We start from the raw sequence: 60,868 nt of genomic DNA on the forward strand, positions 1-60,868 counted from the left end.
TTATTGAAATAAATTTGTAGGCCCAGGATGGAGCCACTCCTGCCTAAGGTTCCCCGTCAGCAAACTGAAACTTACATAACATTCATGTCCCTGAAAATGTTCCACTTGACCAGAAACAGTCTATCCAGTTGGCCAGTCCCCAAATGCCAGGCCAACTGTGGGCTTTATATTACTACCTTTTTCTTTGTTCTTTATCCTACAAAGCTTCCTGCCTTGCACCCGATTTTGCAGTCCTCGTAATGGAGACTGTCCACTTGATGAAGTGTTAAAGTTTGTCACCTAAATTGTCTCCTTTAGTCATTCTTTTTGTTTTTGTTTTGTTAGTCCTCACCCAAGGATATTTTTACACTGATTTTTAGAGAGAATGTAAGAGAGAGGGAAAGAGAGAAACATCGATGTGAGAGTAACACATGGATTGGTTGTCTCCTGCACCAACCCCGCCAGGGCCTGGGCCTGGGAGGAGCCTGTAACCAAGGTATGTGCCCTTGACTGGAATCAAACTCAGGACCGTTTGGGCCACAGGCTGATGCTCTATCCACTGAGCCATACCAGCTAGGGCTCCTTTAGTCATTCTTTTAATAATTTGTATGCTTTTCTCCTATTAATCTGTCTTTGTCAGTTTAATTTTCAGACTCAGCCAGGGACACTAAGGGTTGAGGAAAGTTTTTTTCTACCCTATACCCACCATACTCCCTTTCTTTAGAACAGAAGTTTAAAATTACTATGTTGATTGGTTCAACTCAATGTTCCATGTACCACTACCTTCAAAAGAGACATATACTCCCACATCCTTCAGTAGCGTAAGGTTGACAATAACAAAAGCATCAACAGTTTAGACAGTTACATCGATTAAGGGCAAATCATGCACCTCCCAGCTTTGGTTTTTTTTTTTCTGTAAAATGGGAATAACACCCAGTATTTTTTTGGAATAGTGAAATGTTTATACAGTATTTCATTCAGTGTCTGACATAGTTCAAGCTATTATTAGTTTCCTTTAGTAACCCGGTAAATTTTTGTCATCACCAAATGTATCTAAATCACTCTTTTTTGTCAGCCTACATCATAATTTTCTAAACTCACAATTAGATAATAAGTTTATGAGTTCATGAATTTACTGTTGAGGAGAAAACACTTTTCTTCCATTCTCTTAGGTTCAATTAATGGGGGTCCGTGCATTAAACTAACAAAAGACAAATTAGCACGAGAAAAGGCACACACTTTTTATAAATATTTACTTGTATGGGAGTTCACAGAAAAGCAAACTCAAAGAGGCTGTTAGAGGAGCCTCTATACCCTTCTTAACAAATGGAAAAGATTTGGGGCTTTCAGGGGCATAAATTGCTAAATTGTTGGGAGAAGTGCTCTCTCTTCTCCCTGGGTGGGGATTGAGATGGGGAACTCGAGGGGACCGTCTTCAAAGGGAAATTTATTAGGCAGAGAACTCTTTCTGCATCTGTTAATTCTCAATTTCCTGGAGCTCAAAATAACACTTATGCCAAAGTGGTCTATTTGGGGGCAGCATATTCTGATCCCCTTACTACTATCATTTTATTTGAAAAGAGTATTCCATTTTTTCTGTGTACAAAATTTACCTTTTTGGGACTTCAAGTGTGTCTTTGGTCTACTTTTCCAGGACTTGGGTACAAATCGATTTATTTATACCATCTGGGTTTGTATCCTAAGCCAAGAGAGCTAAACCCCTGGGAAGAAGTCTGAAGGGAAAAAATATTCAAAATATACTTAGAGCCTCTCTCTGTTCATGGCTTCACAGACATATTGCATTCAACCCTCTCAATAACCTTCCTCTGTTAGCTATTATTAATCTTTAATTTACAGATGAGGAAATCAAAGGTCAGGAAGGTTAGACAAATTGTTCCAAGTTCATAGGAGTAGTAAGCAATAGAGTCAGAATTTAAATTTAGGTGTGTCTGACCCCAAAATTCATAACTACATCACATCATTCACAGTGTGAAAGTAGAGTAATGCAGGTCTATTTAAAATGCTTAGCACACACATAAATGTTTGTTTGTACAAAGAAGGTTAGCCTTTACCATTGTCAACACATGCAATGGAAGGCCCATTCTGACTTTGTAAACAATAGCAATAGCTCTGGTTATCAGTCTACAAAGACACTACGGAGATGTCTCAGCAAAGAATAAAGATGTATATGTATTATTTCCCTAAATTCTGTTTTCTCCCTTTTCTGCTTATAAATTATGGTAAGCAGATAATGGCCTTAAAGATGTTGTCATTCATGAAACCTGTGAATGTGTTATGCTGAGGCAAAGGGGAATTATAGTTGCAGATGGAATTAAGGTTATAAAAAGATGGCCTGAAAATAGGGAGATTATCTTAGACTAGAGGCCCTGTGCACGAATTCATGCATGGTTGGGGTCTCTCAGCCTGGCTGGCGATCAGGGCCTATCGGGTCATCTCGCCCAGTCCGATCAGTGCTGATGGGGGCCGGCTGGCCTGGGAGGGACTGTGGGAGGGCTCCAGGATGTGTCCAGCCCTCTTGCGCAGTCCTGATCGGCCAGACCCCAGCAGCAAGCTAACCTACCGGTCAGAGTGTCTGCCCCCTGGTGGTCAGTGCACATCATAGTGACTGGTTGAGCAGTCACTTAGCATATCACACTTTTATTATATAGGATTATCTGGCTGAGCCCAATGTAATCACAAAGATCCTTAAAAGTGTAGGTGAGGTAGAAGAGACAGGTTGAGTAATGTGATGTGAGAGGAACTCATGCTTCCATTGTTGGCTTTGAAGATGGAAGGGGCAGGTCAATCTAGGAAGCCAATAGAAGCTGGGGGTGGCTGGGAAAAAAAAAAAAAAGGATTTTCCCCTAGAGCTTCCAAAAAGAGAGCACAGCCCTGATGACACCTTGATTTTCACCCAGTGAGATGCAGACGTTTGATCTACCGAAATGTAAGGTAATAAAATGGTGTTGTTTTATACCACTAACTTGTTAAAGCAGCAATAGAAAGCTAACACATAAGCTAATCACTGTTTCAAAAAGCAGCAGCTAATCTTAGACCTTTTGTGCTGCCTAAAGTCCAGCCAATTGCCAACTTCATTACTCTTTCGTTGGCTAACAGCTGGAGAATGTATTGTGTCACATGCTTGGTCTAATCAATGAGTAGGTGCTTGGGATCATTGTGAGGGACAGCTTTTCAGTTGGATGAAAAATGCTATTAAAGTATATTTTTCAAAAAGGTAGAATTGATAACTCTCATGCAAATATAGAATGAACTTGTGTCAAAGATTTTATATAACTCAATTCATGAAAAAAACTGAGATATTAAAATCAGTTCAAAGTACATTTGAGAAACTGGGTGTTTACATGCAATTTAATAAGAGAATGTTAGAGAAGACTGCTGGTTTGGATCCAAAATTGGTTCATGAACTGTACCCTTAAGAATTATCTTTTCCTCTACGGGGCAGAGACTATTTGCACTTATGAGTAATTCTCTGCTTCTTCAGAGTTGTAAAGTAACCAGTCAATTGCAAGTCAGTAAAAGGCTCAATCAAGTCCAGTGGTAAGCTCTGGGATCCACTTCTAACTTTTAGATTTTTTTTTTTTTTTTTTACAACTATAAATCTGAGTAAAGAAACTGTTAAGACTTGCCAGAGTCAGGGAAACTAAATCTCCCCATCAGAGCACTCTGTCTGAGCTTTCCTTCCTTTTTTAAATATATTTTTATTTATTCCAGAGAGGAAGTGAGAGAAACATCCATGATAAGAGAGAATCATTGATCGGCTGCCTCCTGCACAGGATCGAGCCTGCAACCCAGGCATGTGCCCTTGACGGGAATCAAACCCCGGACCCTTCAGTCTGCAGGCTGATGTTCTATCCTCTGAGCCAAACCAGCTAGGGCTGAGCTTTCCTTCTTGACTAAGTTTTAGACATGTGGATGGCAAACCTGCTCCTCCCTCAGACTTCCCAGCTTAGAAAATGGCAATTCCAGTTGTGTAGGGGGAAAAACAACAACATCCAAAACAAACAAACAAACAACAACAAAAAAACCCTTTGTTTTTGGAATCTTATTTTTAATTGATTTTTTTTTTAGAGCTACCAGTCAGAGCATCTGCCCCCTGATGGTCAGTGCACATAATAGCAAAGGGTCAAACGGTAGAACAAACAGGCGGACACTTAGCATATTAGGCTTTTATTATATAAGATAACTATTACAAAATTGCTAACCACTGAGGTTGTACTCCTATATTTTCTTAAGTGGCTAAATTAATACTGCCAGCCAGAATTAGCTATAATCCTGGGCCCCTTATAGAGATGAGTCAGGCAGGATAGGGATGGCATGTAAAAATAATATTTCTCAAACATGCTGTGGCAGCTGAATAATTAAAAATCTATGTGTTAGATGACTTCCTAACCTATGCCTTGTAATTTTATAGTCTTTTTTCATCTTTTAAGATTTTTAAAAATAATTTTATTGATTTTTAAAGAGAGAGAAGGGAAGAGAGAGAAACATCGATGTGAGAGAAACATTGATCGGTTGCCTCCCAATTGGAGATCGAAGTCACAACCTGGGCATATTCCTGGACTAGGAATCCAAACAGGAACCTTTGGTGCACAGGATGATGCCCAACCAACTGAGCCACAGCAGCCAGGGCTTTTTTTCATCTTTAAATTTTTTTCATCTTTTAAATTTTTTCTGTCCTTCCCTGCCTTTCCAATCCTCTATACACACTACCACCAATCCTCTCACCTCCACCCACATAAAACACATCTCCTATGGACTCTTGCTAGAGGAAAATAAGCTATACTTCCCATAGAAAGATGAGGTGTTATTAATAGAATACATACATGTGATAGTTTTGTTTGTAGTGATAAATTTATGCTGAGCTTTTGTTTTTCTTGGACCAACATTACATGTTTACAAAATGCTGGCTAGGTTGAGAATAGTATATTATTGACCATGAATGAGTTTTCTGCACATGAACCAAAATTACTAAATAGAAAAAGCAAGCCCAAATGGATTCTGGCATCAAGAGTATTAGTGGGGCCATAGCCAGTTTGGCTCAGTGGATAGAGCGTCAGCCTGCAGACTGAAGGGTCCTGGGTTCGATTCCGGTCAAGGGCACATGCCCTGGTTGTGGGATCGATCCCCAGTAGGGGGCATGCAGGAGGCAGCCTATCAGTGATTCTCTCTCATCATTGATGTTTCTATCTCTCTCTCCCTCTCCTTTCCTCTCAGAAATCAATAAAAATATATACTAAAAAAAGTACTTTTAAAAATTAAAAGAGTATTAGTGTGAAGTCTCAAAGTATTGCCCCAGGGTCTATATAGGTATGCTCAGCTTTAGTAATTCTACACTTTAGAATTCAACCATTTCCCCAATACATTCAAACTTGACATGTATATAGATGAAGACAAATTTAGATTTTTGAAGTATCAACTGTAATATCACATGAATGGTCAGTGTGTCGCTCATTTTTGTCTTGGGAGCAACGTATAATGATGACTCAAGTAGAGAAAGGAACAACATTGATCCCAGGCAGGAAATGGCTTCTGGACCTAATGGTTCTGTAATCCTGCTAACGGTGATTATTTGACTGAGTGTCACAAAAATAGTCTGATTTCTTAGCTTTGAATATGTAGGAAAGGAAAAAGTAATCTTTCCTCTCCCCTCTTAGGTTCTATAGCTAGGGCCTGCAAATTGGGCTGACAAAAAGATTAATAGGAGGAAAGTTTTTATTTTCTATGCACATGGGGAAAAAAACCTGAAAATTCCAAAAAGCAGTTAGGCCTGGGAGCTTATATTATCATTTTAACAGGGGCAATAAATTTGTGGGAAAGTGCTAAGACAAAGAAAAGAGGGGTTTGGGCTTCTAGGTGCAGTAAATTGTGAGAAGGTAAATATATGGGAAACAAGTGGAAAATAAGAATTACCTTAGAAAGGTTTATTTGTGCAGACCCATTTAAGTACCATCTTCCCCTTATTGTCTCCAGAGAATCAGTTGTTCTCTTCTTCCTTGTATAAGGAAGGGAAGGGGGACCACCTTTACAAAGGGACATTTATGCCCTGATTTTAGGCAGACAGGGGGAGGTAGAGATCTTTTCTTGCATCTGCTGTTTCTCAGTTGCCTTCAGCTCAGTATGATCTGTATGCCAATGTGGCACGTTTTGGAGTAGCATATTCTGATACCCTTCAAATGTACCACTCAGAAAACCTAAATTCATATACCTGAATCTATTATTCTCTGCACAAACATAACACCCTCTCGAGAATTAGTAAATATCTCCCATGATTTAATTATTCCCTTTGTTCAAGGTATTGTGCTATGATTTGTAAACATACTAAGATAAACAAAAATATTCACTCCTGCCCTGGCTGGTATGGTTCAGTTGGTTGGAGCATTTTTCTGTACACCAAAAGATAGTGGGTTCAATTCCAGGTCAGGGCACATTCCTGGGTTTTGGCTTTGATGACTGGTTGGGGTGTGTATGGTAGGCAGCCAGTCCATGTTCTCTCTCTTTCTCCCCACACCCACACCACCCACATTTGTCTCTCTAAAAAAATTTGAAAATCAATAAAATGAAAAAAACGTTCACTCCTTTCAAGTAACTTAATATAATTAGAAAATAAAGTCAAGTATATATATTGTTTAATGTGACCAACAGCACAAACTTTGAGATTTGGTTTTGGATCCTGTCTATGCTACTTACTTACTAATTCTGCCATTTACATAACTTCTGTAAATCTCATTCTTCTTATCTGTAAAATGAAGGGCCTACCTACCTTTTCAGGGTTGTTATGAGAATTAAGTGAATGCTACACAGAATTCATTTAGTCCATTGATTGTCCTTGGAAAGCATTCAATATAATTGATTGTTGATATTAACAACTACAGTGCAAGATGATGGTGATAAGAGCTCTATAAGAAGAATATATTTACCCAAGAATGCCCATGTCCTCTTCTGATCAGCAAAAGAGAGAGAAAGAGGAAAAAAAAGAAAAAGAGAAAAATAATGTTTGAAGTAGGATTTGATCAGAATATGAAGGAATCAGAGGGACAATCTTTAAGAATCTTATCTCTTGATCAAACTGGCCAAATGACAACTTCAACCGATATTTACATGAACTAACTAGGCTAGATGATTTTTACTTGTTATCCATTTAATTTCACATCGATCCTGAGAGGCCATCGTTACAGTGTCTCATCTAGGTTTGGGGGTTATTAGTGAGCCGGTATTCAAGCTCTGTCTCTGATTGGTTTCCTGGAAGGCCTTAGGGAGGAGCCAGATCCACAGAAGAACCACAGCACCTTCCCCACTGACGGTCGCTCCTTGTCCCTTGGCAAGCATGGAAAAAGCATGTCAGTGGTTTCTTGGGGTGAGGTTCTTTGTGTCAAAAGGTGAAATGTAGGCTGAACCCACAAAAGCTCCCCTAATTTCAATTTTTTCACTGTGAATAAGTGTAATATTTGTGCCACCATGACATTGTAATTATAAAATAAAGTAATTAATTGGAAAAAGCTATAAGACAGAAGTTCTAGGAGAGAAAATTAAAATTTATTGAAAACTTTATTTGAGAGTTAACCCATTGAGGTAAGACACTTTTCAGGAGCAAATAATCAATACATGTATTTTTAGTACATATTTTGCTTTTGACATTGTGCTAAGCAGTGTAAGAGGTACAGAAGAACTCTAAAACATTGACCCTGTCCTCAAAAAGCTTATAATATGGTAGGGTAGAAAGAAATTACTGATGTAAGTTGAAGCAGCCAAACAACACATACAAATTTTTCTTTACTAAAAGTATTAGAACCAGATGATACATTATCTCTGGGCAGTAAGTGGAGAAAAGAAGGAAATTACTTATTGGGCTAAGTAATTTTACATGTGCTGTCTTATTTAATCCTCTCAAGCATTCATTGAATTACGGATTACTTTCTCCAATTTTTTAAATGAGGTTACCGAAACTGATATGCAAAATGACTTGTCCATGATAACATAAATATAAGAACGGGGCCAAAACCGTAATATCCAATTCTAAATCTCTTACAGTTTTTACCATGTTGAGGAAGGCTTGGTCACAAAAGTTCCAGATCTTTCTTCTTCCAGGCATATAGTAGCATTATACTTCTCTGCCCCCTTGAAGTCATGTATGGCGATGTAGCTTGCTCCTGCAAGTGAAATATGAGTGGATATGATATGCATCACTTCTGGGCAGAAGCCTCAAGAGCCAGAGCACAGGATTAACTTTGTTCTCTCGTTTCTTCTGCCACAATATAGAGCAGCATTCACCATGGCAGCTGTTCAATCGCCTTGGTTACTAGAATGAAGAACATAGGCACTATCCAACCCTTAGTGGACTCGTAGAATGAGGAATATTTTTACTTTAAGGGCTAAGTTTTGAGGTTGTTCATTTTGGCAACTTAACCTAACCAATTCTTATTCTGGTACTAAAACGAAGGTGCTGTTCTCATTAAATTCCTAAAATATGTAACTTTCGCTGAAGACCAGTCAGCAGATGATGAAGAAATTTAGTGGAAACCAAAAGTCTGGGACGATATGTTCTTATTTTTTCTACAATAACTTGAAAGTCAAATCATCTGTTTAATGATCTTTTAGCTCTAGAAGTTGGAAAATAGAATATCAGTGGCATGTATTGGTTACTTCATTTAAATGAATTTGACAAGGTACTACAAGAGATGACCATAACAAAGAACTGGCCAGTTTTCAATCAGGAATGGTAGGGGCAAGAACGAGTCTATAAATTTGGAGACTTATGGGCTTGGAAGAGGCAACTTCATAGGAAAGCTATTTTTAAAAATTCTTTATTGTTTAAAGTATTACATATGTCTCCTTGTCCCCCCATTGACCTCTCCCTGGCTGTTCCCACCCCCCAACACATGCCTTCACTCCCATAGGAAAGCTTTTGATAAAGGCAAGCCAACTAGACCTTAGTTTTATGGCAAAGATCAAATCAAAGTATTGCCTCAAATGGATTAATGTATTACCCAGCAAATCCTTTCAGTTAGAAAAAAAAAAAATGGCTTAGTATTTAGTTCTCCACCAAAACTTAATAGGTTTAAAGTACTCACAGTTAAGTTGAGAAAGAGTTAAGTCTTGAAAGAAAGGATTATAAATGCATCTACTGACACATGGAGCTGGCAATAATAAAATAGATAAGAAGCTAACTAAATTTTGAAACCATGAATGTAGGTTAAGAAAATTGTCACTGAAAAATGACTCCTGGGTTCTTTTTTTTTTTTTTTTAATATATCTTTATTGATTTCAGAGAGGAAGGGAGAGGGAAAGAGAGATAGAAACATCAATGATGAGAGAGAATCATTGATTGGCTGCCTCCTGCACACCCCCTATGAGGGATCAAACCCGCAACCCAGGCATGTGCCCTTGACCAGAATCGAACCTGTGACTCTTCAGTCTACAGGCTGACACTCTATTCACTGAGCCAAACCGGCTAGGGCAGCTCCTGGATTCTTAATCTTCTGCAGGCAATGAGCAAGTTGTAAAACCTGCTCAGTAATCCAAAGCCATCTTCAGATGTGGCCAAGAAGGATAATGGGAAAGACAGAGCTCCCATAGGGGGCAGCCATAATCACAGAGAACATGAACTGGTGAGTCCCTCCCAGGGAACAAAATTGGGACCTAATTAAAGTAACTCCTCAGCCCCTAGGTGAAAGACCCTCTGGGCATTTGTTTATTTAGAATGTCTCCAGAGTAACTTTTTTTTTTCTGGTTAAAAAAGTAAATAAGTAAGTAGATAAACAGGTGCCTAGGACACCTTATCCTTTATTTTAAACCGTCTCTATTCCCACACTTCGCAAATGGCTAATTGTTGGGGAGACACACCAGCACGTCAGATCTTCTGTGCGTTTGTAACCTGTTCAGTTTCTGTAGCCCTCAGATTTCCTGTGCTGCTTGTCTTGAATGTCATAAAGAATTCTGCACTTTGGGTCTCAGTTTCCTAATTTTTTCAGTTGAAGAGATCTTTCTAGGTGATTTCTAAAGAAACTTTTATTTTAAAAAATATATTTTTTATGATTTTCAGGGAGAGAGAGAAACAGATCTGCTGCCTCCTGCACACCCTCTACTGGGGACCGAGGCTGCAACCCTGGCATGTGGGTTGACGCTCAACCACTGAGCCACACATGCTGGGCAAACTTCTAATTTTTAAAAATTGTATTTTTCTTTTCTGCCAATAGTGGGCAGTTCTTGAACTTTATCCAGGATTCAGACAATGATCTTCATTGCATCTCCTGAAAACTGAGAAATAGTACAGGGTTGTCTCTCCCTTAAGACCGCTAACATGAAAGGCTTACACTGATGAGGGACATTAGTCACAGGATAGATTCTTATGTATTCAGGATGATGACTTTGACCTGGGAAATTTTATGTGTACACTTCCCTTCAAAACATTTAGAAGCACTATCACAAGATGCATAGAACAAATGCCTGACACAGAAAACAGGAAAACATCCTCAATTTCCAGAGGATGCAAAAGCTATTTGCTCTGTCTGGAACATTCCTCCCATACCTCACCGCTGTACCAATATCATTCCTGCTTATCCTTCAGCCTGCAGAGCAAGCATCACTTCTAGGAATCCTGACTTCAGCCCCAAGATTGTGTTAGGTTCCCATAACTCCTGCCCTTTGTTATATTCATTCCACTCATAGCTATATATCCAGTATTTATCTTCCTCACTAAGCTCCAAGCCCTTCAAGGGCAGAGAGTATAGTTATGTTCATCTTGTGCCTGCCATGGTACCTGGCATTCAGTCAGTGCCCAACAAATATGTTTCATGAAGGCCTCTCCGGTTGCCTTTATAGTTCAGTGCTGTGGAATAATATTTCTCTCCCCTGCCACACTGCCTTGTAACTACACTTTATGATGGGAAAGAAGAAACCAAGAATTAGCAAGAGTGCCCCAGTGGTTTTGCCAAAACCATAATCTGTTAAATAAATTGCTGAGGGGGGAAATAATAGAATACTTCAAACAGTAATTCTACTCAATCAAATGATTTAAATATGCATGCTCTGAAAAAAAGTACATTACATATAACTGTGAAGCAAATGCTATTGGATAGCTATTATCTAAGGAATATCTCATACTCAATTTCTGAATTTCTACAACAACCATTATAGAGTAAAAGATTCTTAAATTTACACATGTAAAATTGAATATGCACAGGATATTTCTGAAAACATATACAAGAAACTGAGAACCATCTACACCCACACAATCTGCATTTACTTTTCCACTGCCTTCATCAACAGGACTTTAATATTCCCAGAAACTCCTGCTCAGAAAATAAAAATTGCATTATTCATTTCAGAAACATCCAGAAAAACTATTTCAAACTGCTCAGCTTTTCAATAGACAGTTATCAAATGATTATTCTCTAAGACTTTTCAAAACCCTCACCTTACTATGTCCACAAACTTAACCATGATTCTCACCCAGTCTTAATCAAACCCCTACACTGAAAGACACCCCCCCTTAAACCAGACCCCAGAACTTCATAAATATCCTGACTTCATCCCCCCCTCCCAGACATTACCAAGGCTCCTTCAATGCATGTCCTCCCTCAGAGCCGTTTGAATAAACCCAGCTTTACCCAGTGGGTGTTTGGGCAGTGTTTTCAGGGAGCTAGCACTGGACAAAACTAACAGAGGTTACTTCTGAAGAGGGAATGGGAAGAAAAGATGTGAAAGATGTTCTTTTGTACCATTGAATCTTCACATTGGTATGTCTTATCTATTCTAAAATAAATGATAAAATAAAACAAAACAAAATTTAAACACGTAAAAAATAAATGCAGAAGATATCATTGTGTACTCTCCTCTCTGACCTAAATGTGTCATTCTTGCCTAGGTACAAGCTGCCTCCATCTGCGCTCACTCTGGGCTGGGGAAAGGGACGACAGGAGGGCCTCAATGACAGCGCAGAGTACCTAAATGAGAACGGAAATGTTAACTCCTGGAAAGAAATGCCCAGGATCTTGCCTCGCAATAACAGGCAATTTTTATGGAATACTTTCTAAATGCCAAATAATATTTTTAAAATGTCTTTCTAAAATTAGTGTAATATTAACTATCCTCCCTCCTTCTAGATACGTTTTATTATTTATTTTTATTTTTTCTTAATTCTAACCCAAGAATACTTCCCCATTGATTTTTAGGGAGAGTGAAAAAGGGAGGGAAAGACAGAGAGAAACATGGATGTGAGAGAAACACATCGATTGGTTGGCTCCTGCACGAGCCCTGACCAGGGCCCCGGGCCGGGGAGGAGCCTGCAACCAAGGTACAAGCCCTTGACTGGAATCAAACCCGGGACCCTTCAGTCCACTGGCCGACACTCTATCCACTGAACCAAACCAGCTAGGGCTAGATAAGTTTTATTTTTCAATTTTAAAAAAATGTATTGATTTGACAGAGAGACAGGAAGGGGGGAGGGAAAGAGAGAGAGAGCGAAAGAGAGAGAGGGAGAGAGAGAGAGAACCATTGATTTGTTGTTGCACTTACTTATGCAATCATTGGTTAATTCTCGTATGTGCCCTGACCAGAGGTCAAACCCACGACCTTGGAGTATCAGGACGAAGGATGTCTAACCAACTGTGTCACCCAGCCAGGACTAGATACGTTTTTAAACACTTTTCATGGATAGTATTATTTCAACTTCACCTTACTCTTTAAGTTCCATTACTCCCACTTTAAGAAGGAGGAAACAGGTGTAGACAGGTTTAATAACTTGCCCTAAGTCAGTCAAGTTGTAGAGCTGTTATATGAACACTAAATCAGCAGTTTCCAAACTGAATCTGTCTAGGATATGTGAAGACTTTCCAAAGGTACTAGGGCTTAAATTCCTAGATCTTCAAGTTCCACAAGGAATCTCCATCTCAACAGTTCACTAAGAATGGGGTATAGGAGTTGAAGCTTCATGATCATTCCTCTTTTCCCTTTCTCTTTTCACTTTTCAAAAAGGTATAACTTCAATTTATTCCATGGTGCATTGTTCTTGTTCTTTTTTTTTTTTTTAATTGAAATATTGTCACTTTGTGTAGGTAAGTTAATTTAATACAAAATTCTTTTTCAGGTCAAGATTTACAATACTTTCAACTAAATTGAAGAAGAACCTAATCAAGCTGAGTATTGATAATAAATCACTAAGAATGATTTTTGATGAAATATTATTATATGCTTTTTGAAATATAATGTGAAAGAGTTCAGAAAATTCAGTGACATTGCTAAAGCTAAATGCTCCTTGTTCCTACTTATTTACAAAAGTCATACTGCTCAAAGAATGCATCTATAGAAATTAAAAATAGGAATAAAATTAATCCTGATTCTGATCTCATTCTAGAAATAATCTATAGATAAATGCGCAAATTGGAAAAAAAACAATTATATCCATCTCATTAGGAACAGTGTTTCTGAAGTTTATTTTATATATATATATTTAAAATATATTTTTATTGATTTCAGAGAGGGAGAGGGAGAGAGAGCTAGAAACATCAATGATAAGAGAGAATCATTGATCAGCTGTCTCCTGCATGCCCCCAACTGGGGATTAAGCCCGCAACCCAGGCCTGTGCCCTTGACTGGAATCGAACCTGAGACCCTTCAGTCATAGGCTCTATACACTGAGCCAAACAGGTTAAGCTATTTTACATATTTTTTAAAATATATTTTATTGATTTTTTACAGAGAGGAAGGGAGAGGGATAGAAAGTTAGAAACATCAATGAGAGAGAAACATCTATCAGCCACCTCCTGCACACCCCCAACTGGGGATGTGCCCTCAACCAAGGTACATGCCCTTGACCGGAATTGAACCTGGGACCCTTCAGTCCACAGGCTGATGCTCTATCCACTGAGCCAAACCGGTTTCGGCACTATTTTATATTTTATGTTCAATATTTATTTAATAAAGTATATGACTGTTTAACTTTTTATTTGCCAGAACTGACCAGCAGACCCTGAGCAATGGATGAATGGATTACTCTGACACACATTTCTGTGAAAGAGAGGGCTAAGGGACTGCTTGGTTATAGGAACCAAACAGCCCTATTTGCCTCCCTCCTTAGGCTTTTATTGTCACAACAGCTTGAACTAAAATTAACTATTAGATACCATCAGCAGAGTAAGTATCCTTGAGAAAGCACATGCTTCTACAAGGTCGGGTCTAAAGACTAAACATAGAGATTCCAGTAAAACACCTGCGGGTTCGGACTTATTTTGAAAAATCAAAGCAGGGGCTGTTGCCTTCGGCAAGGTCCCCCTAAAGGCCTCAAACCTTTCAGAGAATCCTCCTTACAGACTTTCCAACCAAGTCCCGAGTTTCCCCACATTTATTCTTAAGATTTATTCTCTTTATTTTGTTTTATATACTAAATACTTTTAAAATATATTTTTATTGATTTTAGAGAGAGGTTGGGAGAGGGATAGAGAGATAGAAACATATATGAGAAAGAAACATTAATCGGTTTCCTCCTGCATATCCCCTACTGGGGATCAAGCCCACAACCCAGGCATGTGCCCTGATGGGAAATTGAGCGAGGACCTCCTGGTTCATGGTTCAACGCTCAACCACTGAGCCACACCAACCAGGCAAAAGTTGTTCTGTTTTGATTCATTGTGTTTCCTTTTTTAAAATATATTTTTATTGATTTCAGAGAGGAAGGGAGAGGAAGAGAGAAATAGAAACATCAATGATGAGAGGGAATCATTGATTGGCTGCCTCCTGCACGTTGGACCGAGCCTGCCACCCAGGCATGTGCCCCTAACCAGAATTGAATCTGGGACCCTTTGGTCCACAGGCCAATGATGCTCTATCCACTGAGCCAAACCAGACAGGGCTCACTGTGTTTCTTAATAATTCTATTGTTAAGTCAATCCACAAGAATTCTTGAATATCTTTGAGTCCTATAAAATACAAATAAACTCTTTGCTATTTCAAGTTATGTATTTTTTTTTGTTACAGAACATTTGATAGGGTAATCAATAAAACTTTTAAGCGTAAAATATATTAGAGAGAAAATTCCATCATGAAAGTGGATGGAAACATGAATTGAAGGGAAAAAAGGAACAATGTCAAAATTCTGATTATTAAACTTACTTGTGTAATTTTTTAATGGGTAGTGGGTATCAAGCTATATGGACTTTACATTACATTGGATAATATTTCTTAAGTTATATAACAGTTTTATTCTTGCCAACATTATAATATCCAGAAATCAAATCCTTTTAACTATTTAAATTTAAGATGGAAATTCTTGATGTTGAAAATACTCAAGGGAATGCATGCTTTTAAAATTTTCTTTTAGGAGATCTGCAATAAAAAATGTTTAAAGTTCATGTTTTTTCTCATATTTGCTTCACGGAAAACAAAATTGGTGGTTCTGATTAGTCAGTTCAAAATCTCTTTGAAGATGTGTTATGGACTGTATTGTGTTCCTCCCAAGTTCATATGTTGACTCTGATCCTCAATATGATTGCATTTGGAGATGAGGCCTATGTACTCCCATAGCTTTTTGTACTTTCTTCTATCAATATACAGAGTGTCCCCAAAATATATATATACACTTAACAGCTGATAGCTCCATTTTGAAAATAAAATGTATTTTAATAAACATTGCCTTTATAATTAGTCAAAGTGCGTGTATACATTATTTTGAGACACCCAATATTTTGGCACACTTTATTTTAACTTAATTTGTTTATTTTGGCCTCCACTGGTTTGTGAGGTCCTTGAGGATAAAAACCTCATTTTATTTATCTTTGCATTACCAGGCCTGATAAAATACCTGGCATGTAGTAAATGTATGTGTTGAGTGCTTACTATAAGTACTACTATAATACCAAGTGTTCTTTAGAGTTCCCTCTGTTCTCTGTGATACCTGAGGGGAAAGGCAAGCTTTGGGGTGGCCTCCTTAGGTGTGTCCCCCATGTCCTCTTACTTTGGAAACTTGTAGGAGGACCACGGCAGAGTCTTGGGTGGAGGAGACAGGGAATGAATAGTCTATGTGGCCCTGGGCTCAGGGAGATATCTCTACATCATGGATTTACTTTTCCCTGACTCTGTCATTCAGAGTATATTATCTTCAGGAGCAATATTAGAGTGTGGACATCTAAGGTAAAGCATGTAATTATTTAGAGAATCTTATTGGTTTAAATATCACCCATATTTCTCCCATCCCTTTGCCTCCAAACCTGTTTCCAAAATACAACCATTGCACCAAGGAAGAGCTTACACGATGATGGTTTCCCATGTGTGGAAGCACTGGGGGTCATGCAGGGGAAAAGCAGAAATATCAATCACGGTTTGCCCTACAGCAACAGCCAGCTGCACACAGTCGCTCAACTAGGATTCTCTACTCTGACCCTTCCCTGAATCTTTATCATGATTCTTTGAGAAGCCTGGGTCAAAAGGATTTGGTTGTAGTTTTTGAAATATATATATATTTTAAAATATATTTTATTGATATTTTACAGAGAGGAAGGGAGAGGGATAGAGAGCTAGAAACATCGATGAGAGAGAAACATCGATCAGCTGCCTCCTGCACACCTCCCACTGGGGATGTGCCCGCAACCAAGGTACATGCCCTTGACCGGAATCAAACCTGGGACCCTTCAGTCCGCAGGCCGATGCTCTATCCACTGAGCCAAACCAGTTTCGGCTTGAAATATATTTTTATTGATTTCAGAGAGGAAGGGAAAGGGAGAGAGAGATAGAAACAACGATGAGAGAGAATCATTGATCGGCTGCCTCCAGCATACCCCCACCCCTGCTACTGGGGATTGAGCCCACAATCCAGGCATGTGCCCTAATGGGCAATTGACCTGTGACCTCCTGGTTCATAGGTTGATGCTCAACCACTGAGCCACACTGGCCTGGCATGGGTCAAAAGGTTTAAGGAAGAAGCCAAAATGTGAGTTTTGGTGTCCACAGAAATATTCACAGAGACAAGTACACAGATTTTCTTTTCAAGAAAAGAATATTTATTTTTTTAAGTCTATTCCCAAAGCCCTAAATTACACCTTCCCTTAGATTTCACCCCTAGGAAGACATCCTTATCTTCCCTGTATCACTCTCTACCACCATCTCCTCTCTGGAGCATCCCCTAATTGGCTAAACCACATCTCCCCCAGCAATCTTTCCTCTGTGATTGCTCCTTTGTGTAACCATCCCTAGCCCTTCTCCCCTTTATTTTGGCATCTAAGTATCTGTGAAGTAGTCAGAAGTAGCTGAGCTCCAGGCCTGCTCATCTGTTACCCACTCACTAGACAATCAGAGAAGTCAAATTATCTGATGGAATGAGTTCTGCTTTAAGAGGCAGAAGAATGCTGTCCAATAATGTCACAGAGGATTGATGCAGTTTCTTTCCAACTTCTATCCTAGGAGGAAACAAAAACAAAAATGGAAGAACGTGTTACTCAGAAAGTCTTCACAGTTATAAAGGAGCTTTTCCCTATTTAAAAACAAAACAAAACAAAAAACTCACAAATGCACAAAAATATATAATCCTATCTAATGAAAGAGTAATATGCAAATTGACCATCACTCCAATACACAAGATGGCTGCCCCCATGTGGTCAAAGATCCTGCCCCCATGTGGACACAAGATGGCCACCACACGATGGCCTGCAGGGGAGGGCAGTTGTGGGTGATCAGGCCAGCAGGGGAGGGCAGTTAGGGGTGAGCGGGCCGGCAGAGGAGAGCAGTTGGGGGAGGCCGGGCCAGCAGGGGAGGGCAGTTGGGGGGGACCAGGCCTATAGGGGAGGACAGTTGGGGGGGACCAGGCCTGCAGGGGAGGACAGTTGGGGGGAACCAGGCCTGCAGGGGAGGACAGTTAGGGGCGATCAGGCTGGCAGGGGAGGGCAGTTAGGGGTGACCAGGCTGGCAGGGGAGGGCAGTTAGGGGCAATTGGGCCGGCAGGGGAGCAGTTAGGTGTCAAATCAGGCTGGCAGGGGAGTGGTTAGGGGGTGATTAGACTGATAGGCAGAAGCGGTTAGGGGCAATCAGGCAGGCAGGCAGGCAGGCAGTTGGAAGCCAACAGTCCTGGATTGTGAGAGGGATGTCCGACTGCCCACCGGGATCGGGCCTAAACAGGCAGTCGGACATCCCTTAAGGGGTCTCAGATTGGAGAGGGTGCAGGCTGGGCTGAGGGACACCTCCCCCGTGCACGAATTTCATATACTGGGCCTCTAGTGTAAATATAATTAGAAAAATTCATTCCTTTTCAATCAGATAAAAACATGTTGTTTTTTTAAAATCACATAGAACCCCTCATACAAATGGCATTATTAACTTTCTGTGATGTGAACTATGGAGATTATTACTCCCTCTTCAAGAGTTTAGGGCAAAAAAGAAAAGCCCACTTTCTATCAAAAATAAGCTACCAAAAGACAATAACAGTAACTCAGAAGAAGGTCCCGTTAACTTCTGAATATTACCACACTACCCCAAAACCCATTCTTCTCTCTTCCGGGCTTACCTCATTCACAGGGATCAGAATACTGAATTATTGCTTGTTCATCTGTGAAATGAAATGACATCTTTTACTACATTGCAGGCTTCACACATTAGAAAGAAAATATTTCATAAAAGCTATTGTTTTAGCCCTTCTCAAAGAATCCCTACAGGTTATATTCAGAATTACAGGAAGGTTCCAAACAATAATATTTGCACTCTTATGGTAAATTATTAATCAACAGCAAGAATATTAATAGTTAGCTCTTAGAGAACAATGGTCCACATTTTTCTTTTGGTCTGTTGACCACAGCCTACAAAATATCTCCAATGCAGAAGACTTTTTTAAATGGCATATAATTGAATTAAAGTATCTTAAGAGATCAGATCATCTATCTATATAAAAGGCTAATATGCTACTAGTAAGTGTTCTTCCCACTGTCCAACCAGTTGCTATGATGTGCACTGACCACCAGGGGGCAGACGTTCCAACTGGTAGGTTAGCTTGCTGCTGGGGTCCACTGATCAGGATCGAGACTGGGCAAGATGGGCTAGACAAGCCCTGGAGCCCTCCTGCTGTCCCTCCCAGGCCTGATTGTGCACTGGTGGGGTCCCTTGGCTTGGCCTGTGCCCTCTCGCAATCTGGGACCCTTCAGGGATGTCAGAGAGCCAGTTTCGGCCCGATCCCTGCAGGCCAGGCTGAGGGACCCTGCCGGTGCATGAATGTGTGCACTGGGCCTCTAGTATAATTATATGATACTTGCCTTGGGAAGGAATATTTGTAAAATTAGGAAAGATATTTTATTTTATTAGTATTTTTTTAAATCCTCACCTGAGGATATGTTTTTATTGATTTTAGAGAGAGTGGAAGGGAGAGGGAGAGAAGAGAAAGAGAAAAAAATCATGGATGCAAGAGAGAAAATGATTGGCTACCTCCCGCACACACCCCAACTGGGATTGAACCTGCAACCTGGGTTTGTACCCTGACTGGGAATTTAACCTGCAATCCTTTGGAATGACCCGACACTCCAACCGATTGAGCCACACCAGCCAGGGCAGGAAAGATATTTTAAAGAATGAGAACTATGTTGGCAGAGGCAGGTAAAGCTCAGCCCTCACCTGGTAGGTAGTAATCATAGACTTTGATTGTTGCTGGTTTCAGGTTGGTGACTAACACACTTTGGCTGATGGTGAAGGTATAGGTCTGAGTCTTCTTACTGAGCTATGGGGAAGAAAGACACAATGTTACATTAAAATTAAAATGGAAATAATGCATGTGATGTGGAGGTTAAAAGATTTTTTCTTCACACAGATTTTCTGAAACTCTTCTATCTGTCCCTTCTGACCTACGCCAGGCTGAAAGGTACTGCCTCCTGCTGACTGTCTGGCTCTTTCTTCTCAGGATCTTACAGCTTCCCGGCCCTTCTTTAAAATGGTTCCCTCCGTCCTCGGTCTACTTTAACCCATGACTCCTCCACTAAATTAACTGAAGTGGCCAAAGAAACATAGACATTTCTCCAACAGCTCTCCCTGCTGTTCTTTCTTTCTTTCTTTCCTTCTTTCCTTCTTTCCTTCTTTCCTTCTTTCCTTCTTTCCTTCTTTCCTTCTTTCCTTCTTTCTTTCTTTCTTTCTTTCTTTCTTTCTTTCTTTCTTTCTTTCTTTCTTCCTTCCTTCCTTCCTTCCTTCCTTCCTTTCTTTCTTTTCTTTCTTCCTTCCTTCTTCCTTCCTTCCTTCCTTCTTTCCTTCTTTCCTTCCTTTCTTCCTTCCTTCCTCCCTCCATCTCTTTCTTTCTTTCTTTCTTTCTTTCTTTCTTTCTTTCTTTCTTTCTTCCTTCCTTCCTTCCTTCCTTCCTTTCTTTCTTTCTTTTCTTTCTTCCTTCCTTCTTCCTTCCTTCCTTCCTTCTTTCCTTCCTTCCTTCCTTCCTTCCTTCCTTCCTTTCTTCCTTCCTTCCTCCCTCCGTCTTTCTTTCTTTCTTTCTTTCTTTCTTTCTTTCTTTCTTTCTTTCTTTCTTCCTTTCTTTATTCTTTCTTCTTTCTTCCTTCTTCCATTCATTCAGGCCTCTGATCAAATAACATCCTCAGGAGGCCTTTCCTAACTACCTTATTTTAAAATAGTCACATCCTGGCCTACTCCCACCATCACTCTATCCCCTTATCCTTCATAGCACTTACTATCAAAATTAATACTGAATGTGTGTGTGAACACACATATATGTATTTTTTTAATTTGCATTGCTTCTCTCTCGCTAGGATATTAACTCCATGAGGACAGGGATCATGTCTGTTATTTTTACTGCTGCATCTCCATCACATCGAAGAGTGTCTGGCATAGATTGGTTGCTCAGTAAATATTTGTTAAGTAAGTGAAAAAATGGAGAATTTAAGACAATTGTATAAATTAATCTAATATAATAAGAAAATAAGATTCATGTTGTACATTTAGATATGGAATTAAAAATGCCTAATAGGAAGAGATTTCCAAAAGGAACTTTTTAAGGTACAGTACCTTTCAAAACGTGATCCAGGAACTCTCACGGAACCCCAAGACTGTATCAAGGGTTCTGCGAGATCAGAATTATTTTTGGAATAATGCTTTTATTCACTCTCATTCTCTTTGATGTACATGTGAACAGGGGCTATTTGACGTGTGATATTGCAGCGGATTGACTACAGAATCAGATAGAACTTCACTCTCTTCAGTGAAGCCAGATGGCAAAGCAAAAATGTAAAACAATCTGACATTCTTCTTACTATTTTTTGGTTGTAGGAAATATAGTTGTTTCAGTTCTTGGCTACCTACCTCTTCCAAGTAAATGTTAAGTGTGTCAGTGCCAGATTCAATCTTCTTTACCAGTGGTTGCTGGAGAAGCTGAATAAGAAAGGAGAAAAAAGAGTTTAAGAGCCAGAGCCTTCCCTGTCCCCTAGGGGAAGCTTCCAACACTCTGTCATGGTCAAGGAAACAATGGATACGGTGGAAAAGGTAAGAGAAGGAACAAAGACTATTACAGGTCCCATTTCATATATCAGATGCACTTTTGTAGCCATTTAGATACTACAATCATGACTATATATATATATATATATATATATATATATATATATCCCATTTCACCAGCATTTTTTTGTTAATCCTTACCCAAGGATATTTTTTTCCATTGATTTTTTTTAGAGAGAATGGAAGGGAGGGGGAGAGACACAGAGAGAGAAACATCGATGTGAGAGATTGACATTGTGAGAGAGACTAGTTGACTCCCGCACGTGCCCCAACCAGGGCCAGGGGTTGAGTCTGCAACCAAGGTGCGTGCCCTTGACCAGGATCAAACCCACAACTCTTCAGTCTGCAGGCCAATGCTCTAACCACTGAGCAAACTGGCTAGGGCTCACCAGCTTTTTATGAAAATGTTAGGTCCCCTGGGGGCTAGTAAATGAAGAACAGAGAAGTGACTTACTAGCTGATTGGTGCCCTCCATGGGACTGAACCCAGAAAGCATCTTCACTTCCACAATGGCCATATTGGAAGAGCTGCGACTCCCCACATAACTGAGGACAGAAAGAAGCAAGCCTGTGTGAGCCCATGATTTTCTCTCGCAGCATACTCTATCCCCAACACACACACACACACACACACACACACACAATCCCAACTCAGCTTCTATGATCCAGGTGCCCCCACCACAACTTCAGCCTTCCTCACCTTGTGTGGAGAGTGAGAGTCAAGGATCGAGGTGAAGTTGGTTGATCACATCTAGCTTTTCCCATTTCCACACTAAGACTAAAGGTCTCCACATTTTTAGGAGGGAAAATATTGTATCTCAGCACTGTCTAATATGAAGAAACAAGATATCCAAATTTGAGTTGAGAAGAACTTTAGAAGTTGCATAGTTAAACTATTTTCCTTACAAATAAGGTAGACAAAAAGAGAGGGGATGTTCTACTGGAGGCGAAGATGCCCTCAGAACCACCTTCCCAAGACACACTTGTTCTCACATGGATCACTGCTTACCTGCACATAGACACAGCCCTGGCCTGTGGCCTCCAAGGTGTACACCCCAGGGACATTGGGCAGCGTCTCTTGCTGAAATACCAACCGGTTGGCAGCCTGAATATTGAAGGTACGCTGGAAATTCTCAGTGGATTTTACAGCCAGGTTGACTTCCTCAGATGGCACATAGGCAGTGGTGGCATATTTGGCCAGAGCTTGGAGAGCAACTACAGTATCCTGAGGAAAACAATCAAGCATATGCTTAACCATTTTGTGAAGCACTGGAATTAACCTCAAACAACCCTATAACCTATACATCTGATGGTGGTTTGCTAGCTTAGATGATATATCTTCTATGTATCTAAGAACCACATTCACCCACACTGGGGAAACTGACATAGAAATTGTAATATCTCACCTGTATATAAAATCTCAATTAAGTTATTATTGAACATCCTTAAGTCACTAGGTTAATCTCATATATTCAAATTCAGCAATCAAACCTAGCTTCAGAACGGGCTCTTGTTAGAAGCAAGTGGATAACAGTATATATTTTGCAGTTTCTTTATTTGAGGAAGAAACAACAGCAAGTTGATAGCCCTAGAACGTGCACATTTTTCAAAGTTATTTAACTACGTAATAATCTTCTATGGCACAGTTGGAGAGAGTATTGGGAAATCCTTCCTTGCAGGCCAAGGCTTCTTAGCCATTATGCCATATGACAATCCTTTTTTCTCATCTGGGAATAAGACAGATAATCTGTCACCAAGAGAACATGGCATCATGTAGCTTGAACCTTTCCATTCTGAGAACATTTTATCTTTATTTACATAAATTACAACTGCGAGGGGATGGGAGGTGAGGGAGAATGAGGTATTCAGCAAAATTGTCTTCTCTTACCCTGTGTTATGAGAATGTCTACATTCTCAACACTTAATTACGATAGCTATTACTGCATAAAGGAACTCACTTCCTCCTGTCCCAAATGAAAAAGAACAGTCGCATTTAGACATTACAGTGTCATATAAAAGGAAGAAAACCTGTCATCCTCCTGGGGAAGCTGTGAACAAGTTATACTTGTGCAGCTTGACAATCTACAAGCAACTTTTTGTCTACCCTCTGTGAACTAGGGCCGAGGAGGTCTTTATTGCTTGCACATGTGAAACAATGCAACTAATGGGACCACACATCAGCTCAAAAACTGATGTGGGTGATATGTGACTTCTTAGAATAACCAAGTATTATAGTAAAAAACAATTCTGGCATACATCTGTCACTGAGAATTCTAAAGATTTGATGCAGTGCTTTTTAAAATTATATATTGTAGTTATTTAGGGTTCAACAAGAAGAAGGAAGTCTTTCCTGATCTTTGGCCAAGAATTTCCCTGAAATAAGAAGGTAGTGTACCATATAATATTTTAAAATTCCAATTAAATTATTACTATACTCAAGCTCAGTGCACTTAACATCTTTACCAGACATTCTAACTGTTAAAATCTGTTCATTCTTCCATGTATAATTTACATGTTATAACTTCAATGAAAGTGGCCCTAATATCAACAAGAATATAATCTCTGTGTGGACAAGAAATATGTTTTCTTGTTTACTTTTGTATCTTTTGGTAACCTGGACATAGTACGTTTTAATAACATTTGCAGAACAAATAAATTAATGATGACTCTCTTTGTGATCATCTGATCATTTTATGACATTATTTAAATTTATCGTACCTTTTTTCCCCAATTGCCACCCCACTAATTCAATTTCTCCTTACCCCTAACCTAAATAAATGAAATAATCTCCTGATCTCTTCAAATCCAGTATTTTCCGCCTCTAAATCATCCCATACACAAAGTAACAGATTAATTTTTCTGAAACAAAGTTAAAAAATTTAATAGCTCCTCAGAATTAGGCAAAATCTTGAGTCTGATATGTAAGGCTCTTCATACTATGAACTTACTCTGCCTTTTCAACCTAAGTCCATTGTGTTTCAGCCAAATCAGTTTTCCCCAACAACCACTCCGTACTTTTGCAAATTCCTCTTCCTTTCAGTAGCTGCCTACCAAAAGTTTACATATCCTTTTAGCTCTGCCTCAAATGCAATTCCCCTGTGAAGACGCTTCTTATCCCTCAGGCTGATGAGAGCTCCCTCTCCTTTTTGAAATTCAATATTTGTACCTTTTGTATCTCATGTTATATAACCAGCCCCTGCTTTGTGGTATATAGAACTTTTCCTAGCTTTCCTTCTAGGTTTTTAGACTATACCTTACTAGGAAATAGTAGAAAGAGGTATGCCCATAAAATCTTGCTTTTATGCTTACAGCCCCCATAATTGGCTTTCTAATTTAATATATAAATTTATCTATACTTATACATGTCTTCTTTACATATACAATATGAATCTCATGATGCTTCATACTCTGCAAAGAAAGAGCATTAAATGCATATAGTACTATTTATGACTCACAAGACCGAATTGATGACTCGTTCTATATGGTTTTTACATGCTTTTTCTCCCTCTCTATAGAATTATAAGTGCCTGGACCTAGAGGGCAAGAGCAATAGGTTTTCCTCCATCTCCACATGGGATCTAATCCTACCTGATAAGTGACAGTGGAGAGTAGGCTATTTACCTGAGTGGAAGAGAAGCCCCCATATGCATTACGTTGCTTGGCCAACCAAGCCACTATACCAGTGGCTTTGGCTATTTCTTTTTGAGTCAGACTGGCTTTGCTAAGCCAAGCCAGTAATACATATGCCGTAAGTTCCACATCTACAGCCTCGAGCTTAGACCAAGGACTGGCATCCGATGACTGAGTAGGTTTCTGGCTCCAGTGAATGGACTCTCCTATGGAGAAAGAAGCATAATTAGGAAGGTCTTGGGAGGAAATGACTTCCTCATATTCATTTTGTAAATGCTACACCTTAAAGCAGATAAAATCTCAACAAATATTAATCATGAGTTTCAAAAAAATTATTTCTCAAAATCTTCTGATTTACTGGCCCTAATTATATATGCAGGTGTGTGTGTGTGTGTGTGTGTGTGTGTGTGTGTGTATACACTCACACATAATTCCCCAAAGTAAAGCTGGGAGCACCTGTAAATGCCTCTAGCAATTATATAAAAACAGCCCTATAAATTCAAATTCTAATGGAGATAGGTAGGTAGAAACTTCCTAAAAGAATCTTACATATTTAAGGCATGTTTTTGGCTAACAAAATTTTATTAATTTTCAGCATTTTTTTTTTACTTAATCAGAGTGATCTTACACCAAAGAATTGTTTAATACCTGCAAAAGGGTGATGCTGCAATGCCAGGATGTTTTCTGACTAGCTTCAACCATCTATCTCCTCTTTCTGTTAAAAGTATAGCAATGCTTTTGAGGACTTACATGGGCTTTCCCACAAAACTCTCAACAATGATTTTATGACAATAACTTTTACTAAAATGAATCCTAGAATTGAATATATGTGGGACTATGGAGACGAGGGGAAACTATAGATAACTCACAGCATATTTTCATAATTTCCAAAAACTCTTCACATGGCCAACATACCTGAGATGATAGCCTGCTGATCTAACTGTTCCAGAAGAATGTGTCTGAGGTCCATCTCCCCAGCCAGAGAGAAAGTATAAGCTAGTAGGGCCTGTGTGTACAGGTTGGTGGTGGAGGAAACAGAATTCCTGAGACACTGCAGTCCCTGACTCACCATTGGGTCCTAAAAAGTGAAAGTGAAGAACTGAATGTATAAGGCATTTCTTATAAAATGGGAAGGGATGAGGAAATCATCATATCTTCCTTGAGTTTAAAAGGCTGAGTAGGGACAAAAAAGTAGGTGAATTTATCTAGAAATAGGCAAGATAAGAAGAATATAAAGAAGAGGAGCCAGAGAAACGCACATCTGTGGTCTTTTTCATCTCCAGCAATGCAGCTGTGATATATGCCGTCAAGGAGATCTCATCGTCAACTCCACCCTAAAGGGAAACAGAGAGACAGTAAGTCAGGGGGCAGCAGGCACATGCAAGAATTGTGTGCAAATTAAAAAATAGTGTCTACCTACCCGCCACCTCCCTCTCCCCCCATCTAAATGGATGGATTATTTAAAAAAAAAAAAAAGCCCTGGATGGTGTGGCTCAGTTGGTTGAGCGTTGTTCCATGCACCAAAGGGTCACCTGTTTGATTCTCAGTCAGGGCACATGCCTGGGTTACGGGCTTGAAACCCAGTAGGGGGCATGCAGGAGGCAGCCCATCAACGTTTTGCTATCACATCAATGTTTTTTTTTTTCTCTCTCTCTCTAAAAATCAATAAAAAAATCTTTGAAAAAAGAAGAAAACAACAGCACTCCTTTCCACAGGCCGACTCCAGGACACAGAATGAGGGAGAACTGGGTGGAGTTCAATCGCTGCACAGCCTTTAACAGTAGCTTGTGGGAGGTAACAGGTCTTCAGCTCTGAGTGGGTACTGAGGAAACCCAAGAAACAAAGAGAGATTTTTTAAAAAGAGGGAGGTGGTAAAAAGAGACTTCTTATTCTCAGATTCTTATGGAATCTGAGCCTCCTCAAATGGATGTCCCCTCAAGTAGCACATAGCCCAGCCTCTTCTCCAGGGGAGAGTGACACCTTCCCTGTTTAACGTCTTTCACAGAAACATTTAGCAAATTTTAAAAAATATTTCATCTAAATTATTATTCTCATTTTATAAATAAAAGGAAAAACACTTACAGAGGTATTTAAATAGCTTGTTCAAGATTGCACAGCTAATAAGCAGGACTGGGATTTGAATTCAGGGAGTTTAACTCTGGAACTCCTATGCAAACCACTAAAATTGACTATACATGTGATAGTCAGCAGACTGGTGGCTCTAATCCAAAAGGAGGACAAAAACCTCTGAGATCTTGTGCAATTTCTGGCATGTACAACTCCCAGGTATATGTCACACAGGGCATAAGAGAGGAAAGAGACTTGGGGGGTACAGATAAGATTCTGCATAAGGAAAACTAAGAAATCTTATACTGTGATTTTTTTCAGTGCTCAATATTTTTAATCCAGGTCCTGCAACAGCACTGTAAATAATTTCTTTAGGAAAGTTCATGCAAATCTTTCTTTCACTGGCATGTTCTGAATTGAACACGTTATCCTGCACATCAACACCTCCCCCGCATTTGGGAGGGACAGATGATGGAGTAATGGGCAGGAGCAGTGTCTCTGGAGTCCAGTTGCTGGATTCAAGTTAGTCCTATCACTTATTAGCATTCACCTTGAGCAATTTACTTAATCTCTGAAACTTAGTGTCTTCATCTGTAAAATGTGATTAATAGTGGCATACCAGTACCTAGTTTAATGATTTGTTGTAAACATTAAAATATATCAAATAAATAAAGTACTTAGAACAGTGCCCAGCAGAGAGTAAAACCCCTTACAGATGACTGTGCTGCCTATTAGTCCCCACCAAAGCAAACCACTTTGCTTTATATTTAGAGATATAATAAAAGGCTCAGAAATCTTCTAGTCCACTGGTTATCAAACATTAGCAAGTATCGCCCTAACCGGTTTGGCTCAGTGGATAGAGGGTCAGCCTGTGGACTCAAGGGTCCCAGGTTCGATTCCAGTCAAGGGCATGTACCTTTGTTGCAGGCACATCCCCAGTGGAGGGTGTGTGGGAGGCAGCTGATTGATGTTTCTCTCTCAATGTTTCTAACTCTCTCTCCCTCTCCCTTCCTCTCTGTAAAAAATCAATAAAATATATTTTAAAAAAACATTAGCAAGTATCAAAATAATCATGCGGATGTAAAGTACAGCTTAGGAAATATAGTCAATAATATTATAATGACTATTTGTGGTATTGGGTGGGTATAAGACTTATGGGGGGGAAGAATTATATAAATCTCTAACCACTGTGCTACACACCTGAGACTAATATATTGAATATCAACTGTAATTGAAAAATAAAAAATATATATTTTCAAGAATAAAAATAATCAAACCTTGAAGAAGAAAAAAAAAAACACACTGTAGCAAGTATCAGAGTCATGAGGGCTTCTCAAAACACAAATTGCTGGCCCACACCCCCAGAGTTTCTTAGAGTAGCTCTGGGGTCAGGGCTGGAATTTGTATTTCAAACAAGTTCTCAGATGATGCTGATGCTGTTGTTCTGGAACCACACTTTGAGAACCATGCTCTCGTTCATACTCTCATTTTATAGACATGGAAGCTGAGGCTCAGACTGGTTAAGTATATTGTCCAAGTCACCCAGAGACTAGACTGAGACCTGAACAACACCATCTCCCAGGCCAGTGCTCTTCTGATTCAGCTCAGTCAGAGGTACAAGTACCTCCCAGAAACAGTGTGGGGGCAGGGCCTGGGCAGATCTGTACCTTCATAGCTGTGTGCATGAGCTTTCCCACATTGGCATAGCAGCCACTGGGGAGCTGATTTCCCGCCATCCACTTGAGAGCATCCTGGATGTTCTTGTCATCAATGAAGATGAATTCCTGAGCTTGGCCAAAGCATTTGGTGACAAAGGCTGTCAGCCTATTGGGTAAAGAGGGAAGCATGGCATGAAGGGGGATTTCTAGGTGAGGGTGCCATAGTTCTATAGTTTATTATGGTGTATGGTTTCAGAGGGAAGTTGAGGAAATACAATGCCCTAGAAGGGAGGCATTTATAGGCATTAATGGGGACAAGAACTGGGGAGGCATAAGGTCAGGGAGAAGACCATATAAGTGGCTGAAATAAACAGAATGAAAGAGGTAGAGGATAGAGTGCAAGAAGGAATGGCATTAAGGGGACTGGTAGAGGAATAGTTCCATTCAGAAATTATGCTCTAGGGTACAGAATCCTATATAAAAAAGGGCTAATATGCAAATTGTCCCCTTCACCAGAGTTCAACTGGGAGTTCAACCAGGGGGCAGGGCTGGCCAGGCAACCACCCATGGCCCCTCCCCTGGCCAGCCCCTCCCCAAAACAGCCCCCCCACCCCAATCGGGGGCGGGGCTGGATGGCCAACTGCCCACGGCCCCTCTCCCCGGCCAGCCCTGCCCCTGATCAGCTCCCTCGACCCCGATCGGGGGTACCCAATCAGCTCTAATCAGGGCAGGCCAGCCAGACCCCACCTGTGCATGAATTTGTGCACCAGGCATCTAGTGAATTGATAATTGGGACATTTTACCATGTGTTTCCATTTCCATCCTTCTCCCCAAAGGCACTGTATGAGCCATTGCTGTGTTTGTACATTAGCTCCTTCTGGTACCCTGGAAAGCCAGATATAGTTTTAGATCACAGTGACAACTTCAAAAAACACCCCCATGACTTCCAAGGATGTGGGATATTTCAGTGGCTGAACTTCCCTGTATCTTATCAAGCTATCATTGGCCCTAGACAAGGTGACCAAGAAAAAATATTAAACCAGCTCACCTATCTCCAGGAAACCTACTGCCCGGGACCTGATTTCCTTGGTCAGCAGCCCTGACTTCTCCAGGTACTGCAAGACATAGATGATGGGAGCAAACAACACCATGTTCTGCTCCCCACAGCCACTTGGCATCTGCACCAGATTGTCTAGGTTCTGCAGGGCTGTGCCCATAATGTCTCCTGGAACCCAAAGGAGAGAGAAAGAAGGTGGTGGTAGAAGAAGGAACCCATAAAAGTTATCATTCAATTAACATTATTATCTATCATTTAGATAATCGGTCATCTTGGAGATCACAGTAAGTCAAACATGTCTCTGCCTCAAAGAGCTCATAATCAAAAGAGAAAAAAATTACAATACATTGCAATTATAATTCATTGTAAACAATATAATATAGTAGTACAATATTGGGAATGTACAAGGTACTGTAGTGTATGGAGAGGTACATAGGCCACCTGAGGGAGTTTTGGGCTTAAAAAAGAACAAACAAACATGTCACTGGAGATGTGAGTGATGTAACAAGACTGTCAATACTTAGACTCAATCTCTAAGTTCTTCCACTATCTATGTATACCACCCTCCAAATCACCATGTTCTTCCCAAATACACATAATCCTGATACCACTTTCCAAGTTATATCTATTGACCACTCCGTATACTTCATAAGCCAGGAAGCCTGAACTAAATGACTCATGAACATCTATCTGCATTTCAGCCATGGAGTCCAATTCAAATGCATAAATATGTACTGAATGTCAACTATGTTGTAGGAAATATACTAGGAACCGAAATGAAAAAGACATGGCCCTTATCCTCAAGGAGTTCACAATGCACTGTAAAAGATAGGCAGTGAGCTATAATTCAACTAAAGCACTGTGAGTGCTATCTCAGAGATATGAATCAAATACAGTCAAATGGACAAATCTTAACCCGGAAGCGATCTTGAAAGGGGTTAAGAGTAAAGAAAGAACCTGTCACTTTAGGGGTTTCTATTATAAACTAGATATTATGCTGGGAACTTTGTATTTAATCTACACCAATCCTGAGAGGTTATTATCACTGCCTTCCAGAGAGAAAAGATGAATCGGAATTGTTCACTAACTTATTCCAGGTCACCTGGCTGTTAAATGGCACAACTGAGATCCTAACTCAGTTTGATGTGATTTTCAAGATTATGCTTTTCTACTCACTCCGTCTCCTTGCCCAAAGGAGTGAAGTGTCCTTCCTATGTAAATGTGGTCGAACCTTTCCCAAACTATACTCAACTCGATCAAGTGCTCAATTTTTAAAAGGTTGCTGTAAACATTTTGTCTCCCCTCCACCCAATTGATAGATTACCTAAACCTAAATACATACCAAATTTCAAAGACCTTCAACTTCCTCCTGCCCACATTCTTTCCTGTTTTTAACTAGAGTCTACGTTTGTCCAATCTAGCTGTACCTGGCCATATTGCCCACTATATAAAATAAGTTCTTCTTCCTTCGTCACTTCTCACCCACCACACCTTCCTTCGGGTGGGTTCACATGCCCCACCCCCACTCCACACCTTGGCAGCCTCCTTTCTTTTTTGAGCCAAGAATCTCTAACTGCTTACCCAGAACAGTAACATAAGCCTTGGTTGAATCAGGAACAACATCCACAGGGAGTTCCAGGGAGATGGATTCTGCAGCCACGTTTTCTGTGAGAGACAACAAAAAGGTGAAACAATAGAAGGCAGAAGGTGGAAATAGTGGGGTTCTCAAGTCCAAACCATAGGAAAACTTTTCATAAGAGTTTTCTGGATCCAGGGCTTTCTGTTGGATGGAGACAGATTTTTAAACCTATTCATAGTGAGCCTTGCTGAAAATATATCCCAAAGAGAGTCATGGTTGTGTTGTACATTTTCTCTTCCTCCTCCTGCCTCCCAGCTAATTGGCCCCTTTGGAGATGGCACCCCGGGATGCTGCTATACCTTTTTGTCCTGTATATTCATCTTTTTGCCTAAGAAAATCTCCGCTCACCTAAGGGAATCCTCACTACCAACCCCTCTCTGAGTTCACCCACCTTTGGGGCACAGCAATGAACTGTGTGTCTTCTCCACAAGGACTCCCTCAGGCTGACATAAAAAGAAACATAGATAAGTAAATACGATGAAGATGAATGTCAGGGCAGGCGGCACTGAAGGTATAGGCAGGGGAAGGGAAGTGGGGAGAAGAGGTCCTTCCTGTGCCCTCCGGGCTTCTATCAGAGCTGGAGCTACTCTTTGTAGCTCAGGAGGACTCCACTTCTACCCAGGGATGGGCATCTCAGTAAAATTCTTTCTGGGCAAGGACAAGAGCTAAGGACAAGTTTAGGAAACTTCTAAGAAGCAGAATTACATGGGGGTTCGTGATAGGATAAAAAAGTAGCTAATGATAACTTTAGTGAATTTAATAAGAGAAACTAGCATTCATTGAGTGACTGTGAAGTACCAGGCACTAATAAAGTGCATTAGGCTTTTTCATAGACCAATGGTGTGGGTTAAGCAGATCATTAAAAGTAGAAAAGGACCAGGGAAGGAAAAAGGTGAGCTACCTGATTGGAGTTGGAATACGGCTGCTGTGAGAGACTAACTGGTATGTTAGACACACACCGAACATCCCTGGCTTGGTGGCTATCTGTACCTCTGAAGCTAGGCCTGTAGAAAACTCACCTTGACCAAAACTGGTTTGATGAGTGTGTCGCTCCTGCCCTTTACTGGAACAAACCCTTTCTGGCCCCCACAGAGTTCATTGCTGTCCACAATCTTAGTACTGATAGTAAAGTTAACATGACCTGAGAAGAAAGAAGGATAAAGGAAAGCATTATACCTATTGCCAGAGGTACCGATGAGGTCTCATCCCCTCTAGACCAGTGCTCCTTAAACTTAATGGCATACAAATCACCTGGGGATCTTGTTATGCTACAAACTTTGATTTAGTAGATCTGGGGTAGGGGCCTGTATTCTACATTCCCAACAAGCTTCCAGGTGACAGCAATGATGCTGGTGCAGTGTGGTAGGCAGCCTCTAAGGGCCCCCAATGATCTGTGTATCCTCATATTTTAAAAAATATATTTTTTATTGATTTCAGAGATGAAGGGAGAGGGATAGAGAGATAGAATAATCGAGAGAGAGAGAGAGAGAATCATTGATCTGCTGCCTCCTGCACACCCCCTCCTGGAGGATTGAGCCCACAATCCGGACATGTGCCCTTGACCGAAATCAAACCTGGGACCCCTCATTCCACAAGCCGATGCTCTATCCACTGAACCAAACCAGCTAGGGCTGTGCATCTTCATATTTACACCGTTGTGTAATGCCCTCTCATTACATGTGAGCTGGATTTAGTGACTCACTTCTAATGCAGAAGACAGGGCAGAAGTAATGAGATGTCATTTCTGAGATTCCATTTTTAAAAAGACTGCAGCTTCTGTTTTGGGTGCACCCTTTCTCTTGAACCCCTGATCTGGAGAAAACCAGCTGTTATGTCATGAGGCACCCAGTAGACAGATTCATGTGATGATAAGCTGATGGAGATCACTAGCCAATAACTGAGGTGAGAACTGTACCCTTCCGTCTAGCAGCCTGTGAGGAACAGACTGTGGAATGAGCTTAGAAATACATCACCTCCTAGTCAAGTCTTCAGATGAGAACACAGCCCTAACTGGCAGCTTGACTGGCACTTCACAAGAGACCTTGAGCCAGAGGCACCTGGCTAAGCTGCACCCAGATTACTGACCCACAGAAACTATGTAATAATGCTTGTTCTTTTAAGCCACAAAATTGTAGGGTGATTTGTTGAGCAGCAATAGATAACTAGTATTAGTTATTGGAAGACTATACTTAGAGTTGCAAGGATTTAATCCATGAGCAAATGACATCTCCTAGAGTTAGTGTGATAATTAAATGACTTACCACGTGTAGAGCAGTTAGAATAATGCCTGGTCCAGATTAACAACATGACCATATATCCCTTGTCCTGGCATACATTTTTTTGTAGCATAAATATTAAAAAGTTCCCCCTTTCACACTCAAAATAATCCAGTTTGGATAATTCTTTAGGTTATCTATCAAAGGGTACTTGCTTTTTTACTTATAACATAGACATAGGATGGAGGAAAAAAGAGGCTAGGAAAATGAAAAAAAAGAAAGAAAGAGGAAACAAAGCAAATGCAGTGGAGGAAAGGATGGAGTTCTCATCTTTCTCTTACCCAGCTTGATAGCTGTGATATTCCAGTGATAGGTTTTTGCTTCATCAGCACAGAGACAGCTGGAGGCATGAGAATCTGCCCATGATTTCACCTGGTACTCCTCTGATTTAGCCAGGTTTGTCTGAACCTGAAGAGGATGTTTAAGAGATAAAGGGTACAAGTAAAGGAGACAGAACACAGAGGCTTAGGAAAACATGGGGGCTGAGACACCGACATCACATCTCTTTCCCAGGGAAAACTGGTATGCTTCCAATTTAGGGAAAACTTACAGTGGGGGCTGTGGTTCCCAGGCTGGCACCTCTTTCCTGTACCCCCCATTCTTACCATGATGCAATCCTTTAGATAATTGAAGATGGTGGCAGTAAGACGAAAGGATTCCCCACGAACTACTGAGTAAGGGAGAGTCAGATCTACAAAGAATGGCTTGAATGCAGTTAGTCCAACAGTGGGTGAAAGACCAAAGCCACTGGACTGGGAGGTACAAAAAGTCATGGCCTTCCACTTGGTGATGGTATCAGGAACAGTGAGGTGGATAGCCTCCTTCCCCGAGTTACTGTAAGAAAACAAGAACCCAGATGAAGCAGACAGTAAATGAGAGAGAGCATTTGAGAATTAACTTACAAAGTCAGCTGAGAAGTGAATTTTCTGATGTTGTGCCTGGATGGAAAAGCAAAGAGGCAACTGAATTGGGGGACCACGTGAATCTCAGAGTGTGAATCTTCAGGAGAATGAAGATGTACAAATATGGGAGAAGTGGGATGCCTGAGTATGTTGGAGGTGGTATGTGTGGGTAGACACGTGTGTGTGCAAATGTATCTGAAAGAGAGGCCACTGCCTTCTGAGTCTATGATGGTACATGTTCTTATGGCTTGTCAAAATGAGCAGATAAGCAGTGAGCAAGAACTAAACTAATGCCAATATGTCCCTTTAAGATTTTGTGGATCTGAAGTGAGAATGCACTATCTGTACTGTGTAAATGTGAAGATGCGTGAATTTGTTTTGAGTGATTGTATATAATTGTATAAGAATTCAGGAAAGAAATACATTCCCATGTTCCCATTCAATTTTCTTAGCTTTAAAGTTAGATTCATAAAAATAATTTTATCTTGAGTTTTCTGCTGAGTCCACACTGTATTATCTTGCTGTACCATTGAGGCATCACTTACCCAATAGGAAGCAGATCCCAGAGCCAAGTCTCTGGGAAGTACTGGCGAACCTGAGAATCCTCTGATGGAATTGATGGAGATGAGGACCCAAAAGCCAGTGGAGCAGTACCATCAGTTTCTAAGGAGCCAAAGAATAGGGGAATGTTAGAAGACTTCTGTTGTGAGATAAATTTATGTGAAGGGACTACCAGTCACAAATCCAGGGACAGACAAGGACATTTGGCCAGGGAATGAATAGATAAGGCCTTTAGATTTCAAAAGCCCTCCCCAGACAGAGATATCCTTGGGAAACTGCCTACATCTATGACTCACAACCATTATTCTGAGGCTAGGGGCTCAGGACAAGGACCAGAGGCAAAGAAGGAGCTTTCAGAGCTCCACGATTCCAGACATCTCAGTGACAGCACAAGTCACAGAGGTAACTTACTTCCATCCATTACTCTGCTGTATTCTGGAGAATGGTGACTGCAATCGACTGGCTTCTTGACTTTGGCATTGGACAGTATTTTCAGTCCCATGTTCTGATAGGTATCAAAGAAAGGCGAGAATAAAATGTTAAGTCCTCTCCCTTAATACAAGGGCTGCTGCCTAGGAATTGTACCCTCAAAGGGTTCAACCAAGACATTTGTGTCCTATTAGTGGTGAAACTGGTGATTATTACCCAATACTTAGCCAAGATTGGTTCACTTCTGTTCCAGCCTAGAGTGAAAGGCTTTCAAGTAAACTTACTTCATTGTTAAATATGTTTAATGCTTCTTTCAAATATTAGTCAAAAATATTATTATTTGATTTAGACTCTGAACTTTCAGAGACCAGGGGCCATATTAGCTCAATCAATTCAACAAAAATACATTGAGCATTGTGAAGGATCAGGCATTAGAGAGAATGCAAAGATGAACAAGACATGGCTCCTGTCAGAGGCCTCCTGGTCAGACTAGGGCCATAGCATCCCAACTTCTGTTCAAAAAATAGGTGCAATATTTTTTTATAATAATGAACAGACACTGCTGGTCTACCTTTCCTCATTTTCCTTCTTTACTGATCCATGAAAATCAATCTTTGGGAACCACCAATTGAGAAGACTAGGTGTTTAGCGTCTCATAGTGGTTCTCTTCCAATGAAACAGGGCAACTTCTTCAAGCATAAGAACTAAGAGAGGCTGCCTCATATATCAGGAGGTTTTTTCAAGATTTTATCCATGTCAGTGCGCACATGATTCTCTCTACTTTTTAAGATACAGACTTTCAGCCCGGCTCTTGTGGCTCGGTGGTTGAGGGTCAACCCATGAACCAGGAGGTTGCGGGTTTGATTCCCAGTCAGGGCACATGTCCAAGTTGTGGGCTTGATCCCCAGTAAGAGGTGTGCAGGAGGCAGCTGATCAATGATTCTCTATCATCATTGATGTTTCTATCCTTCTCTCCCTCTCCCTTCCTCTCTCTGAAATCAATAAAAAAAAAACAAAACATTTTTTTAAATATGGACTTTCCTTCCCCCCTCCCACTACCATTGTTTTATAAAAACAAAATAGGTAAGACCATGTACCTGAAAAAAACTGAAAAGGTCCATGCCTCTAGAGAACCAATATCTCTGCCTAACTGAACGCCTGCTCCAACGCTCTTCAGGCACTGGGACAATGAGGGGTTGAGGAAGGTCGCTTGGGCCAGACACTGGACACTCGTCATATTCAGCCACCTGATAGGGGTAGTGACCATACCAGAATGGGAACATCCCATAGACCTGAAATAAAAGGGGAAAAAGAAATAAAGTATTGACACAGTGAAATCAGTTGAGAAACTTCTCTTGAATTTTGGTGCCACAGCTCCCATATTATTTATCTTCGTCACTCCAGAATTCTTCCTATATTTATTTCATCATAACCTCTTCCTTTACTTTTTAAATTTTAACCTCTACCTCACCTTTTTTCATAATCTGTCACATTTATCTTCTATTTCATCTTCTTCCTTTCTTTTCTATTTATTTTAGAAAGAAAGGAAGAGATAAATAGAATCATCAATGAGAGAGAAACATCCATTGGCTAACTCCTGCATGCCCCCTACTGGGGACTGACTGATCCTACAACCTGGGCATGTGCCCTGACAGGGAATCGAACCCACAACCTCCTAGTTCATGGGTCGACGCTCAACCACTGAGCCATACCAGCTGGGCTCAGCTTCTTTCTTTATCTCTATGTCCATGTTAACCACGCTCTTCTCTTCCCATCATTCCCACCTTTATTCTCATACCCGCTTTTCTACCACCTTATGGTGGTGCACTATTTTCCTAAGACTTTCTTTCCCACTCCCTGAAATCTATCCTCTATTCTAACATAGCCGGATTATCTTCTCTGTTAACTCCCTCTTCCCACCTTAGTAGCCGACTACTCACCGAGTGGTTACTCAGCTCTCTCTCTGGCCTAAGTAGTAAGACACTCTCATCCACAGCCCGGACTGCACACAGGGACCCTGGAGCTGCCTGCAGCTGTAGGTCCACGTCTGATCCTGGAAGCTGCTGGGAAGGTGAGAAGCCAAGGGAAACCTGAGGAAGGACAAATATAACTTGGGAATCAGGTAGGCCTGGAGAGGACAAGACAAACATGTCACTTGGATCATCGGCTTTAACTATGGTATCCAGCCCACTCTTTCACCTTTATACTGATTTCCCTTTGTAAAGTCTGGCCCTTGAGAACCAGTGTCTTACAATAGAGTTGAGAAAAGTGAGCAGCACGGCAGAATGATATAGATGTTTAAAAGATAAGAAAGCATATGGAATAGCTATATATGTGATTCCCAACATGACTTTTTAAAAAGAAGCAGGAGAGAATTAATTTCAATGAAATATACTAAAGGTACAAATACAATATGACATCCAACTTCAATATTATCTTATTTCCCAGCCCCTGCCTTATCTCAACCCTAGCATACACAAGATCTCTCTCTATTCCCAGATTTTTTTCTTCACCCTCCTCAACTGCCATTTTACCTTATTGTCAAAGCACATCTCTACTGAGAACTGAATTTTGTCAGCTATAACACCTCCACTGGGAAAAATGGCATAGATCACCAAAGAAGCAGCAGGGGCAAGCCTGGAATTGATGGTCAGTGAGAGAGAGAAGGAGCCTTTCAGTCCTGGAAGAGAAGAGGACATACACAGGGATGAGAGTGTACTCACCTCCCCATGACATCCGACCACATGTTTGCATTTCCCATTGGGCCAGCAGCACGCCCCATGGTGCAAGTAACTTCTCATTTTCCTATTCTTCTATGGTTATTGTTACTGTTCTGTTCTCATTGCTTCTATGGATAAGAACTGTTTCCTGGAAGTTAAAATATTATTTTCTCTTCCAAAAGAAGCATGGCCCTAGCCAGTTTTGCTCAGTGGATAGAGCATTGGTCTTTGGACCAAAGGGTCCCAGGTTCAATTCTGGTCAAGGGCATGTACCTTGGTTGCAGGCTCCTCCCCAGCCTAGGTCCTGGTTGAGGCACATGCAGGAGGCAACCAATCAATGTGTTTCTCTCAGGTTGTCTCTGTCTTTACCTCTCTCTCCACTCTCTCTAAAAATTCAATGGAAAAAATATTATTGGGTAAGGATTAACAAACAAAACAAAACAAAAGAAGCATGAATACTCACCTTTCCTTTTGGAGTTTATGTGTTTCTGCCCCTCCATCTCCAAACGTCCTTTCCCTATTAACTGAAAGAGAGAAAAAAAATCAATAGCATAGATGTTATGGGAGATTAATCTTGGCCCTACTTCTGGAGCATCCCTGCATCTCTCTATTAGGAAAGTCTTCTTTCATAGTTCCAGAGCCTGACCCAATACTTGTTATTTTCCACCTAATCCTTCTTATTCTTTTGTGTCAGGATGACTGTTTTAGCTTAATGAAAGCATGGGGATGATAGAAGATACTAGGATGATTCAGTAGGGAGAAAGTCTCTCAGAGACTTTGAGGGGATGATAAGAGAATGAAGAGACTCTGTACCATCAAACCTGAGCTTTATAGGAATCTAATCCTCACTCTCACCGAGATGACCAATAAAGCTACTTATCTTTATACATTTCCTTCAGGCTCCAAGGTGTGGTTTTATTTCTCCAACAAGGCTATCAATGTTAATTTTAACCCTGTATCATCTATTATAAATTATTGGTCAATAAAATACAGAGTGAATTTTATTCTGAGTCCCATCCTCTTCTCACCCTCCCTCCTACCCACCTACCCAGTTCCCTTTCATCCCTGGCCAGCAACATTTTCTTGTTAATTCCTCATCTTATTTCCCCACACAATTTCCCTGGGATCCTACTCACAATCTTTTTATTCCTCATTTCCCCCTTCCTTTACACCTACACTGATCATATAAAATATATTTTAAAAATTGAGTTTTGCTTGTTCTTTCCATTTCTCTTAGTGTGGCTTTCAAAATTTTTGAAATTACCTATGTTGCTTGCATTCTTTCTACCTATCCAATTTCTCCATTTCACTCTCCCCATTCCCTTTCCTTCTTGACACATTTTCACCAACCCTCATTTCCCAGTCTCACATAGTAGGAGAAGGTGATTTCCTGGTCAGGGTTTACATCAGCTGGATCAATGTCATACTCCACCAGCACTTCCTGGGGCTTCCCACATTGCAAGATGCCATTTAGCTGGTTGATTCGGAGGAAGCTGTGCGTTGTATTGTAGAAGGGTTGCAGGTGCAGGTAGGCATCTTGATAGTATCGAGGCACCTGTTCTGGATTATATACCGAATCTTCCATTTGGAACCTGCCCTGAGAAAGAGAGGGAAAAGAAGCTCTTTTGGCATGTACCCTAACCATATTTAGCCACAATCATTTGTTATGATTTTCAAATAGATCTCTCTCAAATCTTCACTGTGTAAGAATGGCATGTAGATATTTCAGTATAAGTCCAGCCAGAGATATTTGAGGAATCCATAATAGTGGCTATGTGCAGCAGCATTTTAGTATGTAGGAGAGTGAAACAAGAACTGAATTATAATTGTCAAGTAATGGGAAATACTTTTACAGATTGATGCCTAAGGAATAGGTAAGCATGACTAAGATTACAGAGAAATTAAAGACTATATCCCAGGGACAAAAAAAAAAACAAAAAAAAAAATGAGGTATAGAGGATAATAGGACTGAAAATAATTATTTCTGAGTGATCAAGTGATGCCTGAAAAAAATAGTTCTATTAGCCACAGACAAATAGCATATGTTTGTTTAAGTAGTGTAGCTAAACGATTGCATTAATAGCTTTAATTTTTCATCTCTCCTTGCATCAACATCATTTACTATGTAATATTACAGTGGGCCCCCAGGTGACTTGTTGGAAATAGATGTTAGCATATGCAAGATAAGCAGAGGCTTGAAAAAGCACTTGCATGTCCACTTTTGCTCTTGCATCTCATTGTTAACGTAAGAATATACTTCGTGCTGCCTAACTTACTACCCCAGATGCACGAACAATACATGCTTTTTATTGTATAATGCTAAAATTTAAAGTTGTTTGTTAAGCAGCATTGTGTCAATTGATAATTGATACAAGTAGTCTTCCTTATAAGTATCAAAATCTAGAGTTCTCTTCTTTGCCATTTTTATGACTAACTAGAGGCCCAGTGCATGAAATTCATGCACAGGTAGGGTCCCTAGCAGCTGCCAGCTGGGGAGGCCCTTCCACTGGCCACCAGCTGCCGCCGTCCACCACCACCGGCTCCACCCCCTGGTTGAACTCCCGATTGAACTCCAGGTCGAGGGGACAATTTACATATTAGGCTTTTATTACATAGGATAAGTAAGGGGACAGGAGGAAGAAGACAACTCTGGACCATTTTTACCTCCCTATCCTGATTTCAAATTAGAAGATGGGAATAAGTTACAAGATGAATTAGTATAAAGAGCAATTTTGATCTGAAGAGTCATTTAATTAATTAATATTAAAAGCAAACAGAAGAAATTTTTGCCAACTGGGCAGCAGAATTGGCAAGTGATGAAATTACAAATGGGGTGGTAGAGGAAGAAAAGAAATAAAAACATTTTGAAGTTTTCCTTCAGGAAGTCTTCCTTGCTGGAAAGCTCGCCCTCCCCAGTGTTTACCTGCAGAGAAATGTCTGTCCCATTCCAATGAACAGTATCCAGCTTGAAGGAAGCGAGGCCATCGTTGTCAGTAACTAAGGTATGGTTGATGGTTGCATTTATGCCCCAAATCATCAGAAACACTGTATGATTCTTGAGAAGAGACCCATCATGGCCCCTAACTCTTATCTGAGGGGCAAAGGTCATTAGAGTTAGTTTTGGAGTAGGTTCAAGTATGAGGTAAAGTGACGTGATAACAGAAACTCTACGAATACATTTCAGGAAAGAGTCCAGAGAAAGCTAAATGTATTCAAGGTTTGCAAACTAGGATCTACAAGGAACTGAGAAACAAACCGAAGTAGCTTAGCCTGGAGCAGAAATATATTTCCTATGAAGCATTAGGGCTCTTCATTAGCTACACAGCCTCTTCCTAAGGCTCTGTAGAATATTTTGCTTTCCTTTTCTTTTTATTCTTTTTTTTTTTTTTTTTTTGCTTTCTTTTTCTTAATCTTTACAACAATCGTATGGGATAGACACTATTATTAGCCCTATTTTACAGATGATTTAACCTCTTCCACTCCCAAATTGCATAACATTAGACTCTAAGAAAATCTGGATCTGCTCTTGATGTAGAGAAAAGATGACTAAGGAATAAATTGATCTAAATATGTACATTATTGTGTTGACCAGTTGTCCTAGGAATGTAGAAGAATACGCTGGAGAGAGGGGTAGATTTTAGGTATTAGAAGACATTAACAAAGAAAATTTTAAACTCTCTTAAAAAAATGCTTAAGGATCTATAAATGGCTCTCTGTCAAGGAAAGTTTGATATTAACCTTGCCTAGATGCAGGAGCTCAGACTAGATCATTTCTCCAAATACCTTACAGCTCTAAATTCAAATATTTGAGCATTAGAATATGAGCCCTTGGCATTAGGAAGGGCACTGAAGTCACACTAACATTCAAGATATATCTCATGTGAGATTAAGGGCAGCACAACATAAGGAGTTCAGAGTATATATTCTGAATGCAGGCTGCCTAGTTTTTATCATAGTTATTACTTACTAGTTATATAACCTTGGGAAAATCACTTCACCTCTCTTGCCTCAGTCTCCTTATCTGTAAAATGGGACCAATAATAGTGTCTATCTCATAGGATTGGTGTAAAGATTGAATAAGTGAATAGCCATAGAGTACTTAGAACAATGTAGTTTTATTTTGATGTCTACAGAAAGGAGGCAACAGTTACTGGTAAGCATTTATTTTTGTCTGTGCAAAGACAGGCTTCAACATACCTTCCCACTGAAGGGGAAATTGGGGTAATAATAATTATTGGTGTCTTCAAAGGTCATTGATCCTATTTGTGAAGAAATGTAGATTTCCTGAGTGCTATTGGCCTCCACGCCTGCAGAGGAAAATGTACATTAATCTAAATGCCTGAAATCCTCATTTTCAAAATCTCTGAAAGGATGGTGCCTCTGGAAGTATAAAGCTTAATATATTTCTAGCCAAAGATCCAAACCAACTCCTCCTCCCCAAATGTTTGGGGGAAATAGGTACTGGATGGCAGATTGGAATCTGGCATTTCCCTTTGTGAACTAGAAGTCCCTCCCAAACTAATGAAGGTAGGTCTTGAATCCTCTGAGTAGGTGTGTCCCTGAAACAGTCCCTTTCCTTTCTTTTTTCTTAATGAACCAAGAAGTATCCCACTTACCTGTCCCTTCCTCCACCACAGTAGTCACAATATTGATGCTGTGGCTGTACCTATAGCCAGTGAGGTTGAAGGTGGACATGTTCACAGAAGCTGAGAAACATCCTGCTTTGTCCGTCTAATGAGTCAATTAGAGAGAGGGAGGGAGGAATAGAGGATAAATAATCTGATCCCAACTTCCATTTCATAATGTACTGCAGAAGGAAATAATGTCTTATCTTCGTGCTTTAGTTTCTCCATCCTTAAGATAGAAAAACTCTCCTATAACACAGAGTATACACCTACACATATATAGTCATGAAATGACTTTGAAGCTACAAAATATGAGAACATGAAAAGAGCCACCTGTAGAATGGGAAAACTTTATCTCCCAAGGGTTTAAGTTCATTTCTTGATTACAAGGCAGATTCTAAAAGACTTTATCTATTTTGGATAAAAAAGACTCCTCTGCTCTTTGGAACTTGGATAACAATTCTGTGCAATGTTTTCTACTCCAGGCTTTTTAGCACTTTTCTATATTGGTGCTTACCAGGTGCTTATTCTTTAGGACATGTAAATAAGGTGCCTTTTCTAAATGCCATTTACTCACCTGTCCAGAGAGGTTCCTGCATTTGTCAGGTAGCTGTTTCTCTTCTGCCTCTCCAAACCAGTAAGCATGTGCCTTTTGACACACTGATACTTGCACTGCCCCTAGCATAGGCTTTCCATAGGTGTACCTAAGCCAGAGAAGCATGCGGAGTCAGAGTTAGGAAATTCCACTTGAGCGCCAACCTTCATCCCCCAAAACACCACTCTCCTTCTTTCCCACACTCCAACCTCTGCAAGTACTCTGACAATCCCACCCTTCAGCAGCTCTCATTCACTTCCCTGCTTTACTCAAAGCCTTAAGAGTACTGCCATTGCACAATAAGTGCCATCCAAAGGACAGAACAGTGGCTTTCTTTTTCCTTACTCCTATTTCTCCATGGGATTCAACATTCCATTCAGCACAAAGTAGACTCAAAATCCGTAACGCTGACTGGGAAGTAAGAACACATTAGGAAATGTGTTCTTGGAGAAGTCCTGACTCTAGACTGCATAAAAAATCCCAAGTTTTAACCACCATCTCCATTTCTCCATAACACTTCTCAACATACTTCTCAATGTAGCTTTAATCTCCACCAGATCTAGAGCCTTATTCTTACCTACAACAAATTTTTACTAAGAAAGATTCCTCCATGGTTGATAGCTGCCTGGGCTCGACCACTTCCACCTTGAACTTAGGCAGCACTGGAGAGAGTAGAAAGAAAATGGAAAAGGAATAGGAGAAGAACTTGACTGTATAGGTAGTGAACAGTGGGGTATAAAAACAAAAATTAATTAACTAGTTAATTAATCAAGGGGGGCTTTATTAAGGTAAAATACTCCTGAAGTTATTAGCTGGTTTAGCACTGATTCAAAAATGAATAAATACCCCTCCCGATTGCAGATTTTTACTTTACTATTGCTGATTTTGCAACCAGATTACATTGAACACTTTGAGCTCATCGTTCTCCCACCTACCATATTCTTCCACACTGAAGGTGCCAAAGGTCTTGCCCTCAGCCACTGCCACTGTGTAGGTGCCCAGCGTGGCCTCTGGTGCCAGTTGGAAGGATAGCTGCACAATGCCTTGCTCGGGCACCACTTCCAGCCACTGTGCAATCCTGTTGCTATTTGGATCCTGTGTCCGTGAAAAAGAAACCTCTTGATGTACCTGCCTGTCTGACTTCCACTTTGCACTGCAGAAAGCAGATACAGCGTTCTCCCCGTGGTCTCCCCATGTCCAGGAAAAACAGCCCCTGGGTTATTTATTATTCTCTTCATTACTGCACGAGATAGGCTCAGCCCCCATTTTTGGAAGGAAAGGGTCCTTCAAATGACCAGACTGAGTCCTCTAAGGTGTTATGACCAGTTTCAGAAAGTGGGATTTAAGATGTCCCTTACAAAGAATGTTTACTCTATTCTTGGTCTCCATTAAGGGACAATAGCTGAAGGGATTGATTGTTAGATGCATGAGAGATAGGTAATTCAACAGAGAAGTGGAGGGGAGGCTCTGGGGAATTCGCACTTCTAGGCCCTTTTCTTCTTAACACTTCTCACAGGCATTCATGTCATATTCAACGGTCGAGTGTCTATGATAAGAGCTCATCACTGAAAACTAAGAGGAGTATGGACCCAGGTGAATTGGTGTGGCACAGAGAAGTTACAGGAATCAGAGTGGAAGGAAGGGTTAGTCCCAGCAGAGGTTGGTGACTTTCCTTACAGAGGTGTAGTGCTGAGAGGACTGGGGCGGGCAGAGGCAAGAGAACAGACACAGCGTAGGTGGAATTGTGGGCACTCGGGGCGGGCCGGTCCCAGGCTCTGGGCCAAGATCTCAGAGTTTTGTCTGGCTTCCAAGTTTAGCACCAAACTCTCACTCCTCCTTCTCCACCACTGACAGGAAAGCAAAAAAAACTTCTACTTACCTGCAGTTCCACCACAGAATACTGAAAAGGAAAACCAGATAATGTGGGTTAAAGCAGGATACGCAACAAGGTTAGGTTTGTTGAAAGCAAGTTCACAAAGGCCCCTTTCTTTCTCCATTGCCCACTCCTTCCTTCCAGATGGCTCTGTGCTGCTCTGATAAGAGCAACAATGGGGCAAAGGCTTATTGGCTAGCGGAGGAGAGAGAAGGGATTTCCTCAGAGGGGTTGCTGGTCTCCAAAATATTTAAAGAAATGGAGCTTCAGACACTTCAGCATCCCTCAGTGCTCTGTGACTGAGCTCTTCTTAGAGCCCACTATCTCCCCGCCCCTCCGCTGCTGTTTGGATGCCACTGGGCGGGAACCTTATTTTCAAGCACTGCAAAACAATTTCTTAAAAAAATGTTTCAAAGAGTTCCATTGAAGGATGACGTATAGTTTCCTCAAGAAAATGGATGCCAAGACCATTAAGTTGGTGGGGAGCAGGTCATTGTGCTAGGTGTGCGTATCACCCCAAAAGTACTTGCCAATTTCAAACGGAAAAAAGACATAGCATTCCATTGGGGAAATTCAGCTGTCACTACCTTCACCAGTAATCGAACTCATCATCACTAATCCTGGGAAAGAGACATTATGTGCTTCCTTCCTGAAGAGACACATTTGAAATTCACTGCATGACCTACCAAGTTTATTTACCAAGAATGTTTAGCTTAAATCTAATTAAAGCCTCACACCTACCTCCAGAAGACAGAGGAACAAGTCAGATCACACAATAAAGAAATAATCAGACAGATTAAGAATGTCAAATATTCTGTAAGACAAGTAGGCTTCCTTAAGTTCAGTGTCATATTTCAAAATGAGGACATTTTAAAAGCTATCTAACCTGATCTCTTTCTCTCTCAAAAAAAGTCATATGATAAAAAAGGAGATTATTTTATATTAAGAAAAATTAAAAACATAATAATTAAATGTAACACATGGATTTTTTTTTCTTTTTTTTTTTTTTTTTTTGCTCCTAGTTTGAAAATTTAGAAAAACAGATTTAGGGCTGCATATTAAATAATAATTATTAATTTTATTAGATATGGTAATGATATTATGATTTTTAGAGACATTCTTTTTAGAAGATATATGCTAAAGTATTTACAAGTAACATGTTATGATGTCTGAAGCTTACTTTTAAATTATTTAACAAAAAATAATAGATTAAAACAAATGTAGCAATATAAAAAACATTGAATCTTGGTGTTATGTTTGAAAATTCTAATAATTAAAAGTTGAAAACAAAATGACTGCTCAAGATAATTTTCTTATGAGAGAATTATCTTTTTATTGTATTGTTTCTGTTTGTGTGAGATGTTTTAATTCTTGAACTGTAATCGTTAGAATTTTACAAAATCATGGCCATGGAAATAGAAAATCACAGCATCTAGGGTGTGAATATAATGAAAAATCTGGTTAGAGACTATACATTTGCTGAACTCAGGAATTTCCAGTTAGTATTACACACTTTTAAAAAATATATATTGTTATTGATTTCAGAGAGGAAGAGAGAGATAGAAACATCAGTGATGAAAGAGAATCATTGATTGGCTTCCTCCTGCACGCCTCACACTGGGGACTGAGCCCAAAACCTGGGTATGTGCCCTGACCACGGAATTAAACCGTGACCTCCTGGTTCATAGGTCAACACTCAACCATTGAGCCATCTAGTTGTAAAAGGACTTACAACTAAATGAGATTGAAAGCTGAATTTAGATATGGAGGTCTTAGAGAGGGTACAAAGTTTGGGTCTCACTTGGAAGGGAGATGGAATGGAACCTAGTTGGTGCTTGCCTTTGATTCTTGCTCTAAGTACCATGTGATGCCAACCAGTGAAGAAGCAGAGCATCATTAAATATCATCAGCAACCTTGATATCAAGGATAATGGCAATTCCTCAGTCAAGCCAGAAATGAGAGATAAAGATTGTAGGGATGGAACATTTTTCCCTCCTTCCTTTCTATGCTCTTTAGCCAGTCTAATAATTAAATTGACCTAAGACAGGTTAATAGTGAAAAAACAAATTTAATTACGTCTATATAGGAGCACCACAAAGACAATGAGACTGAAACGGAGTCAGGCAATTGAGGCTGAGATGCCACCCTGAGCTAAGGGATGGAATAGGGGTCTGGGGCTTCCACGCCGAGGAGGGCAATTCACAGGAAGAGAAGAAAAGCAGATGTTTGGTAACCAGATGTTTGCCCTGCCATGCAGGTAAGTCTTTCAGATATAGAAAAAGTCATCTCTGATCAGAAATGACTAATAGCTCTCTCTGGTACAGGCTCCCCATCTACAATCTTTCAGCCAGTTAAGGGAGAAGTAAACTTTTTCTTGAGTCTGTAGTCATTTGTTTTGTTTGTTAATCTTCACCTGGGGATATTTTTCCATTTATTTATTTTTATAGAAAGAGTAGAAGGGAGGGGAAGAGACAGGGAGAGAGGGTATACGAGAGACACATCAATTGGTTGCCTCCCACACACAACCGGACCAGGGCCAGGGATCAAGCCTGCAACCAAGGTACGTGCCCTTGACTGGAATCAAACCCAGGACCCTTTAGTCCAAGGGCCGATGCTTTATCCACTGAGCCAAACTGGCTAGGACTGCAGAGTCTTAAGTGCCTTCAGCTCAAAATAGCCCACATGACAAAGCGGCACATTTTGGGGTGGCCTATTCTGCTCTAGTCCCAGGTCAAAGAAGGACAGGCCTTCCACAAACCAGGGCTACATAGGCGATAAGGAGGCAACTATCTCTGAGATTATTATGGAATCTTATAAATTCCAGAAAAAGAACACTTCCTCAGATAACAAAGTATTTTTCTCACACAGGCAGTCAAGAGGCAGGGAGGACACCAGTTACCAGTTTGCTTTCCTCTCAAAGGAAACAAGTGTTCAACTAGGATGATAGCATTTCCAACTGGAAGCTGCCTGAGGTTTCTGAATGAATGGATGTAGCAACCAAAGTAGTCAGGGTCCGTTAATCTCAAGTCTACTTTAGTTGCCGGAGACTAAAACTCTGTGCTCTGTATACTCATCATTTTTGTCCCTCCGTTTCTCAGTAAAATTCCTTTGGGTAATTTCAGTGTTTCAAATTAAGCATTTCAAATTTTCAGTGTTCGAACTGGAACTTGGGATGAGGGTGCTGGCTAGAGAAATGGAGTGGAGAGGAAGGAGTAATTTTACGTCAGAAACAGAGCGTCACTGTAGAAATCCGAGCACCTCTCAGGAAATGATCACAGGAAAGAACATATAACAGGGGTGGTTAATGAGATAAACCTCGAAGGCAGTAGAGTCTGAGATAACTTTGGCTGTGGCTACACTTTCACCTTAGCATGTCCTCTTTTTAGCTCTGGAATCAACAATTTGTTAAACAATAGTGATTCAATATTCTACCAAGCTTTTTTTAAAAAATATTTTTATTGATTTCAGAGAGGAAGGGAGATGGAGAGAGAGATAGAAACATCAATGATGAGAGAGAATCATTGATCAGCTGCCTCCTGCACGCCCCCTACTGGGGATAGAGCCCGCAACCCCAGGCATGTGCCCTTGACCAAAATCGAACCTGGGACCTTTTGGTCTGCAGGCCAACACTCTATCCACTGAACAAAACCAGCCAGGGCTCTACCAAACTTTTGATAAATAAAGGATACAGATGATGGGAAGGAGAAACTAAAAAGAATTCTAAATTGGGAAAGAAAGCAGTGATGGGGGAGGCTACTGATCATAAGCCCATAGCCTCCCTGTACACAGGGAAAGGAAACAGAAGCTCTGAGAACATGGAGAGGGACATAAAAATAATGCTCTCCCTATAATTATCGTTTAAAGTGTCCTTTGAATTCATGGCCTATGACTGAAGGCGAAAGAAGACAACAGGGGTGTGTTAGAGAAAAGTATTTCACAAGCATGTAGAAACAACACAAGCCCTGAATTGAGATCATACCTCTCATAAGGCTTATGATTCTAGCAGTTTAGCTGTTCAAAGAAAAATTTAAGTATTCACCAAATGTTACCACATTTTTTTTACCTTTGGCACTTTTTAAATGTTGCCTTCAGAGAACTGTCTATTTTATAATTTGGTATTTTTAAATGTTGCTTTAAGAGAATTGTCTAAGTTATAAATTACCTTGCCTCATAGGAAAAAAAAAAAAAAAAAAAAAAAAAGGTGAGGGGGTGGAGAATATCCTCATTTCTTCCTTTTGTTAAACACACTCCTGAATTATTCCTTCAGATTTGAACTGCAAAGCATCTTGGTGTCATTCCTGGAAAGTCTTGAAGTTTGCAAAAACTATTTTTTAAACAGCAGGGAATGTAACCGTCTCTTGGGAATGTTAACCTCACTGATGTGCTCAGCTATTGGACCTGAGAACTAGATGTATCTGCTTGTTTTCAGGCATACAGGGGCTAGGAGGTCTTAGACTTGCATCTCAATTCCCACTGCACTCTGCATCTCAAAGGGCCTCACCTCCTCACACCCTTGGAAAGAACCTCTTCTTTCCCCTGTTCTCTCAGCCTGTCCTACCCCTTTCCCTTCCCTTCTTCCCAACTAAACTCTCACCTTGTCATTCACTGGAACAAAGTTGCTGTCCAGGGTGACGATGCGGAAGTGCACTGGAAGGAAACAGGCATCATTAGCAAAGGGGATATTTCCTCTTTCGGATCTTTCTTCCTTCCGCCTTCTCCTTCCTCACACATACTTCTGAGTCAGCAAAACCCCATCGGGTTTTATTTTTTTAAAAATAAAACTAGTCCGAGAGAAAATGAAGCCCTCAAACGATTTCTCTTCACCGCTGCAGACTCTGAAATCTCAGAGTGAAATGCCCCTCTAAGTAAGAAGGAGCAAATACAAGTGACAGGAACAAAAGCCAAATGTGTATTTGCATATTTCACATACAAGCAGCTTGCTGAAGGACCCAGCAATCCAATTATACTTGCAAATTTTACTCCAGAAGAAACGTGCACTCCTGTTTTAGAAACACACACACAGGAGCCACTCTACCTACTGCCTTTTGGCTTGTGGAACCCGGCATCCCCCCAGACCTTCCCCTCTTCTGCTCTCATCATTCCATAGGCTTGCCACCAAATCATAAGGCCCCTGTTGACCGATACCTGCCGCTGTGTCCGCAGCTGTTGTCCAACCCCGTATGTGTGCCTCTTACCTCTCTGCCCTGGCTTGTAGATGGGTTTGTCAGTTTGCACAAAGGTGCCATTCCCCTGCCTCTGGATTAGAACCGTTTTCTTTTCCTCAAAGCTGATGTTATTTCCAGTTCCTGACACCCGGACTGTAGCCACTTCTTCTGTGCCACCCACAGGAGGGGGTACCTGGCCAAGAGAGGGGAGCTCTGAGGAGGAGGAGGAGACTGAGGCATAGAATCTACTACTGGTTGCAAACCCAAGAATGGGAGGGTAGAAGGAAAGGACTGAGTCAGATGGGAGTAGCAAGGGTAGAGCCACAAAACAAGTTGCCAGGAGAAAGGGAAACAATAGTCAGAGGTTAAGGTCAGGAACAAAAAGAAGAAATGCAAGGTCAGGGAAATTATGGATGAGTTATGGGCAGGAACTGAAGTCGGGTTTAGGGGAGATAGGTTTAAGGGCCTTGACGAAAGTCAGGTAACAAAGTTAGATTGGAGTGAGTGTCTAGGGAGGAGAATAGGAAAGTATGGGATTAGAGTTGGGGCTAAGTCTGTGCTTACCAAAAAGGACATGCAGTGTAAGTGCCTCTTCCTCATTCCGTGGTGTTCTAGCAAGTTCTGGGCCTTGTTCTTGGTCTCCAGAGTAACAGTGAATTTTACATCATAGTACCCAGGGCTCAGATCCAAACAAACCTTCTGAGTAGAGGGAAAGTGAAGCTGGGCTGGTAATGTCACCAGGTAGTTTCTGTTAAAGAAGCAAAAGGGTTTGAGGACATAATGATTCATCCATTCAGTGGGAAATTAAGCCCTTTCACAAACACTCAGCATATAGCAGTGAATTAAACAGACTGAGCCCCTGCCTCCATAAACCTTATCCTATATAATAAAGATGTAATATGCAAATGGTTGTTATGCCGCGTAATGATGGGATCACGGATCAGCAGGAGGGAGAGCTACAGGAGGGGGCAGGGCCGCAAGCTCTGAGGGGAGCGGGGAGCAGAGGAAGCTACTGGAGGGCGGCAGCGAGCTACTGGCGAGCTACTGGTGCACAGATTCGTTTTCTATAAAGAAGAAGAGGACAAATAACTCAGTGCACAACCCTTAAACCTCCCACAATCAGGAAACCATCACTGAGAGTCTATGCTTAGTAAACCAAGGAGGAAATTAGTTCTGTGACAGAGAACAGGTACAGGGAGTCTACTGTATTTTAATATTATCTTTTTTTTTTTAAACTTCCTCTTAGGCCTCAACTTTTCTCTCCGGGTAAAGGGGAAATGCAACCAAAGAAGGGAAAAGATGAGAAAGAAATGACAATAAATCAAAGGTTATCTCCTCCCCCGATATTTAGGTTTGAAAAAGGTAGACAAAGAAGCTCTGACTTCAAGCACTTACGGAAGGAGTTGTTCTGCAATAGCTGGTGATAGAGCCAATATTCCCAGAAGGAGTTGAGCCCACATCGTTGAGGGTAACGCAGATGAGGTCTGCTCCCCGTCTGGAGCATATATTTTAACTCCCCAGGCTGGGAGTGGAGCTACTATTGAAGCTCCAACCAATCACCTATAGAGGCCTCAGGTGACGGTGGTAAACGAGGGAAGGGCTTCTATTCTATTCACTTCCTTAAGTTAATTTATCCCTGAAATATTCATACTGGCTCAGCCAGTCCATACCTGTTTTGGGGAAATGCCAGGGCTGAGAATTCACAGTGGTGATGTTCACAGAACAAATTTTGGACTCCGCCCTTTTTTTCTGGTTTCATTCCAAATTCTCATACCCATTTGATCTTTTCACCTTTTTTATTATTCTATTAAGACATATTTGGGATCACAGGTATAGGAGCAGTATCCATAGGAAACCAGAATACCTCTATCTAATTGGAAATTTTAAAAAATTAACACTACTCAATATTGTGTCAATAAAAATGATCCAAAACTTTCTGAAGATAATTTCACACTGAGCATCAAAAGCTTTTCAGATTTGCATATTCTTTGACCCAGCAACACCTATGGAAATGTTTCTTCATGGGAAAAGAGAACATGCATACATGCAACAACAACAAAAAAAAATGAATCTACGTTGAGTTCCTTTGTAGTGCTCGTTACAATGCAAGACTTAAAAGCCACCTAGAGTATAAATTAGTGAGATTACTTTCTGGACCAATGACCAAACCACCTAAAACCAATGTGAACGAAAAGAGATTTTGGTAACTGGGATGGGTAAGATATGAAGAAAGAACTGAAGGAACCAGAGACATGCTGAAGACTTTATGGTCTAGACTCTAGACTCTAGAACTAGAGACTTGATGCTGGCAGAAAGAAGCGAGGAAAATTCCTTGGCACCACAAAATTGAGACAGGTAGTTAAAGGGCTGAGTAATTTATAGCCAGGTAATGTCACAAGATCTTATCTTCCTTAACTAAGGAACAAGTGGTTTACACATTCCACACTGTGCAGGGGAGCAGACCTGCCTCAATCCTGGTCCCTTTCCAGTAACATTATTTGCTTGTCTCTTACCGTTACCAGGAAGGGGACCAAGCTGGGAGGGGGAATGCCTAGGGCTGGCTGGTGGTGTATGGGTTCTTGGCTTTGTGCAGGAAAGATTTCACAATAGGAATCCAGGTGATTTTGAGTGTACGCTTATTAAAGCTGGGACAGTGAAACAAGGAAGGTCTAGAATAGAAAACAGTAGGAGAGAGACTGGGGAGGGCTGCTTTGGCTCTGTAGAAACACTACGTTATTAGAATGAGCAGCTTCTTCTTCAGGCTCATAAGTAAACTTGACAGAGCTGAGGAAAAAATCAGCCAATATCTATCTTCAAGACAGATCAATAAAAATGATCCAAACTAAAATAAGTGCAGAGAACCAAGATGGCAGCATAGATAAACACCTGTACTTGCTGCCTCCCACAACCACATCAAAATTACAACTAAAAAACAGAACAACTATCATCCAGAACCGAGGGAAAGCAGGCGGAGTGGAAGTACTACAACTAGAGAGGTAAAGAAGAAAGCTCATTGAGACTGGTAGGAGGTGTGGAGGCATGGAACGGGCTCGTCCAGCATCCGGGTGTGCCGCTTTTTTAATCAGGAGGGAGATCGCCTCTGTAGGAGGCCCACCTGGAGGAGCAGGGAGTCCCAGCCCCACACCAGACCCTCAGCCCAGGGTCCCAGAGCTGGAGAAAGAAGCCCCTACGGGCATAAGAAATACGGACTGTGAAAACCAGTGCTGATTGGGGCTGAGTGATACACAGGCTGCTGGAGACCCAGCTGCTCCTCTTAAAAGGCCTGCACTATGAACTGATTTTATGAGCTCCCACTTCCTCTGAGCTCCAGTGCTGGGTGAGGCTCTGGGAGATCCAGACACATACGGGGAGAAACTGGATGGTCTGGCATCTGGGCAGGAGGTGCTCCCAGCGGTCATTGTTCCTGTGCTGGGACTTCCCCGGTGCAGGGCTGACTGGCAGCCCTTTCTGTTTGCTCCGCCCTGGTGATTCTCTGAGACCCCGCCCTACCAATTTACAACCCCACCCAAGCTGTGCACAGCAGCTTTTGCGTATGAATGATCTGTCCTTTCTCAGGCTAAAACTCTGTCAAACAAGCTGCAGCTAGGTCAGGGAACCCCAAACCTGTCAATAAAAGGCCCCCACATCAACACCGGCACCAACCTGCCTTGCTTCACAACTGGGCCTTGTCTGGGCACTTCCAAACCCGATATAAAGAGGAGGAATCTGCAGATCTCTTTGTAGCTCCTGCTGGATGGCCCCAGGCAGTGGCTGACTTTGCACCTACCTGGAGACCCAAGAGCCAGTGTACCAGTGGTCAGTGTATGACCATAACAGATTACAACTCTTCACATCCATAAGCAACACATTCAAGGGGCAGACTCAGTAAGCACCAAAGCCCCACTGAAGCAAGTCCTGCTCCATAAGGGTGTCTCCTGCACAGCAGCTCTCCCACTGTAGTCACAACTGGTCCCCACAGCCAATTGGCTTAGAGGTCAATTTCTCCCAGTGAAACCAACAGCAATCAAGGCTCAACTAAAACAAGATTGTGCACACAGCCCACAAAAGGGTGCACCAAGAGTGTCCACTCAGGTGACTGGGGAGGCTGAGCCACTGGGCCCTATAGGACACCTACTACACAAGGCCACTCTATCAACTCAAGGAGACTTAGTAGCTACCCAATACATAGAGACAAACACAGGGAAGCAGTCAAAATGCGAACACAAAGAGACATGTCACAAACAAAAGAAATGGAAGAAAGCAAACTACTGGATATAGAGTTCAAAACCACGGTTATAAGGTTATTCAAGAATCTTCTAGAAACCTCTGAGGAATTTAGTGAGACTTCCAAGGATCTTAGTGAGAATGCCAAAAAAAAAAAAATGGAAAAGGACCAGTGAGAAATTAAGCATAGACTGACTGAAATAAAGAATAATATAAAGGGATTCAACAGTAGATTAGAGGATCCTGAGAATCAAATCAATTATTTGAAATATGAGGAAGAAAAAAACACCCAATCAGAAGAGCAAAAAGAAAAAATAATCCAAAAATATGAAGATAGTGTAAGGAGCCTCTGGGACAACTTCAAACGTGCCAAAATCTGAATTAGGGGGCTTCGAGAAGAAGAGAGAGAGCAAGATACTGAAAACCTTATTTAAAGAAATAATGACAGAAAACTTCCCCTACCTGCTGAAAGAAATAGACTTATAAGTTCAGGAAGTACAGAGAACCCCAACAAGAGAAATCCAAAGAGGACCACACCAAGACACATCATAATTAAAATGCCAAGAGCAAAAGACAAAGAGAGAATATTAAAAGCAGCAAGAGAAAAATGGTTAGTTACCTACAAGGGAGTGCCCATACGACTGTCCGCTGATTTCTCAACAGAAACTATGCAGGCCAGAAGGAAGTGGCAAGAAATATTCAAAGTGATGAATAGCAAGAACCTACAACCAAGATTACTCTACCCAGCAAAGCTATCATTCAGAATTGAAGGGCAGATAAAGAGCTTCACAGATAAGAAAAAGCTAAAGGAGTTGATCACCACCAAAACAGTATTATATGAAATGCTGAAGGGTATTCTGTAAGAAGAGAAAGAAGAAGAAAAAGGTAAAGATAAAAAATATGAACAACAAAGTGACAACAAATACATATCTATCAACAAGTGAATCTAAAAATCAAATGAATAAAAAATCTGATGAACAGAATAAACTGGTAAATGGAATATAATCAGGGGCATGGAAATAGAACAGACTGATGATTCTCAGAGGGAAGGGAGTGTGTGTGTGTGGGGGGGAGGTGCGGGAAGAGATTAGACAAAGATCTTATATGCATGTACTAGTATGCATTACCTATGGACACAGACAATGGGGTGGCGAGAGCCTGGGGTGGGGAGGGAACCGGTGGAGGGGAGCTATGAGATGAAAAAAGAGGGGCATCTGCAATAATCTCAACAATAAAGATTAATTTTAAAAAAGAAAAGAAAAAAAATGATCCAAACTGAAACACAAAGACTTGGGGGAAATGGACATCATCAAAAAGATTCTTGGATAACAAATCCAAGAATCACAGAGAAGTCCAAGCAAGAAAAAAAATACCAAAATAAAGTACACCTAATAGCATCATATTCAAACTGCTGAAAATCAGAGATGAAGAGGAGGTCCTAAAGATAGCCAGAGAAAAAAGACACATTATACAGTATATAGAAGATCAAAGATGAGAATTATAGTGAATTTCTCCAATGTTAGCCAGAAGACAATAGATTGACATCTTTAAAATAGTAAAAGAAAATCCAGCATTCTGTACCCAACAGAAATATCTTTCAGTAGTGAAGGGGGAGCCCTGTCAGCATGGCTCTGGTGGTTGAGCTTTGACCTAAGAACTAGGAGGTCACTCTTCGATTCCCGGTCAGGGCATATGCCCAGGTTGCGGGCTCAGTCCCCAGTGGGGGATGTGCAGGAGGCAGCCAATCAATAATTCTCTCTCATCATTGATGTTTCTAGCTCTCTCTCCCTTCCTCTCTAAAATCAATAAAAAAACATATACTTACAAAAATAATAATGAATGGGGAAATACTTTTTCAGACAAACAAAAGCTGAGAGAATTTATTATCAGCAGATCCGTGTTATCAACAATATTAAAGAGAGTTCTTGCCCGGCCTGTGTGGCTCAGTGGTTGATCATCGTCGCATGAACCAGGAGGTTGTAGTTCAACTCCAGGTCAGGGCACATTCCTGGGTTGTGGGCTCAATTCCCTTGCAGGAGGCAGCTGATTAATGATTCTCTCTCATCATTGATGTTTCTATCCTTTTCCTTTCCTCTCTCTGAAATCAATAAAAACATACTTTTAAAAGAAGTTTGCTGCCCTAACCGATTTGGCTCAGTGGATAGAGCGTTGGCCTGCATACCGAAGGGTCCCGGGTTCGATTCTGGTCAAGGGCACGTACCTGGGTTGCAGGCTCCTCCCCAGCCTGAGCCCTGGTCGGGGCATGTGCAGGAGTTAATCAATTGATGTGTTTCTCTCATAGTTGATATTTCCCTGTGTCTTTCCCTCTCTTCCACTCTCCCTAAAAATCAATGGAAAAATATCCTCAGGTGAGGATTTGAAAGAAAAAAAAAAGTTTGCTGATCCCTGAAAAATGATAGGATCCTATACATACTATTAAAAAACAAAGAATATTAAAGGAAGTTCTTTTTTAAAATATATATTTATTTATTGATTTCAGAGAGGAAGGGACAGGGGGAGAGGGATAGAAATGTCAATAATGAGAGAATCACTGATTGACTGCCTTCTGCACACCTTCCACTGGGGATCGAACCCACAACCGGGCATGTGCCCTTGATTGGAATAGAACCCGGGACCCTTCAGTCCGCAGGCCAATGCTCTATCCACTGAGCTAAACCAGCTAGGGCTAAAGGGAGTTCTTAAGGCAAAAGATATAAGTCTCAGGTTGACAAACTGTGGCCTGCAGGTCAAATTCATCCTGCCATAGGTTTTGAATATAGAGATTTATTGGAGCATAGTAACACTCATTTGTTTTTGTGCTACTATGGTAGACTTAAGGAATCACAAATTAAGATATCTGGAAATGCTATAAAATAAAATAAATATAAAAGACATTGAAAATCAATTTTAATCACTTTAAAAGATAAATGGCTGCCTAAAGCAAAAAAAAAAATAGTTTATTCTGAGTTATAATGCAGGAGTGAGGCATTTTTTACAAGTTAAAACAAAGAGAATTAAAAATAAAGAGACACTGTAGAATGTTAGCATAATTCCTTTGGCACATTTTTCTTCTCTCCTATTTTTAATTTTCTGACTCTAAATTTTTCTCTCTTCTTTTCTTTTTAACTTGTTCAGGGCCACCATTACACATGTCTAGTTCGCTCAGCTTTTCTAAAATCCCAGTAAAGATGTCTTTATTCTCTCCAACCATGAATCTTCATTTACCCTTGCCCTTTCATTCCATCAAATAAGATTTGTTAACTTTGGGATTCTATTGAACATTTTCCAATCTGTGGATCTACTAGTAAGAGAGAAGCTAGAATGGAGACCGGTATGGTTCTAGCTATGGGGGCTATCTGTATGTCCGGTAATATATTAGCCATTGCAATGAAACAACAGTAATGCCTGAGCTAGGGAGAGGGGCTTATTTACAGTAAATGTATTTAGCTTGTATTTCTAGGAAGTCAGGATTACTGCTGAGGGAGATTTAAAACAGCTATTTACTGCTCTGGCAACCAGAAGACACTATTCTTACAGAAGAGAGATAATGGTGCAAGGAATCTGTACAGGGAATGCCATTTATTAGCTATGTGACCCATGATAAGTTATTAACCTCTCTGTGCTTCAGTAAGTTTTATATTATGTACTTTTTACCACAATTAAAAATAATAACAATAAAGAAAGATCTTGAGGGTGGTAAAAATAGTACAAAGAAAATTAGTTCTCATATTTCTTACATTTAAAAAGCTTGTAACTTTCATTAAAAAGAGAAAGATTTATGGACAGATGCTTGCTGCTGTTAGGGTGCACTGAGGGCTCCACATGATCTGCAGAAGGTACAGAGAAACACAGCAAAGCAGACAGAAAACCCTGGAAGACAGCTTCTCCATACATGTGCTCTTGTCCATGCCATCCATTCCCTTTTACCTGGATTGCCATTTCTCCTTTTCTACCTGGAGGATTTCTCTTGTCCTTCAGATGCAGCTAGCAACTCCATGAAGGCGTTTCTAACTCAGCTCATAGTCTCCACTGCTCCAGACAGAACTAATTCCTCTTTCTTCTGTGCCCCAAACTTCAGGACCGAGTGAACATGACCACAGCGTTAGCCGTCTTGTCACTCTTTATTTGAATTCCTTTTACCCACCCATACTTTTAAATTTTTTAGAGTGAAAATCAAAGATTATCCATCTTTTCCTAGCCTAGGTACTCAGTATGAATGCTAAGTGAGGGGCCAAGGGCAAAGATGACCCCACATCCATCCATCTCTTAACTCCTACACATTAATCCCCTCTACTCCTGATCTCCTGAACTTTCAGTGTTCCTTCCCTGTTTGAGGCTCTTGTTGGGTATGATTTTTATGGTTAGTGGAATCATTAATTAATTATTCTTTTCTGCAGCTAACATCCCATTCTGTCTCAATTGATTTATTAATAAGGAAGACATTTTTTAAAAAATAAGGAAGACATGTCAAAATGTCAAAACACATTTTGCTGGGGACCTGTCCCAGAGTTTTTGATTCCTTGATCTGTGGTGGGCCTGAGAATTTGCATTTTGAACAAGTTCCCCAGTGATGCTGTTGCTGCTGGCCCAGGGACCACACTTTGAGAACTGCTGCTGTAAGGCTGGATCTGAGAGCAGTTTATCAGAATGCCTTCCTGGAGTGTGGAGCAAGAGTCTGATAATAAAGGTGCAGAGCCCTAGCCAGTTTGGCTCAGTGGATAGAGCGTTGGCCTGAGTTCTGAAAGGTTCCAGGTTCGATTCCGATCAAGGGCACATGCCTGGGTTGAGGGCTCGATCTCCAGTAGGGGACGTGCAGGAGGCAGACAATCAATGATTCTCTCTCATCATTGATGTTTCTATCTCTCTCTCCCTCTCTTCCTCTCTGAAATCAATAAGTGTATTAAAAAATAAAAATAAAGGTGCAGAATCTCAACCTCTCTTCTGCATTTCTCTCACCAATGTCCTATAGAAAGAGGCCATGAAACTAACTTCCTTTCTCTCTTCATCCTTTCTCTTTTGCAGTCTGTTCCTCCCAGGACTTCTCTGAGCTTATTGTTAGCAATTTTAATTTGGCATTCTGCTACCAGGAGTAAAATGAAAATAGTAGCCATATGGGGTAGAAGAAATAAGATGCCAACAATAATGAGCTCTCTGTGGAATGAATCCAGATGAACTGTCCCTCGATGGAAAAGGAGAGTTGCTCAGAAAATATGAGGGGCTGCCTCTGTTTTATCATCTATCATTTTTTAAAAAAATACTTCCATAGAAGCATTGATGCATAAGGGAAACCATGAATGTAAAATTTAATCTCCACCCTGGAGTAGTTAGTTAGCATTCAAAGGCCCAGAATATAAACTTGATTTTAGCAAGTCTTGTCTCTACTTTGTCCTGTCCCTCTGTTTCTGCTCTCTGGATAAGGGGACTCACTGAGCTCCAATGACACCAACTCCTCTGTTAGGAGGCTAATTGCTCTTTCCTCAGTCAAATTGGCCCACCAATTATTTTTATCTCTTCTGATCCATTTTAAAATCCATTTAATCTAGCTATCAGCCTGATAATCTGCCTGGAATTTGGTGGGGGAAATGTATGGGATTTAATAACCTCCAAAATTTAGGCTGCATAAAACCTATTCCTGGCATATCGTGTGGCACATACAGATAAAAAGCCATGTTAATGATGACTCTGTAAAGTGTTAGCTCAATGAGTTTTGGTCTGTGTATCAGAATCCTTACTTATTCTGTGTATCAGAATCCTTCTTGCATGTGGACCTTTCTTGTAAACAATAAAAGTATTTCTGGAGTAAGAATTATACCAATTATATTTTAATTAAATATTATCTTACTAGTGGCCCGGTGCATGAAATTAGTGCATGGGTGGTGGTGTCCCTCAGCCTGGCCTGCACCCTCTCCAATCTGGGACTGCTGGCTCCTAACCGCTCACCTGCCTGCCTGCCTGATTGCTCCTAACCACTCTGCCTGCCGACCTGCTCACCCC

At 40.7% G+C, this 60,868-nt stretch overlaps 1 protein-coding gene across 1 annotated transcript; it reads right to left on the minus strand.

Moving 5' to 3' along the window:
* Positions 1-16,974: 16,974 nt before the first annotated feature.
* Positions 16,975-52,110, minus strand: A2ML1 (alpha-2-macroglobulin like 1; the record flags this gene model as incomplete). Its single annotated transcript, XM_080660285.1, has 36 exons — positions 16,975-17,384; positions 18,485-18,526; positions 19,579-19,681; positions 21,259-21,327; positions 21,908-21,998; positions 22,153-22,280; positions 22,462-22,677; positions 25,074-25,288; positions 25,998-26,160; positions 26,342-26,416; positions 28,817-28,973; positions 29,611-29,692; positions 29,856-30,032; positions 31,446-31,529; positions 31,895-31,946; positions 32,523-32,644; positions 34,061-34,187; positions 34,385-34,613; positions 35,227-35,344; positions 35,654-35,747; positions 36,769-36,963; positions 37,612-37,761; positions 38,206-38,351; positions 38,855-38,915; positions 39,761-39,988; positions 41,315-41,482; positions 42,589-42,698; positions 43,008-43,122; positions 43,594-43,720; positions 44,189-44,273; positions 44,547-44,706; positions 45,491-45,511; positions 50,080-50,132; positions 50,681-50,843; positions 51,215-51,398; positions 52,046-52,110. 35 exons carry the CDS (start codon positions 52,108-52,110, stop codon positions 18,486-18,488), a joined length of 4,374 nt encoding a protein of 1,457 aa, XP_080516411.1. The 3' UTR covers positions 16,975-17,384; position 18,485.
* Between the last annotated feature and the right edge of the window lie 8,758 nt (positions 52,111-60,868).

Source organism: Plecotus auritus (genome assembly GCF_963455305.1).
Source record: "Plecotus auritus genome assembly, chromosome: 3".
NCBI classification, from domain to species: domain Eukaryota; kingdom Metazoa; phylum Chordata; class Mammalia; order Chiroptera; family Vespertilionidae; genus Plecotus; species Plecotus auritus.